Source organism: Passer domesticus, chromosome 6 (genome assembly GCF_036417665.1).
Source record: "Passer domesticus isolate bPasDom1 chromosome 6, bPasDom1.hap1, whole genome shotgun sequence".
Classification (NCBI taxonomy): Eukaryota; Metazoa; Chordata; class Aves; order Passeriformes; family Passeridae; genus Passer; species Passer domesticus.
The window spans coordinates 56024112-56094717 of NC_087479.1; the positions used below are offsets into that span (position 1 = coordinate 56024112).

The 70606-nt window shown below is 46.2% G+C and overlaps 1 protein-coding gene and 2 long non-coding RNA genes across 8 annotated transcripts in view; 2 read left to right on the forward strand and 1 right to left on the reverse strand.

The window, feature by feature from the left end:
- Window positions 1-16178: 16178 nt before the first annotated feature.
- Window positions 16179-26775, forward strand: LOC135303810 (uncharacterized). The gene is made up of 3 exons (XR_010365186.1): window positions 16179-16378; window positions 20527-20694; window positions 20833-26775. It is a non-coding gene; the product is annotated as an uncharacterized LOC135303810 (long non-coding RNA).
- A 10514-nt stretch (window positions 26776-37289) lies between these two features.
- WT1 (WT1 transcription factor) overlaps window positions 37290-70606 on the forward strand; it is a 34252-nt gene continuing 935 nt past the window's right edge. Inside the window, exons 1-9 of one of the 5 annotated variants that reach the window (XM_064425979.1) lie at window positions 37290-38045; window positions 41911-42033; window positions 42226-42328; window positions 48011-48088; window positions 57496-57598; window positions 58994-59144; window positions 66104-66193; window positions 67023-67115; window positions 70181-70606. The exon at window positions 70181-70606 is cut by the window's right edge and continues 935 nt beyond it. In XM_064425979.1, the coding sequence (XP_064282049.1) occupies window positions 37655-38045; window positions 41911-42033; window positions 42226-42328; window positions 48011-48088; window positions 57496-57598; window positions 58994-59144; window positions 66104-66193; window positions 67023-67115; window positions 70181-70302 (1254 nt within the window). In that variant the 5' untranslated portion in view covers window positions 37290-37654 and the 3' untranslated portion in view covers window positions 70303-70606. Of the gene's footprint in view, window positions 38046-41910; window positions 42034-42225; window positions 42329-48010; window positions 48089-57495; window positions 57599-58993; window positions 59145-66103; window positions 66194-67022; window positions 67116-70180 lie in introns of those variants that run through there. The other 4 variants (XM_064425980.1, XM_064425981.1, XM_064425982.1 and 1 more) reach the window with 4 other exon arrangements.
- Window positions 50435-59004, reverse strand: LOC135303814 (uncharacterized). Of its 2 annotated transcripts, none has more exons than XR_010365192.1 (4): window positions 57179-59004; window positions 55265-55539; window positions 55049-55119; window positions 50435-50691 (listed from the first exon to the last, which is right to left on the reverse strand). It is a non-coding gene; the product is annotated as an uncharacterized LOC135303814 (long non-coding RNA). The 2 variants fall into 2 exon arrangements; XR_010365191.1 differs by having other exon boundaries at window positions 55049-55175.

Here is a 70606-nt window from a genome sequence, read left to right on the forward strand (position 1 = left end):
CCTAGGAGAGCTGTAAAGCCAAATGAAGCTGAACTGCCTAAATCCCAGGTTTAATTCTGAGACAACTTGCTCCACTCCAGCATATGGAGCACTGTGAATAAAAATTATGGATTGTTTAGCACCTTTCCTACGTAGGCACAAAGAATTAAGGACAAATTGTGGCTGTAGCCAGTTCCCTGGATTTTGTCAGATTCAGACAGATCCCGAATGTTATTTTAATGTAACCTTAAAAGAACCCCATGCTATTAATTTTGTATTTATTGCAGTTACACTGACCCTAATGAATTTTTAAAAATTGATTTGACAGATGTCACAAATATTTTCAATGCAGTGTAACATCATTAAATACAACTTTTCCTAGAAAAAAGGTTCTATGAAGTGAACTGGTGAGTGCCAGTGCTGGATTGTGGAAAGCAATGGGTGTCACAAAGGACTTAGAACACAAAATATTTGAGAGTAATTTTTATGGGGCAATTTTACAAGGTTCTCCCTCCCATGTCTCATCATCTCAGCTAGAAAGACAAGCTCCTCTAAAAGGGAATCTATACATTAGTTTCGCTTTTAGGTGTTGTGTATAGGTGATAATGCCTTCAGAACCTAATTCAGATACTTTAGGAACTTTTTTTCAAATTTTATTTCTTTATTTCTGTTACTTTGTTCACAAGTAAAAGCTAGCAGGACTAAACAGAGCCTCTGAAAATGAAGGGTTATTCCACTTCCTTGGAGGCATGATCTTGTTTTATGTGAAGCCTGCACAGTTTTCTTGCACCTGGTGGACCTAATTCTGCTTGGTAGAATGACAAAGTATAAATCATAGTTCCGTACCTTGAATGTGAACTTGTGGAGCAGGGTAAATACACAGTTATAATCCAGGCCATCAGAAATACAAAATGAATGATTTGAGGAATGGATGCTATTGGATTCCAATACTTTAGAGCATTGGTAGTGTCCCCAACTGGAATATAAATAAAGCAAACCCTTCCAAAGGTTTATAGGATTGTACTTGGTGCTCTCTTACTGCCCTAATTTATGATTGTTGGAAATTCACAAGCTGTGAAATGTGTTGGTCACAGAGCTGATGGCAATAACTTCAGAATATGAATGAGAGCGTCTGGGTTGCTATTTACCTTTCTTTCACAAAGACAGCTTTTTATCTTTGCATCATTTAACCCCAGAAATATGGCTGGGTTAGACAGGCATGGGGAGCCTTCTATGGAACAGAAGATTTGCTTTCTCTGATTTGCTTTTTTTTCAGTAGTTTCTTCTGTGCAAAAATTTACTTTTAGCTTTACCCTCTTTGGCTGTTCCTCTACAGGAATACAAAGCAAAAAAGGTAAATAAAAACAAGCAGTAGCTTTCCTCTGTAAAAGCAAAAAGGTGATAAGACTCAGAAATTCTTTATTTTACATACACTTTATAGTGGCTTGGGTAAGGTGAAGGCCCAGGCAGCAAGCCTGCATGGCACTCAAATCTCATTTAAACCCCTTTGCAGACTTTCATTAGTGCATCTAAATTTTCCTTGGCTTTAGTTACAGGTTCATTTCCCTGTGCCTAACTTTCATGCCTTGGAGTTTCAGTTTCCATATTTGTCAAATAGTGGAGAGATGGTTTAGCTTTCTCAAATATTTGTCAATTGCCATGTGGTTTTCTTGGGCAGAAAATTATAATATTGAGTCTTGCTGTTGTTCACCAAAAATAGGAATCTGCTGGAGATGGTTACTGTGTGCTAAAACTTCTTTTGTGTTTGACATCCAGAATTTTGAAACTAAATCAGGGATACCTTGGTGTAATTTAATGGTCTGTGCTATGTGGGAGTTCAAACCAGGTAATGACTCTGGCTGCTTCAAGTCTATGCCCCACTAAGTGGATTTTTTACCAGAAAAAAAGAGGAAACCTTAACTTCTATGGCAATTGGTGAATCTGAGTCAAGGCACCAGTATTTTGTGATAGCCAAACCAGGATCATTCTTTTATTGTGTTGTGACTGGATATGACATCCCAGGCTGCATTTGTTTGCAAAACTTCTTGATACTTTCCTGAATTGATGGGTTGGTACAAACAAAACTTAGAGGCTGTCACCATATCTTATATTCTGGCCTTACCTGACTTGTGTCAGCTCTGCTGAGATATTAGAAGATGTTATTTGTGATGACAGCCCTTGCTTGACTTCACATGTATTTATGGATACAATTTTGACTGCTTTTGTACTTTTTTTGTACTACTTTTACTGCCTCCAGGCCCCTTGGTACAACACACACATATAAAGCACCATGTTAAGGACTGGCCAGCTCTAAAGAAATGGGCTGAGGACAAAAAAAGATAGAAATAGGGTTTTCTTGAAATTTTGAAGAGTTTTGCATCCAGTGAGGCATGAAACTCTTTCCTTTCACTTCCAGATGAGTTCTGTCTCATGGCCAGCAGAGAAATCATCTTCCTCCTTCCTTTCTGAGCAGCAGGAGTCCTACAGCCAGGAAACAGTAGTGAGGCAGGGCCTGAAAGCCTTAGATCAAAGGAGATATCTGCCCACAGCTCCCCTCACAGAGAGCACAGGCACAAGTTCCCAAGGATTTCTCCTAGGGAAAGGCAGTGAGAAGCTCAGAGAAGAAGAGAAAACAATTCTTATCTCTATTCACTGCTCCTGTTGTTTGGCACATGTGGAATGTGTTATGGAGATTGTTTACCCAAAGTGATTTGTTAATTGGACACTGGTGATGGGTGTTTTGATTCCTTGGCCAGTTGGGTCAAAGCTGTGTCCTGGCTGTCTGGAGACAGTCACAGGTTTTTCAGTATTATCTTTTTAGTGTTCTTTAGTACAGTATCTCTTTAGTATGTAATTTAGTATAGTATTAGTGTAATATAGTATAGCTTAATAAAAGCAATTGTTCAGCCTTCTGAGGAGTCATGAGCATGTTATTCCCTACACTGGGGTCACCCTGCATCAATAGAGATGTGTTCACCTCTGGTGCCTAACCTAGGCTTGAGTTCAGGTCAAGCTGGAGAGAGGTCTTGGACAAGATCATACCCAAGCACTCGGTGAGTGCAGATGGTGTCAGCAAACTGGGGCTCCTGGTGGGGTAATCAAGGGAGAGGACATCACAATTTGTGTTAGTGTTCGAGAGGTTAAAGATAAGGCTAAGCATTGTCTAGTGCCTTGAAGAACTGCCCCTGAGCATGAATGCAGAGGTGACCCATCAGCTGTGTTGTGCTGCAAGCTGCCCTTCTTCTGGGGCTATCCAGCTCTGGCCATGGGGGTGGCTTTTCCCAGGTGATCACTACAGATGTCTGCTTTGGGGACAAAATTTTGAAATGAAGAGGAAGGAGGGAGCTGGTGAAGGAGCCTGGAGATCTTCATTCTTTCACTTCAAGCATGCAAGTTAGTTGTTCTGTGTTGACTTCAGACTGAACAAAAAGAGTTCCAAAAAGGGAGCCCATCACTTGTTTATGTGTCTCTAATGCATTTTGAAGAGCTTATTTACAGAGGTGTCAATTTGACATTGATAATTTATCATACTGAAATGGCAATGAGTTCCTTTGGAAAACTAGCCTTCCTCTCATGCATACCTTCTCTGTCCTCGAGGTTTGTTTATTTTACACTCCTCTCTTGAGGTTTTGGGTCAAGCCACATGCTGGAGCTTCCTTTCTGCAGTTTAGATGTTGAAAAGCTCTGAGATAAATAATGTGAAAGGAACCATACAAATATTTCCAAGCATCCTGAATGGTGAAGGATTCGAAGAAGGTATAACATTAAAGATCATAGGTAGGGCTGTGTCCAGCATTTGTTCTCTCCAAGCAGAGTGCAGATATGTGATAAGTCATTGTTTTATCAAGCTTGATTTGATGGGAAGGTAGTTGAACTACCTCTGCAATGTGCTGCTGATAAGGATGTGTGTAGTATATATACACACACATATAGATATATATATATATTTATGTCTTAAACTTTTTGAAAAGATCAATTGACTGTGTTCTGTAGCTTTTTTCCCCAGACCGTTCTACCTTCTTTTCTTGGCTGAGAAATTTTTTGTCTGTCACATGCTCTTATTTTATATATATGTATATATATATATAGATACATATATAGATATATATAAAAATTTTATAGACATATATGTATAATTGTAATATAAATTTTTTTTCATATATATCTTTATATGGGTATTTCATTAAAATTGCTGAATTCCTTTTCTTTTACATGTTGAGACTTTAATTCTAGATAGGCTTCAGAGCTTATGTTCATGATCAAACATACCCTTTCCAACCAGTGTACACTTCTTTTTCAGGGTTTCTGTTTTCAAGAATTTTAAAAATTAGTATTTTACTCAGCTGGTGGTTGGGTGATTCTAACTTAGTGTTTCATTACTGCATTGTGGTTTTATTTCCTCTGCTGAATGCTAGAACTGGAGTTGCAGAGAAATTCATCCAAGATTCTCTGTCGTTTACTGTAGGATTAATCTTCTAATAAACTTAGGTAATGTATTTCTAATTTGGATCCCTGTTCACTTGTTTTATCACTGAAAGGAAGAATCCACAAGAGAGGCTCAGGTTCATGTCAGTGTTTTCTTCTTCTAAGGTTTCCACATCCCACTTGGTGGTCCCTGACCATCACTTATGGTTCAAGAGTCTTTCCAAACCCAGTGACCTTGGGTAGTTCCAAAAAAATCCATTCTAGGGCCTGGAGTCCCACTGGGCCTCTGCTGGTGGAGGAGTGGAGGATACCACGCTGAGTCCCAGCCCTTTTCCTTGGGGCAATATCTGTAACAACAAATGCAATCTAAGCAAAGATTAGATTAATTTTGATCCCATTGTCAACTTCATTTTGCCTGCTTTGGCTGAGTCTGCTTGCAACAGTGGAGAAGCTTGGCTAATAGTCTTGCAAATGCTGTATCCTGGAAACTTTTTCTTTCTGGAAACTTTTTCTGGTTATATGATACCAAATGGGCAAGCAAAAGTGATTAATTGTACATAACTACAATGCCAGCTTTCCCCCCAAGCCTATTAAAAAAAAATCCCAAAGTTGCCAGTCATGAAGTCAGTTTCAATTCCAAGATACAATTTTTATTCATTAAATTCATGGTGACATTTACTTGGCAATGGGAAATTTGTGATCAAGTTTGAAATTCTTTCCCAGTCAGATGCAAAATGCAGCTGTGGCTTTCTCACAGTGAGGACTGAGCAAACAGTGAGTCCCAGTGAAAACAATAAGCACAGTGTAATGCAGTATATCTTGATATTTTGCATAGTAACTTTTGTAAATATCGAAGGATTTTGTCTGCAGTTTAGAGATAACTTTTGTTCAACAACAGCTGCAGCAGAGCAGCCCAGATTATGCAGCTGCCTTAGAAGAGCCTGGACTAAACTCACCCAGTTGTAATCAGGTTGCAAATTTGTTACCTGGGAGTTGAGAAATGATCCTGAAAGAGGCAGGAAATTGCTTCAGAGGGGTAACTGAGGTGCAGATGGTCGGGCAGAGAGTTAGCTGAGCCTGGGAGAGAGCTGGGTGTTGAACACTGCATTGGCAGGGATGGGAGCCCAGGGCCTGCAGTTCCTCAGGATTATCAGTCACAGCAGGCAGGGGTGATTTGTCAGGGTGCAGGCTGGGAGACAGGCAAACCCAAGTCCAACTGCACTTTTTTTACATTTCAAAGCTGTAAATCTGCGAGCACGTTCAGAAAAAAAGGTGTCTCTACTTATAATTAGATTTCTCCAAATAAGAAAATTGTCATGTCTTATCACCAGCCTTGGGCTTTTGGAGACATTTGTGTTTAGTTTACTGCACATTTAAAAAAAAAAAAAAAAGCAGCAAAGAAGTAAAATTTTCAATTCCTCCCTGTGAATTTGTTTAGATTAAAAATGAGCAGGCTTTGTGTGTAAAAGAAAGGTACAATCTACCTAAGTTAGAGAAGTGATGAATTATTATCAGAAAGGTTATTTTTATCTTTAGTGGTTGATTTACAAACGGCAAATCCTGTCTTGGAGAAAGTAGTTTATCATGGGCCATCAAGCTGGAATAGCAGTGCTACATTCAGAGTCATGGTTTTACCTTAAAGGGACTTCTTCTTATGATTTGGCTTTATACAGAAGCCAAGAGGAATACTCCCAGGTGTAAGAATATCTCACAGAAATTAGAACACCAAGTGTAAGCCATATTTTCATATGTGGTGCCAGTGACAATGACATAAAATAACATTTAAAGATAAGTATTTGTGGCTTCAGGTTGCAGAGTTGTACATTACACAAACTGGTTTTTTGGATGCTCTACTTTTTTATCTTGTCACAGCTCCTGAGGTCACACTGGGGTGGACTGAATGTGTTCCTGAATTTGCCCCAGTAGCATTTATTAGATTATGTGTGAGGATTTGGTCCATTCTTTTAGAAAGTTCCTCAAATACCTTGAGAAATTGTATTTTACTTAAAAACCAGGAAGGGACTCTCACATATGACTTCAGCATCTTTTAAAATTCAAGCTGTTTGTAGATAGATGATCTTTATCCATACAGGACCTACCTGGCTTGGTTTAAAAGGATCTGCTTCTATCTGTGTTATTCAAAGGACTGTGTGACCAAGGTTTAAATCTGATATTTGGGAGTGCAGTGTGTTGTGCACAGCCCCAACCCATTCCCAGTATATTTGGGCTAAGGATAAAGAGCATAGATTCTCTTAAAACACAAATTTTGGAGTGTTTTCCTCAACACTTGCACAGCTCCAGACTGTAAACTGTTTAGACAGCCTATCAGAGTATATTTGCAAACCATAGAGAGTACAGCAGAAGCAGCCATCCATGATCCCTGAGTTATTCATCTTCTTATTTACTAAACAATACTACCTAAAGCAGACAGATTAGAAGCTTAATTTGGAAAGTTGTTTGTCCTGCAGCACACTCTGTGCAGTACCCCCAGCAGAGGAACAGAAACAGGGCATGGCAGATAACAGCTGCCTTTGGTGGCCCCAGAAAACACAGGGACTACAAAAGAAGTTGGTGCTATTTCTGTGGAAACAAAAAGATGTACCCTAGAAGAAAATGCCTGTGAAATAACAATAACAAAAATAGCTTAAAATCTTCTTAGGAAATGCTGGACCAGTTCCACAAAGACATAAGTAAACAGAGCTTTGAAAACAAGCAGAGCTGTTTGTCAGTGCGGAGATTTTCAAAATGGAACAACTTGCTGGGATGGCAAAAATCCTTTCTCTTGCAATGCCATACTCTTCCAGTGAGTTTGGAACATGGTCAAACTGATTTGAAAATATATCTTAAATACCTGCTACAATATGTTACAATGGCCACGTCACCTGGTTGCTTTCAGTCTATTAATTGCAAACTTGCCCTCAAAACAACTTTTATTTTAATTTTATTTTAGAGGAAACTGACGGAGGGAGAAGCCATATGTTACCACAGGAGGTGTAGCTGTCATTCTCTCTGAGTCCCAGGAGACCAGAGTATTCCTCCTACCAAAGTGAAGGTCCTGTACACAGTGTGAAAAGGAAAAACAGGTCACTGATACTGTTAACCACAGAGTGAATTTTTGAACTGCTCTGTTTTCTTCAGAGCAGGAGGCACTAAAGCAGTTTTGCTAAAATGTTGCATGTGAACAGTTCTGCTGAGCTTGAAGGGTGAAACCATTTAACACGCAAAATAAACAGGCTGGTCTAGAACAAATAAAACAGTGAACAATTTTAAGACCAGGAGAGCATCCATATAAAAGAATTATACACATATACAAAGGATTTATCACTTACAGCTTATTTTGACTTGGATCCAAATGAGTATACCATTCCCATCTGAATCTTTCTGTTTAGTTTTGTTTCAAATTCCCTTTTCCAAACCTTGAACAGTGTATTTGATATGGCTAGTTTGCTAACATTTTGTCATGGAAGATAAAATAAATTCTGATCCCTTCCTCTGATGAGAAAATTGTACAGATTTTTAAAATTCAACTTTTTATGTATTTTCTATTCAATGGACAGTGTGATTAGATGTTAACAAAAATACCTTTTCTGAACTAACACTTTGGTTTGGACTGGAAATCCTTAATGTGGTGTTTACTTAGTCATCTTTATCTCTGTGTTGATCAATAGTCCATCTCTTAAAACTGAAATACTGGGCTGATAACTGTAATCCTGCTTTTTAGTTTCGATAACTCTTTTAAACTCCAGAGCTGAAGATGCTGGAGACTCTCTTGCACACTGCAAAGATTATTTGCAAGATTAGTTGACCCAGTACACCTTGGCCTAGAAAGTTTTATATTCTCTTGTAGAAATACTGAGGAGGTAGTAAAGGAGTTGTTCTAATGTATGTTTGTGGAATAATTGTTGTTAGGAGACAAAATTACAGTCAATGAGGAACATATTGCTCTTTAATTATTTTTTTTAATTTAAGCCATTAACCAGTGAGGATGCATGCTCTGAATTTCAAAGGTTTTTAAAGTAACAGGTTATTAAAATATACAACTTTGAAAACACAATCAAGTTCAAAATCTCTTCAGCTCTGTCTACACCCATTTTTTTTTTTTCACTTCTCTTTCTGTGCTACCAATATGAAAGAGTATTTGGTGGCAAACAAGGAATTAAAATTCTGAAATAATCCTGAAGGGAATTCCAGCAGACATCACTGACAGAAATTAAAGCTCGGATGAAATGGCTGCCTGCTCAGTTCTTCCAAAGAGCTGTGCAAAGCAGATACAAAGAAATCACTACAAAGAGCATCTTTCTATCATTCCCACATTTCTAAGAGCAATGAGATTAAAAATAAAATAAATAAATTTAAAAAAAAAAACAAACAAACAACAAAAACCTACCAAATAGTAAGAAATCCCACAAACAATCCTTGTTGTTTCTTTCTGAATTTAGGAAAATGGTCAGCCCCAGCTAACCAGGTCTAGATGAACCTGCTTGAGCAGGAGGCTGGACCAGAGAACCTCCAGAGCCCCTTCCAACCTCAACCATGCTGTGATTCTGTGTAGAGCAGAACATTACTGGGATGTGAGTTGAAATGTTCTGTATACAAAAACAATCACTCAGTAAAATTTGTTCATTTTTTACAATTGTTGTAATTCACTTGCCCAATAAACCTGTACTATCATTTTATGTTTGAACACGTAGTGGAAACTTACCCAAAACAAGGCTCTTAGTTCAGCCTTCCAAAATAAAGAGGTGGGTTTGTTTGTTTTTAAAAATCCATTTATAATTGGCTGTAAAGCATAAAAATGTCATTGGCCCAGAGTGTTCTGATGCTGTGTCTGTGCCTCTCCAGTGCTGAGCTGTAGACCAAACACTCGAGTCCTGAGCATGTTGAGATTTTAGTAAATACTGATCAAAAAACAATGGGGGATAACAGCAGAAAAAGATGAATACATTTATTTTCAGGAAATTGTCTGACCTTGCTTTTGCTAACTGCTAGTTCCAGAAGAAAAACAGTTTATTCTTTGATTCTAGTCCTTCACTTTGAAGATTATTGTTAGTTGCACATATCAGTCTTTGTTCACTTGTTGATACACACATAAGGTAAAGTTCTTGTTCCTTTAGTATTTCTAAATCCAAATTGTCTAACCTTCCATATTCTCATTAAAAGGCTTTGCATGATTTTTTTTTCCCATGGAAATTCCAACTTCAGCTGGATGGCTCTTCTAAGGCAGGGCTTTATTTTGATTTGGCATGCAAAATTTAACAAACACATCATAATTTAGTGAAGTGTTTTTAAAGAGATTCAAGATTTTGAATGGATGTGCTTAAATTCCTGAGCTGCTGATATCACTGCTGATACCAGGTGGAACTACTTGAGCTCTGGGAAAGGCCTTTGAATTCAGAGACTCAGTAAGAGACCAGAATTTAAGTTTTTGTCAGGGGAAAGGAGCATTTTAAGCATGCCTACACTGGGATGGCAGCACGAGCAGGATCATAAGCACAGCTCCTTACAGGAGCATGTGCAGGAGCTGTAAGTCTGCTGCAAGGGCTGGGAATTCCAGCACTTCTCTGAATTAACTGGAGCAGGGGAGGGATCCAGGCAGTCATGAACCTGCCTCTGTTTCTCCTTGCTGCCTCAGAGTCTCCCAGAGCACTCTGGGACAAGCTCTGCCTTTGTCTCTGTTTTCATTTGTTGGGGGAATAAAGGGAAAACTCTATTTAACTCTCAGTCTCAGGTAGGTAATATGTTCCTTTCCTTTTCCTTGTTTGAGAAGGATTTAGTTTTTTTGAATTTAAGGAGAGCATTTGTCCCTGTCCTAAATTTCCAAATGGCTTTCAGGGATGAAGGTGGGGAAAAAAAAAAAAAAAAGATGTCCCTACTGCACTGAAGGGTTTTCTACCTTGAGCATCCCAAAGGCAGGAGACAAAATACAGCAATTCCTTCTGCAAAAAATAAATGCTGACTCTCAGCAGAGCACAGTCTTGGCTTCATCAGTCAGGAGACGACGAGGAACACCATGAGGCTTACACAACCACACACTTCCACAGGCTCTGTGCTTACCTCCTCACTCCTAAAATCTGCTGCAAAACTTTCTGTTCAGTTCCCTGCTTGTTTTTTGTTTGATTTTTTTAACATTTCTGAGAGCATAACTGTTCAGCTTGTAGGATTTATGTAAAGGTGTTTCAGTTTTATGAACAGCAAGTGCTTAAATTAATGTGAAATTAAATGAAAAAAGGGTATTTTACAGTGAGGTATTCTCCCTCTGCTATTGCTCAACAAAGTGAAATGAGGACTCAGCCTCTGTAGTGATATATAGTGTTTACTTAGTGTCAGATGTAGGTGTGGCTATCAGGGAAAATTGTTGCAACATATTTTTTTCTTTCACAGAGTGTAATTAAGAGTGATATTATTTGTAATTAATTGAGACTGAGATTTCTTCAAAGCTGCTCATCATTAGCTTCTATTTACCCTGCAGTGGCTTTTTGTCCCCTTGAGAAGTACAGCTGAGTCTCAGTGCATCCCTGTGGCAGTATCAAGGGGTTGGAAAATCCCTGCAGCTGGTAGAGAGAAGCAGACACTCCCTAAAATCTCCCTTCTGAGGTTTTATTACTGGTCATGCTCAATAAATGACCTCATCACATAGTGCATGTTGTGAGAGGGTTTACTAGGAAGAAGAGATGCTCTTGGTGGCCTGTAGCTGATTTTGTGGGGATAGAAGTGAGTGAAGCCTTTAGGGTTCCTAAAACTGTGTCGTGCACCAGTCCGTGAGAAAAAAAGACCAAAATCTTGGAGTGAAAAAGTAGATTAAATCTGTTACTTGTGAGGGCAAGGGAGTGCTGTGTTTCCAAGACATATTGCAGTGGCAGAATTAGAGCAGTACTAAATCCTGAATGTTCTTGCTCTGCGGTAGGAGTCAGGGCTGGCTCCTCCCAGAGCAGCTCGTGGTGTCTGGGATACCAAATGTGAGCTGCAGGGTGAGATGCAGTGGGAGATAAAACAATATTATTATTATTGGTGTTGTTAATGAGCTGCCTGGTGGTGTCTCATGGTAAATATGATTAGGAAACCACGACATAAGAGTGGCTGTAGCCTGTTCCCTGTTGTTGTGGGTTTCAAAACACTTGTTTTGTGTCTTTGGCAAAAGAAATGGGGGAGTGGTTGTGGCATTGAATGAGAGGGCAAACTTAGGCTGAAGTATAGTTTCCTTTTGCCAAGAGCAAAGAAATTATAAAAACAAATTCTTGGCTGAAAACTTAAAAGGATAGGTTTGGAATGTTATCTTAAAGGATGTTGCAGTCCTGGAGCTTCCAGTCATACCCCAGATAAAGCACTTTGTTTATACACTACCCCATTTCACATATAATGCTTCTCTGGGAGATGGGCTGTAGGGGTTCATCCTGGCTTTGGAGGACAAAGAGTTTAATTAGAGGGTTTTTTCTTTCTGTAATCTGCTGGTTTTATACATCACACATAAAATCTGCATTTTTGCAGCAAGTACTGGTTAAACTGTTCAAACAGATTTCATACTGTTGTTCTGGGATTTACTCCCTTTCAGGAAGCCAAGAGAAACTTTAGAAATACACAGAATTTACATCAGTGTGACCTGGAAAAGAATCCAGGGCAGAGTTTTTAATAATACCTTTACCATCCACTTTAGACTTTAATTTGAGCTTTTATCTTTGTGTTTTGTTTTAAAGCAAATTAGACTTTTGGAGCTGTGAGAATTAAACGGGTGTTGCCATTTCTATACTGATAAATTACCTGAAATTGGACATTTCCAGCAGTATGGGTACCTTCATGACTGAGAGAGAGATCACAGTTGGAATAATGTTTAGCATAACCAGAAAACCTCACTGCCTCACCCCTCTTTGTTGTAGAAAACAAACCACAAAGGGCTGAATTTTGGGTTTGTGGGCTTTGGTAACAAAAGAGGGCACAGCTCTGGCTTCCCCTGAAGCTGACAGCAGCACTGCTGTCCACAGCAGCAGCAGGAGTTCTCTGTGCAGCAAAGCATGGGAGAGCTGCAGAAGATCTGTAAACGTTTTTGAAATTCAGCACTAACTTTGGTTCTCCTAAGCGCTCAGGAAAAATTTGCTTTTTGCCTTGAATGCTTGGCATTTTCACCTCTTTTAATTCTGCCTGGTAATTTGCTCCTGCTTGTGGCTGACTTAAGGGCCTACAGAAGAGAAGGTGTGGTCTTCTAAAGTAAACTTGTGTTGTTTTTGTAGGACCCACTTGATGCTTTGCACTTCTGCTTTAGCAGTAAAAGTGACTTCTGCTGACAGCTGGAGTAATTGCTGTGCACGGAATAAAACTGCCTTGGTTTTCTTACCCTGCTTCTAAAATTTAAGTGTATTCTTGCAGATCTAAGCTGAAATACAGAGATAAATTTTTGCTCTATGCCATAAAAATGGTTTATATGTTTTTCTGTTGCTTGAATGTGCAGAAGACACATGTAATCATTATTGAAAGGTAAAAAAGAGAATGGAGCAGATTTGGAGGCAATGAATTTTATTTATATATCCCATTCTTTTTCATTGTTCATTATTTATATAAGCTCTTCTAGTCCTTTTTCCAACTCCCCTTAGAATTAATGAGAGCCAGAACAAGTATAAAGAGACTTTTGTAGATGTTTAAAAGGTGAAACACTCTTTTCAGAGGTGACAAAGCTTTAACTTTGAAACGAGTCCTGCTAAGAGGCCATCTACTGGTGCAGCAGGTAGGCACTTTCTCTGAGGGGAGGTAGAGCTTTAAGCAAATATCAATAGGTAGGTCGTGGTATTCATTACAATTGTTGCCTGTTTTCACGTTAGAACATTGTTAGAAAATATGGAGAATTAAATCAAATGCCATTGAAGATTGGGTGTTTTCACAGTGATGAGCTCACTTTTGAATTTGACAAACCAAACTCTTTGAAGATCTCATTGGCCTGTGACTCTTCACCCCTCACTGGTCATTTTTGCCACGTCATTACAAGCTGGGTACTCCAAAAGTTCTATTTTTGGTTTTTGGCTTCTTTTTCTACACTGCTGTGTCAGAAGGTGAGGGGAGGATGTGTTTTGAATGCACTTGAGGCAGATAGTGATGCTCTTTAAGCTTTGTGCTGTTTGGCAGAAGGAAAGAGTTCCAAGGATCTTTTGCAGTGGGTCAGGCATTAGCTGTAGCATTGGTGGTGTCTCTAACAAGCACCACTGGTAGCAGCTCAGGGGGAGTCTTCCTCAGAAGTTCCTTTGTTGTTGACATCCCTTTGTTCACAACACAGGAAGGTTTCAGCCAAAATTGGGGGGCACAAGAAAAGTCAATGCTTTGTGTCTCTTTGGAGAGACAGAAAGATACCCAGCAACACGGGAACCTGAGGAGTTTTGGCTGATCATTACTGATCATAGTAAATTGGTATAAAGAACGACATGTAATAAATTTGGCAAAACTTCTGGATTCTGTATCACTTGGCTGTGGGAGTAGAAAGCCTGAGACAACCTCAAGCTACATGTCAGATATGCCCAGAATATTCAGGCTTGCACAGCCAGAAAAAGAAACGTGTGCCCTTAACAGTGACTTAATTTTTCTGCCCTATGATGCTGGCTGACTTTAGAAGCCTTTCAAAGAATCTTTGTTTAATTTCCTTTCTTTCATGTAGAGCAGTGTTATTCTGTGAAGCTATCTAGCTGAACCACATACATGGGGGATGAATTCTTTTTTCCTAGAATGTAGCAAAGCTTGTGATCAGCAGAAGTGGAAAAACCCACATTCTTGCTGCCTGCTGGAATGCACAGCTGCATTCCCGGAAGAACCAGCCAGCCCAAAAACCTTCTCCTGTCTTTTCTTCTTTTCTTTGGCCTTGAGTTGGGTGACTGCTTTTTGTTTGTGGATTTCATTTTCATTTCAGTGGCATCTCTCTTGTCACACATGTAGGTGCTGGGGTTTGGTTCCTTGCTGGCACTCACTGAGGAACAAGAGAACAGCATTTCCCCTGCGTGTCAGATCCCTGACAGGAACAGGTAAAAGCAGCACATGTTCAGTGTCCCCCCTCTGCACAGGACATGCAAGTTGTGTTCTGCAGTCTGAGATAAACATCTTTTCCCTGGATCAACCCAAGAGCTTGGTCTGGAGATAAAATCCTGGGGCTGTTTGTCAAGTTCACAGCTACCAGCAGGATCTGGCTCTGGAAGGAGCGAGGAGCTGCTGGGAGCAGCTGCTGCTCCCTGTGGATTTTAGTGTGGAGGCTTGCCTGCAGCAGGGGCAGGGGGACAGCAGCACAGAGGAGACAAAAAGGACAAAGAAAATATTTGTAAAAGAGGATTTCGAGCACCTGGGCAGTTGCTGCTGTTTGCACAAGTCAGTGCTGTCAGTGGAGCTGTAGAATTTTGCTCTGTATCCCCTATTAGTAATTTTTTTCAGGAACTATTCACAAAACTTGACTTAGGGTATACATGAAAAGTAATTCACTGTACAGTCATATTTTCCCCTTTAAGCAGATAAAGTTGTCATTCTTTTCAAATTAAAAGAAGAACTGCAAAAATAAAAAAGGAATCTCTTTCCTACTGCACTGTGCTGTCACCCACAGAGCTGTAGTTTTCAGTTCCATTGTTTGAATTGCAGAGAAACACTTATTTGTCTAAACTGAGGTAATTTTATAGATCTCTAAAATCTGCATTTTCTCTCACGTCCCTCTCCCCCCAATTTCAGGCATCCAGAGAAAACCTAAAACTATAAAATAAATCATCGAATGCTGCAGAAAGCTGAGCATAGCTTTTACTACATACCTCTGCAATTAGAACTAATTTACTGCCCTGTGAGACAGGGGAAATGTGCAAGGTACTCCTTGGGTAAGCAGGCCACAGTAAGAGAAGCAGAGCTGCTTTGTAAAAGTTATCTGCTCTTATTCAACAATTATCAGGGTCATTCTTACAGCTACATACCGCAGAGCATTAATTAATGGGGCTGCAGCTGGTGGTACCACTTTGGCTCCTTCAGCCCAGCTCTTATTCCATATTTCTCAGGTTTGTATGACCAGTCTTGGACCACATCCCATCACCTTCCCCCCACCCCCCAAAGTACAAAAAGTACTTAAGTCTCCACTGGAAAACTGCCAGGCTTTCATAAAAAGAACAGAGCTGTCGTTTCTTTGCTATTTTTATCTCCTCTGCCAAAAAAGACACCATGTTGCATTGGCAGTTGTGTGTTTTAAATTGCTTTCTGTGTTGAACAGGTCAGAGCCCAGGTTTTCTGCAGCCACTGGAGCTCCAGCATCTTGCTGACTGCAAGCTCCACTGTGCAGCTTGGGGCACTGGATTTTAGGCAACGATTCCCACACACAGCAGGACTGCACTTCTCGATTTCCTAAATGTCAGGAGGCACACAAGTTTGAAAAAGAGCTGGTGGGGCAGGTGTTTGGAGAGAAGCCTGTGATAAAAAGCTGTTTCCAGTCGCAGTGCCTTTTGCAACAGGAGGGTGCAGTTGTGACTAGGCTTGGCAGAGTGGCAAGGTTCCCCTGGAATTCCCTTTCCTGGAGCTAGGATCTCATGGTCTGAACGACTAGAGTGGCTCTGTCCTCCTGTAGTTTGTGTAATCCTGCCGTGAAAACCAAATCACTTCATCCCCTCTGTGCCAGGTTTTATTCCTCTGGAGTCCTTGAAATGGAAACTGTGGGCACACAGTTGGTGGTGACTGGGGCTGATCCCTAATTGGTCTCTAATTGGTCCCTAATGGGCTGCAGCCGTGCAGCACAGGTGAATGCTATTGAAGGTGAGGAGCCATGGAGTGCCCAGGGGTGCTGCCCAACCCCACAGGGAGCAGAGGGCACACAGGGGCACTGCACCAACAGTAGGGCACTGAAGGGGGCTGAGGGACAAGAAGGGCACAGCTTGCAGCCTCTTGAAGGGCCCTGGTGTTGCTCTGCATGGGCTGAAGCCTTCTGGAATTGTGTGGGGACACTCTGGGGGTTGTGGCTGGCTCAACTGCAACAGGAAGCAGCAAGAAGGTAAATCCATTCTCATTGCTTTATGTCCTTTCAGCATAGAAGGCAATTCCGTAGAATTTTAATGGAATTTGAAAGTTGGAGTTAGCTGCCAAAAACACTTAAAAATAAAAGTGTATGCAAGCTCAAAACACTTCCCTTGTCAATGCTTTTAATTCTGATGAATTGTCATTTAAGGTTCTGCTTTGGACTGTGAGAGGTAAGATTTTGTTGCCAAAATACAATCTGGTCCTGCAAAGACTGACTCTTATGTTTAAATTTGAATGAATAATATGAGTGGACTTTGCTGTAATTGCCACAGCCTAATTTGGGATGTGTAGAAAGTTTGTGAGATTAAAAGATTTTGGAGGGTATTATTAATGCAGACACAGTCTTCAGCTCCAAACTGCCTTGGAAATATTTACATTTAGTGGTACGACACTTCAATGTGTATTTTTATTGTAACATATGTTGCTTATTGTCTCTTAAATAAATATATATGCCATAGATATAGGTATGGAAACACAAACAGATAAATATCTAAAAAAAGACTGAAAATCACTGGAATAGAGAGAGAGGGGAAAGGCTTCATGAAAGCTGTCCTACCACAGGAAACACAGTTTGCCATGAAGTGCTCAGTGGGGAAAAATATAACTACACTTATTCTCTACTGTTTGAAATATTCCTTTCTCCCTCCTCTGCCTACATTCTCTTGGATCCTCAAAATCCTTGTAACAACAGGTTTTGTTAAGGTCACTTTGATCATACAGTTCCTACTGTGGAAAGGTGTAATTGAGTATCTGCTTTATAGAAGTAAAGATGAACTAAATTTCACACTTAAAAAAAGGCTTCATCATTTGTGGTGTTGATGCCAAACAGAGCACAGCTAGAGATTCCTCTTCTTTAGAATGGAGTGAACTTCCTGAGAATTTAAATTTGTTTTGGTGAACGTCACATCTTTGGCACTCTTTGCAAAGTGTAGTAACTGCAGGGTAGCTGGTGATGCCCTGAAGAGGATTAACAATTAGAAAATTAGAGGGACAGGAGATAGAAAATCCGATACAACTTCTTACATGTGCTTTAAGTCTTTTACTGGGACCACGCTGTGAGGAAGCAGAACTTTCAACTCTTAACCCACCTGCAAAGCAAACACTCTGCTTTTTATTGCCTTTTTTTATTCAATCTGCTCCATGCTAGCTTCTGTAAATGCAGAATTTGGTACTTGGAGTTGAGAGCTCTTTAGTCTTCCTGCCTGTAAATCAGCTAATCCCAAGCCCTGGGCAGCCTGCCTGCCCCAGGCACAAGTGCAGAGAGGAGTGACACTGGAGGGAGCTTGCAGGTTTGGTTCTTGAACTGAGCAGTGATTTATGGCTTCTGACTGAGGTCATTGCTTGGCACATAGTGATGGCCAATTTGATGGATTAGGAACTCGAGCAGCTCAAGGGCCCTTAACATTTGTAACCAATCATAATCTGGCTGGCAGTGACCACAACAAAAAAAAACCACATATTCTTCTTTGGATCTATTTTAAACTAGTTTAGCTTTGTTTTCTTCTTGGAGACCTAGTGCTGCCATTAGATACTCTTTGATTTGGTTCCAAGGATGGGTCAGAGTCACATTTTTCTTTGATAAACCTATTTTTGTCCCCTCATTGGTGTATGCTGCTGAGAGCTGCACGTTTCCTTTTGGTCTGCTGTTGCATTACCACATCAAGGAGAGCTGCAGAAGTGGCAGGAGGGTTTTGCACAGCATCAGAGGGTGCACTTGTGCTACTTTTCTGTCATCTGAAGAAGCAGGTCGTGATTTACAGCACCTCAGGTATGACCAGTTCATCAGGGTCTGTGAGGTGTGTAAGGCAGAGTGATTCTGAAGCAGCGTTACAAAGGCTTTACTGCACCAAAGGGATGGGGAAGCAGCTCTGAATGAGGCAAAATCTGTGAATATTCATTGTTCACATGTTTAAAATTAAGCCTAGTTCAGGGATAAAATTCTGAGATCAACTGCAATTCTCAGCCAGGCTGATACTAATGTCAGTGAAGGTGTAATACTCTGTGACTTTGGTATTGAATCCCTTTAAAGTTAGGCTTTGAAAGCTGTCTTTGCTGTGTTAAAATGTTTTGCTGTACTGCATAGCTGGTAAGGAGATATTTCTGCCATATTTACTGTAGGCACTCAAACAACAGCAGTAGAATCAATATTAATCAATATTTATATAGCACTTTTTACCCACTGAAATAGCATCTCTTGCATGGGAAAGTCCTGTTTTATTCAGGCAGACTTGTTCTGAAGGTGATGATTTATTTTTCCTCTATGGTATTTCACAATCCTAAGAGTTTATTAGAATCGTCGGGGTTTCGCTCTTCTCTGTTACATTCTGAGTTACTGAAATATAGGTTGAAAATAAGTTGTCTAAATTATTGTTATTCCTGTTAATTCCATGCCAATGCCTTAGAGCTGTGCTGCTGGCTCCCTCTCCATTGGTGAGGGCTGTATAAATGTAGGAGAAGGTGCTTCAGACAGAGTGAAAATACATTTCTGTGTCTCAGAGAAGGACAAATACCAGGAAGGCTGTTCTTTTGCTCAGTGCAGCTCTTTCACAGTGACTTGCATGGCTGGACATTTTTGCTGAGAAGATCCTCTAGCTCAGAATTGTGTGAGCAATGCTCCTAAACTCAAAATCCGTGCTGGAAACATCAACATGGGCGTGCAATGCTCCTGGGCTAAAAAATCCATGCTGGTAACACCATCCTGTACCTTAAGCACTTTTGGGCTCCAACTCATCTGTTTCTTAGAGCTAAGAATCCTCTTCCCAGAGCACCTCAGATGTGGATGTTCATGTTGGAAAGTGCACATCCTCCTTCCTGCAGATGAAGGAGGGAAGCAAGCACACTTTGCCTGTGGCCATACGAGCTGCTGCAGCAAGAGCTGGGACCAAGACCTGCTGCCTGGTAACCTACTCACCTCTGCCTTATTCACAGAAGGGTGGGGATGAAATGAGTTTTCTTCAGATCGCCAAAAATGTCATCAGACTCCAGAGATCTCCAAGCCTAAACTGTCTCCAACGCCTTCTCATGAGTCCAGGGCCTCACCTCTTCCCCTCTGTGCAGCTGCCAAAACCTCTTGCTTCCTTTCACTGACAGCTTCACCAGTGCAGCTGTGTATTTTCAATGAGTAGCACGAGGAAAATTTGGGGATGGAATATAATTAAATTTTTAAAGCCCACAGGAAAATTTCTGGTTTGAACATATTAGTCACTCAAGTTCAATTAAAGCTTTGTTTCTAAGGATGTTAGCTGGTGCTGCCACAGAAGATCCAGAGAGCTGCAGGATGATCTCTGCTTTGCTGAGATCACTGTCATTCACATCCTGATTTGAATCCATAGGAGAACCATGGTGCTGAAGGCCAGTGACAGATTCATGGAAGGATTTGTGTCAGAACAAACTTGGATCTTGGGAACTTTTGGTTACAGCTGCTGTGCAGAGAGCCATGGCTGCATTCCCTTCCTGAAGCACAGCAAAATTTCACCTTTCCTTATGATCTGATGAAGAGAAGTTAATTATTAAATGCATTTCAGTTGTGAGCTCTTCTGAGGTAGGATTCATGCAAGTCCTGTTCAGCAGAAAAAAAAGTAATGTTTCAAATGCCCTGTAATCCTCATTTTTCTTTCAGGCAGCCCTAGGTGCTGCTGCATAGAGGTAAGTCTGCTGCTGAAGCACATCCCTGGAGTGGAGTCCTGCTTGCTTCCTAAACGAGGGATTCTTTAGCTCACATGGGGCATTTTATAGCTGGTGTCTCCTACTGTGTCTGTTTTGAACAGATGGGGAGTCAGTGCTGCATTATATGGGACACTGATATACTCTGAATTTATTTGCTGGCTGTGGAGTTGTTCAGCCCTTCAGAGTCCTTGTCTGGACTAAAGGAAATCTAAGAACACAAGTGCCAGTTGAATGGAGAATGAGAGAATGATCTGGGCCTTCTTGGGCCTGCAGCTCTCACATGTTCATTGTAGCTCTGTGAAAGTGTCAGTTCAGCTGGAAGGCCAGCAATGGGGAAGAATTGCATCCAGCTTTGGCCACCAGCAAAGCAGATGTTGTTCTCTGGTGTGCAACATCATTCCTCCCCACCATGACCACCTTATGGTTTTATCTTTTTTTCCTTCCACCACTCATTAGGTGGCACCTAGAGAATAGAGAAAAGGCTGGCACACTCTGGGCAGGAGAGTGAGTACAGCCGTCTCCCACAGCTGTCTTTAACTTTGCTCCAGCGCTCTTTGCACCCCTCCACACTCCTGGAAGAATTCTGCTTCTCTTCAGCAAAGACTTTTGGCTTCACTGTTAGAGGTAGGTCCTGGCCAGCTCCATGAGAGTTTGCATGGTCCTTTCTGGCTCCTGCCCCTTAACTTTCCCTTAGCTCTGCAGAACACAGAGCCCAAGTGATAACACTGCTCATGAGCAAATTCTGCTGCTTTTTCTCTCTAGGAAGGTGCTGCATGTTACATCTGAACTCAATGATCAAGACTCTTTTTCTCTGCAATGCAATGTGCTTTGGCCACTTGTTCTGAGAATAAGTGGGAGAGAACTGGGCACATAGCAGTATTTTTCATTCTCTGCTATTCCCACATCTCAGCTGCAGTTCAGAAGGAACCCCCAGATGTCCTCTGGAAGTCACATGGTAACTCAGAGCCAGGTTTTCAGGACAAGCTGTAGGAGATACCTTCAGATGGTTTAGGCAGACACAGCACTGGGATGGGACAATTTATCAGGAGGATTGAGGCCCAGGTGTTTCTAGGACCACCCTGTAGCTGGCAAGGCATTGAAGAATGGTCCAAACTTCTCCCTCCCATGGGTATTGAACCAGTTCTTTGGGAACCTCAGCCACTGCTAGTATTGGGAGCAAACCATGGGGAAGTTAAATTTCTGCACTTAAAAAAAAAATAAATTGTCTGCAGAAAAGGCTTTCCATGAGTTTGTACCACTCCTTCAGGGATTCTTTGTCTAAAAGAAATAACAGCTGGACTTTTAAGTACCAGCTACTGATCTGATAGACACTAGAACTCATAATTTTGATAATTCTGTTTCTGTCCTTGTCAAGCACCCTGTTAATGGCTGGGTCTCTACCCTACCTGGAGCAGAACTGAAGCTGATTTTGGATATCACTCATGCTTAATGACATTCAGCAATGAAGGGTACCATAATAATGGAGCTGATGTCACAGGTCTTGTTACATGGGAAAAATTGGGAGATTGTCCTTGTAAGACTTTGTATTCTAGAGTGACCTGGCTACTTTTATGTTATCTAGTCACTTTTTGACAGAGCAGGAATTGATGTATAGCTCACAAATACCTCTGTCTGGGGTGCTTTCTGTCAACTGGGCTATTTCTTTTGTGGTGTCCTTTTGTGTATGTCACAGGACAACTTTTTATGGGGTCCTTTATAGAAAAAGGAGGAGAATCGGTTTACATCCCCCTCAGAAAAAATGGCATCAAACAACTTCTTCAAAGTCCAGCACCTTTCCCTAAGCACAAGTAAAAGCCTAAACAGTTAAATCAATCCCAACTAATTCAGCATTTAGTAAACTCTGTCCTTACTCACACATTCTACTATTCCCAAGCAGAGTAAAATGTAGGGTACAATGCTGCAGATGAAAAGAAACAGAAAATATCCCCCTTTGGAAGGAAACAAGTTCTCCTCTGGCATATTTAAAGCAACCTGATGTTTGCACCTCTAGATTGATGTTATTATGCATCTTTTCCTTCTCTTATCCATGCAAATGTTTGGTTCAGCTTGCTGAGGATTGATCAAATCTTCTCCCTGGAGAAGGAGAGAGGATCGTGGAGACAGGATCCAAAATGCCATCAAATAAAGATTTAGAAAATGCAGTATCAACAGAGCTGTGCAAATAACTCCTTTTAGTGGTTTCTTGGCTGAGCTGTAATGCTGAGAAGCAAGTTGTTCTGTGGCAGTGGGACTAATGAATCCTGGCTGCCTGGATTTGAATCCTTGCCTCCCATCTCTTTGCCCACCCCTCAACCCCTGCTCCCTCTGTGTCCCTTGTAGTTCCCTCCCCTCCAGCCACCTTTGCTTCCCTTCCTTCTCCCCAGCTGACAGCTGGGCAATGGCAGCAGGGACTGCAGTTGGCTCTGATGAGGAGCTGGCCAGGGGGAGCAAGGAGCTGCTGAGCTCACTGGGCAGAGCTGCTTTCGTGGGGGCACTGGTGGAGCTCCCTCTCTTTCTATTGAGCTGCCAGCTCCTTGAACTTTGTGCTCACTCAGCTTTGCTGGGAGTGTCATGTCTGTGCAGAATTTGGCTGAAACAGGCCCGAGGTTGAGAAGTTATTGGAGAGACAGATGGACTGGCAGTGCAATCACACAAACCTCATTTCCTAGGGGAACCTGCCTTCAAGTGCTTTGCTTGAACCAAGATAAAGTGGTTTTGCTTTGTTTTCCAAGACTTGTTAACCGCTTGGATTAAGCTAAATATATGTATTAAATTATATTATAAGCACGTGAGTGCTCTTCTGCTGGTTTATGCCTTTTTTAAATAGCAGTGGATTTATTTCCTTACCTATTTTACAAGCAAAGCATGGCACAGCTAGCCCTGCCTAGTTTATGTTGGCTTCACATAACTTTTGGAGTCATTGTGCTATTTATTTTATATATTCTATATAAAGTAAATAGCATGTTCTATATATTCTATAACATATATTTTATATATATTATATATATCATATATATTTTATATATATGATGCTATGTATTTTATATATAGAATATATATTCTTCTCTTCCTCTGCCCTTGATGCATCACCCAAACATTGCTGTCTTTACAGGAGAAATACACCAAGTCTTTGAGCACTTGCTGCCTTCTTGGAAGGTTATGCTATCCATCCAAAGTTATTTTTCTCCTCACCATAGCATGGTTTCAAGTGTTTCAGCTTTACCTAATACAGAAAATTATAAGGAAATGGCTAAGTACACCTTAAGTATGAATAAACTTTAGAAATGACAAGGCCTAGTTTGCCATTTCCTTGGACAGGCATTTTGCCCAGTTGCTCTGTTTGGACACACACAGATGAATGCTGGGATAAAGTCTGTTTTCCTCATATTACCATGTCGTATTTAATGAGAAAGGTATTTAGTTCTCTTCCTTATGAGCATAGCAGCCGTAAATATTAACATATGGCTCATCCTCATTAAAAAAAGGCTCTCAAATTCATATCTCATTCACAAGATCCATTCCATATCAAATGTTTATCTTCTTTTCCTTAACTCCTTCTACAGTCATGTTCAGCACTTTGTACTGCACTGCAGGGCATTAAGTACAGAGACACAACACAATTAGGGTTTCTTTTCTGCCCAAGGAACTCTGTACTGTAATATAGAAAGAACATAATAAAAATATAGTAAATAATAATTTTATAAAATAAAATACATAAAAATATAAATAATAAAATATCAATATTAATAAATAATTAATTAAAAATAACTTCAGAGGACCATCAGTGCTATCAGAATCCATCTAACTTCAGAGTGAAAAGAGTTGTACAAACTATAAAAAGGATGCAGCTGGCAAAATTGATCAGTAACTCAGAATTGTGTTGAAATCCAGGCCCTAATTTCATAGTACCAGAAGTTAAGCTAAGCTGTTAATATTTTCTAATAATCACTTTTCATCTGCTGCTGGTTTTTATTTGTACCACTGAAGCACCCTTGGAACCCTGGTGGCAGACCAGTGCCATACTGTTCTGAACACCACACAAACACAGAACAGAGTGAAGATTCTTCCATTTAAGGGTTGTGAATTCTCATTAAATAAGTCTGCTTTGAAAACCATCAGTCATGACACTATCAACTGTTAATCTATTCAGTAAACTGTATGTTGTCTTTTTTCATTTTTTCGTCTATTCATCTATTATTTCATTTTTTTATTCATCTCCAGATCTCATTCAGAAACATTTTTCTCCTGCATATATATATTATTTTTATTTTGTATTGAATTTAATGCATTGTGTAAATCTATTAAAAGAAGTTATACTTTGAGAGAATGATGTGATTGCTCCATTCAGTAGGTGATCTTTAGTGCATTAGCTTTGCCGTGCAAGAGCAAAGAGATGATTATTGGGGCAGTTAAAAAGGAAATACAAATGTAGATTAGTAGGTTACAGTGTCTTTCATTATTACTGTATTCAAATCCAGTCCTGACTGTATTAAATGCATCATTGTGACACTGCTGGCTGCTTGGTGCCGGGTAAATGAAGTTCATGGGGTAAATCCTGCTCAGGGGAATAGCCAAACTTGGTGCTAATTGCCAACTTTGTTGCCATGGTTTTGCGGAACAAACATGTCCCTAACCCCCTGGGCAGGCATCAGGCACAGCACAAAGGTAGCTAATTTAGTGCTGTCCATAGAAAAGGGCTGCACAGAAAGCTGTGGTCAGCAAGGGTTTCTAATCCAGTTCCAGTCATTAAGCATCCCTGTGCAGAGAAGTGATCTTAGGGCTTACAAGCTGTTAAAGCAGGCACGCAGTTTTGTCTGGATTTTCTCTGTTACAATTATCAAACCCATTTGCGTTTTCTGTTCTGAAATTTGACAAAGAGACAAAGTTTGGCCGTGGAATCCTTTCTACACATCCATCAGGTGCCCTTGTTAATGTATAGGGGGTGTTGGTTTAGGGAAAACATGTTGCATTTTTATCCACATGCTCAGCTCTGCAGTTTCTCCCAGTGGTGTTGAACTTCCAGATGAACTTCTGATGAAAACATCAGAGAGTTTTGGTATGTCCTGGTGTCCCCAGCTAACACTCGTGTCTGCTGGGTGGCCCTGTGTTGGTGATAGCAAATGGAACTCCCAATGACAGTGGGTGAGCCACAGAGATAGGAGAGAGCTTGGCTGCTGCTTCTAGAGGACAGAGTGAGAGCAGAATGAAGGTCTGCACTGACATGATAAAGACCAGGGCACATGTGGAAGGCCAGAGAGCTTGGTCAGGGGCTGGGAAGCTCCTGGTGGGCTGCACAGGGGGCAACTGTCCTTCAGGGAGATTGTCCCCTTCTCCCAGCTATAGCTGCAATCCCTACTTGTGCAGTTGTGCTGGCTGCAAGAGCAAGTTTGGTAGATGCAAAGGAGATGAAAATGAGGTGGTTTTGATATTTTGCCCCACTTGCTTTGACAGAATCCTTTTTGGCCTATGCTTGGAGGGAGTGCTGTGCACAGCCATTGGTGCTCACAGAATGAAGGGTGCATAAACCTTGTGCCTCCAGCTGATGGGGGAAAAACTGACCTATCAACTGGCAGCTGTGCATGTTCTGCCAGCAAACTACACAAAAATATATTTTTAATTAACTTCTTCAGTCATAAAGACCATTTAAATGACATATGACTTTCAAAATAAGATATTCTGTGGGGCCCGTATATCTCTCCCCACTCCTGTGTTTGCTTTTCCTGCTTTAGCATTTGACATTAATGTCTCTCATTGAACATCTCAACCCTTGTATCTTTCTCATGGGAGACACAGATCAGAGTGTTCAAGCTTTGTAATTTGGCACTGCTGGCATTTTTGTTCACCACAAATGTTTCTGATGATCCTAATGACATTTCAGCAAGTTTGGGAGGAAAAAAATCATTAAGAGTAGAACAAAAAAAAATCCCTTGTTGATCTGAAGTGCTCTCTGAATGAGTTCTGGGGAGTTTAAATTCAGGCATGGAATCCAACATTTCCATTTGCACTAGAGGTGAGACTATTTGTAGTTACTGTTTAAGAGAAACCCAGTGTTGAAATCTTTAAACAAAACGTTTCGGGTTTGTTCAGCGGAGGGATGACTATTGATCAAAAATACATTCTATGTGTTTCCAGTTTAGTGAGGCACACTCATTTCCAAGACCAAAACTGCTGTCTTTTTATTTTTACAGTCTTTGTTTGAACTGAGATCCACATTCATTGTTACTGAGCTTTAATAATCTAAGGGTCACTTGAAGGGCTTTTGTTTGAGAGACCTTTCAAGCCAAGCCAAGGCAGCAGTTTAGAGAACGTTTCTTGTTTGTAGACAAAAATATATTAAAACAACCAAGGGAGCTATTACTCTTCCACATAATTATTTTTAATGTCTCATTGGACGTGTATGAAATGCCTTTCAGTTCCTGTGGGAGAATTACTTTTTTGCCTTTTGCAGCGTAGCTTTTGTTAAATTTCTGCGCTGCTTTTCCATTGAGCAATGTTCACCCCAGAAGACTTTATAAACATGAACAGTATCTCCAGGAATATGCTTCCAACATAATCCACAGAAATACTTAGAGATTTGTCAGCAGTCATGGGCCTGATACCTTGCATACCTTGTGCCATCTATTTTTTTTCTGGCCATAGTTAGGAGAGAACGTGACCCCAGTTCACAGGGGGAGAAGTCAGAGAACAGCCGAGACTCCTGCAGGAGGTGAGGCAGATCCGTGTGCTGCAGCAGCCCATGGTGAGGGCAGGAGGGCTGAGACTCTCTTCACCCCCTTTTTTCCTGATAAATAGATGCCAGGGAATTGGACCACCTTGTGGCTTTGGAAGAAAAAGGATTGGTAAATGTTCTGTGCTGTTCCCTGGCAAAGACTGGAATGGTGTGCATCCTTCTGTTTATGACTGGAATGCATTTATGGGGAGGAGAACCAGCACAGAAGCTGAGGAAAGGGCAAGAGTAACTATGTGGAAAGAGAGAAACCATCCTGTAAAAATACAATTCCAGTAAAAATATTTAGGCTTGGCTTGGGAAGCGCACATTTTGTGCCATTTGTGCTCCACAGAGGTCCAGGCTTAGCAGGCAGATGCAGGTGCTTCACTGGGATGTCTCGTCCTGTTGGGTATTCATGATCCTTTAGATCTGCCAGTTGCCCTTTTCATTTTGAAAGATGCCCAGATATTGGGAACTCCCACAGATCACATAGTAGCTGTCTTATTTCTGCAGCCATTGCCCTTCTCCTGGGCTTGGTGAAACTTTCAGTAATCCCAAATGGGCCTTACACAAACACACCCCATTATCCATGTCTCATCATAAAGCTCATAAACGGGTATCTATCTAGGTAATCATACTTGCTAACTGGATGTAAACCCAATTCCAAATGTATAGTGCTCCCAGGTTTCAAAGAGATAAATTACTATATTCATCATCGTCAGATGACTAAACTTGAAATCTTTCAAACTAATAAAATTGTATGTTATATAGATGAAGTATGATATGCAAAATGCTTTGGTATGTGGAATGATCCTGCTTTGTTTATGGCTAAACCCCACATTCTAGCAGTTTCTAGCAGGGAAAGGCTGTGGAAGCTGCATCTTTGAGCAGGACATGATGATAGGAGCAAATTATTGTAACTCTGTAACGCAGTGATGTTCTTACATCTGAAGCACGAGTTGCTCAACAGTAAGTGATTTAATTGTGTAAAAAGTTGCCTTTATGTGAACTGCAGTATACATCTTGGAACAATAATTATGTTGTAGCTCAAGAATATATTGTAAGACTGTAAGGGCAGTATGCACTTCCCAGTATCTGCCTGATGTCACAGTGGTAGAACACTTCTAAAATATTTTGTACATAGAAGTCACTGCAGATATATACCTAACAACATATTCTTGAGACAAGGACTGTAAAGCAAACTTGGGGTTATTTTTTATATATCATTATTTGAGGGCTTCCTGTGAAGTTGATCTTTCAGTGTCATCCAAAGTTCCCTGTCCCGATTTGACAATTTTATGGCTTTGAACTCTCACTCAGTTGTTCAAGGTGATTTAATCATTGGGTTGCGTGTCTCTACATTTAGAGACTGCCAAATATAATTGTTTGTAGAATATCTGTTCAATTTGGAGTGCTTCTATTCAGCAGAGGTGCTGGAAAAATGGGAAGGACTAAATATGTGCAGCCTGAATAAAGGGTAGGAAAAGCTTGGGTGAAAGAATATAGTGGTCTACATGTAAATGAAACATGGAAGCATGAGAGAGAGACAGAAGAATTATGTGGAGTTTGGCAGGAGGATGTAATGAGTAATAGATGGAATGATGAAGGGGAAATAAAATCGGCTGGATGAAGAAAAGCTTCCTGACCACGAGATCTTGTTTGATTACTGAGGTTTCCCAGGGGACTTCTGTGATTTGGGAAAAGTTATACAAGGCTGTTCAGAGCCTCACAATGCACAGCTCTTCGTCACCCCATAACGTGGCATCTAGGAGTGGATAGTGCTCCCCTCTTAACTGTTTTTTGTGGTTCCTGGGATTTGCTGGGCAACCCCGAGCATCTCTTGAGTTTTGTCTGGCCTCTGGCTTCTCCTTTAGTTAGGCTTGATGAATAATATTACAGATCTTGAAGAAAATCTACCTCCTCTGAGGTTGCAGGCTTGATTCTGGTTCTTTGATACTAAGGGCAGGGTTGGATTGAGCTGTCCAAAGTGACAGGACCTCTGAAGATGCATTAGGTGACAATTGCAAATGCCTTTGTGTATGTCCTCAGAGCTCTGAGCCCAAGCCTTTACAATGTCTGCATTGACAGTACTGATACACAGTGTTGGAGTGGAGCACGTTGCAAGTGTTAAATACTCTGAAATCCGTATTTGGCCAGAGAACTTATCCAACTGATTCAAGAGCTTTCACTCCATGATAAAGCAGATGTAGCTATTATGGGGTGTTCGTGTTACCCAATCATAGAATTATTTCATTATAGATCTGGTGTCTGCCTAAAGCTGACTCCAGGAGTTCCTCAGAGAGAAGTTTATCAGATGAAAAATTAAGTGTGCTTTTAGCTGATATCCAACCAATTTGCTGAACTCATTTTGACTTCTGCCCAGAGGTTCTGAGAGTTGGTTTAAAGCTGAGAGTCCATTTGGGTTTGAGCATTTAGGGAAGAAGCATTCAAAAATCCAGAGGCAGTGAAGACCACATGGTTTCTAGAAACTGGGGAGCTCAGATCATGAAGTCACAGAAGTGGGTTTACAGGCTGCTTTCCTGGTGGGTCTCTTCTGCTTGGCCTTTCAGTACATTCCTTCTTTTCAGGCAGCTTCTCAGAGCAATAGGATCCATTTCCTCAAAAGCACATGGAAACTGCAAAGGCTGCTGCTGCTCAGGGTGAAACCGAGATAAACTGGGATCAGTGACATGGACAGTGGGATGGGGGGCACCCTCAGCAGGTTTGCCACCACCACGCTCTGTGTGCAGCCTCTGGAGGGCAGGGATGCCATCCAGAGGGACACTGCCAGCCTGGAGAGGCTCAGGAGAACCTCATGGAGCTCAGCAGGGCCAAGAGCAAGGCCCTGCACTGGGCTGGGGCAATCCCCAGCACAAACACGGGCTGGGCTGGGAATGGATGCAGGAGAGCCCTGAGGAGAAGGGATGGGGGTGCTGGAAGCTCAGCAGGGCCTGGCAGTGAGCAGTGCCAGCCCGGAGAGCCAAAGGTGCCTGGGCTGCAGGCAGAGCCCCGTGGGCAGCAGGGCAGGGAGGGGATCCTGCCCCTCTGCTCTGCCCGGGGATCCCAGCTGAGCTCTGCATCCAGCCCTGGGCTCCCAGCAGGGAAAGGGCTCCGAGCTGCTGGCCTGGGCCAGGGCAGGCCAGGAGGTGCTCGGGGGGCTGGAGCACTGGGAGCTGGGCTGGGAACTGGGGCTGTTCCGCCTGGAGAGGAGAAGGCTCTGGGGAACCTTCCAGCAGCTTTCCAGGGCCTAAAGGGGTTGGGAGGGAGCTGCAGAGGCACTTTTCGCAAGGACATGAAGGAGCAGGACACAGGGGAACAGCTTCACACTGACAGAGGGAGGGTTAGATTGGTTATTAGAAAGAAGTTCTTCTCTGTGAGGGTGGTGAAGCCCTGGCACACGTTGTCCAGAGAAGCTGTGGCTGCCCCATCCCAGGAAGAGTTCAAGGCCAGGGCCTTGGAGCAACCTAGTGGACTGGAAAGTGGCCCTGCCCATGCCAGAAGGTTTGGAATGAGTTGACCTTTGTGGCCAGTTCCAACCCAAAGCATTTTATGATTCTAAATATTGCTAAGAACTCAATTTTGAAACTGCACACAATCCAATGTCTACTTTGCTCCCAGGAACTTTCAGAGTTTTGAACTGTGGAAGCCCTGAATTTTGAAACAAATCACAGAGAAATGTTGAGATTTTTCATGCAAGTTCATCCACAAATAAATAAAAACAAATTTATTGCAAAGATAGTCCTTTGAAATATCTTCTTATTTGAATTTAATATTTGTTATCTCATGGGTGCATGATTAACTCCGTATCAGTAGGTACATAACTTGTACATTCTGAGATCTATCTAATGTCTACAAAAGGAACAAAAATAAATCATTTAGATCTGGAACAGTGATCACAATGGAAGTTTCATTTGCCAGGGATTTATGGGGACTTGAAGTGAGTATTATGTTTTGAATAAATGCACCATTGACCAGTATCAGATTTCCATAGGCTTTATCTTGTTTTTCCTAAGCAACTGCTCATAAACTTTTTAATATCTTGACTAACATGATGGTGCTACTTGCAAATCTGTTCATAGAGCTATTAATCTATGATACTGCAATCTAGAGAAAGGAATCACACTTACTTGCTCATTCCTTTCACTATTTCATTTAAAAAACATAAATAACAAGTTGACAGAGTTCCTTTGTGCTTCTTTCTTTCTGACTAATATGTGATAAATATATCAGGAAAGGTTTGTCAAGACATCACAAAGCAGGTCTTAGTTCCGATGTGAACTTTACTGAACTCTGCTTTCATGTAATAGGAAGAAAAACAAGAGGTAGATTTGATCAGTCTGCACCCCTGACTCAACAGCTACAGCAAACCCTCAGTGCTTTTCATTCCTGTGTCATAGCAGTACTCAGATGAATTTAGTGCACTCAAACAGACATAAAATCTGAAGGGAAAGGAATGTCCTTCTCGTGAAGAAGAAATTTGACTTCTAAGGCAAGTTCAACACGTGGGTTCCCTCCCTCCTCTCCTTTCTTCCCCCACCTCTCCCTGCAGCTTTGTCTGTAGCTGTCCCTGCACAGCCCATCTCAGCGTGGGCTTTGTGGGACAGTGCCGTGGGGGCAGCAGAGGCTGCAGCCGGACAGTGACAGGCACAAAGCTGCAAGCAGGGACACCTGCAGCCCGTCTGAATTGTGTCTGATACTGAGGCTTCTGTTGCTGCTTGCAGCAGATCTCTCTTGGGTGGGTGCCCTGAAGCCATGGACTTTTCACGCTCATGTCCAGACCAGATATCCCCCACCCACACAAGGGAGAGTTTGCCTGTAAACCTCCAGGTTTGACCAAAAGCCACACTGAGTGGGAAGCCTTGGAATTAAGAACTGGGGAAAAACTCTTGTTTCAGCTGGGGGTACATTTTTGCTGCCTGTTGCTTCCAGCCACCCAGATGAGTAAAATTAGCTTCTCTACCTCGTGTGTGTTGCTGCAATCCTCACGTATCAGTACGTGCAGTCCAGGGAGAGGAGACACACACACACACACCTTCGTGGAGCTGTGCTGACAAAGGACTGCGTTTGCTCTGTTTCTAAGGAAGCCAAAGGGCTGTGCTGGGAGGCTGGGGGCAGTGGAATGTCTGCCCAGGCTGCGAAGGAGCCGTGGGTGTTGGCTGTGCTGTGCTGTGCTGTGCTGCTGGGGCTGGGAGGAGGGACTCGCCGTGTTGCAACAGCTTTCGAGCCCTGCCACCCCCTCACAGGTCACATCACTGACACATCACACAGAGCTGTGCTGCAAAATGCAACCATCTGCCTTTCTCTGCTTACCCAAGGTCTCCAAGCACTCCGCAAATGCTGCTGGACTCCCCCACTGTTCTGGCAAAACTGCTGGCACCTCTTCAACTTCTCTGGGGTGTACAGAAGGTATTGGACAGAACCCAGGGGCTTTTGGTTCTCTTCTGCTTTAGGCACATGGTCCCCAGTGCTCGTCTTGCACACTCACCGAGCATCCTCAGGCAGGGGACGTGCTTGGCCTTCCCCACTGCGTGGCACAAGTCCTGCTGGGCTGAGCAGTGCCATCCTTGGCACTGGTTTCAGTGGGAACACTTGCCCTACAGCGCTTTCAGTCAGGGTGAATGCCTCTGAGGTGTGTACAGTGAACAAAACCCAGGGAAAAGGGGTTTAGACCCTCAGCTAAGACAGACCAGCTGCTGGAGCCCTCTTGTTTCCCACTGAGGACAACTGATGAAGGAGGGATCTTCTCACAGGGCTGCAAAGGGGCTTTGCCAGAACAAAGGGAGCTCTGGGCTTTGCTTTGTGTTGTTAAAGTGTGTTTGTTAAAGAATTGAGTTGATAGATAAAAGACATGGATGTTTAGCATTTAGGATAATGTGTTCGTGGCCAGTCTGTGCAGAAACTTGTGAAGGAAAATTCATCTTCTGTCCCTGTCCCATAATACCCTACAGTTAGTAAGACCTGAGGCTGAGGGTGCCTTTCGTTACCTATGAGGTACCGAGGACACTGCAGTGTTTGTCCACTGCACCAGGATCCTAATTCTTTTGAATGTATAAGTGTTTGGTTTGCATTTCCATGTCCGTATTCAAAGATGGTGTCCCAGGTGGCTCAAAGAATTCTTTGAATTGGTGTCCATGCCAGGTATTGTTACTGATGTGTTTATTTTCTATTACATTTTGAGTTCAGTGTGCCTTTACAGTGGGATCTGCATGCTACAACCTGGGAGTAATTAATTCCTTAACTCTCAGTTACTAGACGCTCATTTATAATACACTGCATTTTTAAATGTTTTAAAATAATAATTTTATTACTTTCAAAGCCATTAATCGTAATGCCAAGAACCTATTGAGGTTACAGCATATTACCTAAGAGTGTTTTCCCCCAAAATTTCTATTTTATCTAAGTACAAAATACCTATAAAAATCCTATGTAATAGTTTTAGCCGCTCCACAGCTATATCCCATTGTACATCTAAGACTTTAAAAACGCCGCATACTCCAGATCTGAGAGATATTACCGCTACCCAGCTTTCCATGAACTCCTATTCACCAGAACCCCGGCGAGGGCGGGACGCTCGGGGATGCTTTATGGCCCTGCACAGCTCGGTGATTTATACCGAGCCGCGGGCTAATAAATTTCCCGGATCCCGCGCGGTGCCTCGGCGCTGGCCGCGGGCTGGGCGCGGCCGCGGGCACCGCCCGGGCCCCGCAGGTGCGGGAGCGGCGGAGCGGGGCCCAGCGCGGGGTCAGGGCCGCCGTCCCGCCGGGGCCGGGCCGGGCCGGGCCCATCAATTTCCCGTGCTCGGTGCCCGCGTCCCGGCGCGGCGCTAATGCGGAACAAATTGAGACATATCCTCTCCGTAATTAGTTCCAGCGTTCCCGAGATTTACGGTGCAATAATGGGCCGAGCCCCGCCGCTGCTCGGCGCTGGGGAGGCTGCCCCGGCGGAGCGGGGGAACAGCCGGGGCTGCGGGAGATGCCCAGCACCCCGCCGGGGATGCTCGCCATGCCCGCACCCACCGGAGGGCTCCCCGCCTCGGGGGGACCGCAGCTTCGGGGAGAGGTCGCGCATCTTTGCTTCTCAAAAAAAAAAAACCAACCCCGAAAAAGCTCTTTTACCCTCAGGGGATAATCAAAATGTCCTCTGGGCAGCTGGAAAGCGTTCCAGTGCCCACGTCAGCCCGCACGGGGAAGGCTGGTCCCGCCTTGCCGGCTGCCGTGGTGCTCAGCTCTCGGCAGCGAGAAATGAGAGCTCGGGCCCGCCGTGCTGAGCTCCTGCCCTGTGCCCTCCGCGCTCCCGCAGCTTTGTTTCTGCTGCTCCTGGCGCTTAAATGATCGAACTCTGCTCAGCTCCCTGAGGGAAAGGGGACAGATCCCCCTGCGTGCTGTGAGCGGCGTGAGCAGGAGGGGAAGGGCTGGGATTGATCTCTGTTTCAGTCAGGCTCTCTCCGAGCCGCGGGGGCATGGTTTAGGGGTTCAGTAAGAATTACCAGTCCCTTAACTGGTTAGCATGGCAGAGGGAAGACGCCGGCTGGGGAGGTGCGGCAGCGGTGCTCGGGTTCAAGCAGGTTCCCGAGCCCGTTTTCCTCGGGATCGAGTGGGACTCACCAGAATAATCCTCCTCCAGCTATTGTTCAGCCTTGCAGAGTCTGCCTTCGAGCACAATCGAAGGCTGAGCGTTATCAGGAATTACCGTAGCTGTAGAACAGCGGGCATTGAAGCCTGTCAAGAGTTTTGGATCGGGCTGTGTTTGGAGGGGACAGGGCAAAATGTTCCGGACCGCCTGGCTCTGGAAGCGGACAGAGGAGATGCTGGCCCTGCGCTGCCATCTCCTCGGCCATCGCTTTCAACTGGGCACTCAAACCCGGACGCGGGCGCCCGCTGTGCGAGACCCGGAGTGATTTAAGCCGGAATTTTTCTGGAATCGGGGTGGGGATCTCTGGGGAAGAGGCGGGCAAATGCCTCCTGCAAAGAGGGAGCAGCTCCTCTCGGCGGCCCCGGGGGAGCGGCTGCCAGCGCTCCCGGCCCGTGCTGGAGGAGTGCAGCGAGCGGGAGATTTCTGTCTCTCCCTGGCTCTGGGCAGACGGGAACAGCTGAGGAAAGTGGCGCTGGCCGTTTCCCAAAAGTCCTCAGCCCATGCCGAGACAGAAGGGTCCGGGCTGTCCTGCCCGGGACGCCCCCGGACGCGCCCCGCGCCCCGCACGGCTCAGGCGGCCCGGGAGGGCGCAGGTGCCGGGCTCGGGCAGCACAGGGCTGGGCTGAGCTGGGCTGGGCTGAGCTGAGCTGGCAGCTCCGGAGCCCACCCAGCCTCGCCAGCAGCAGCGGGGAGGAAGGATGCGCTAATGGCCAAGGGGCCGTCTTGTTTCACTGCTGGAAAGCGCGAGGGGAGAAGGTTTGGAAGGACTTTGGCAGTTCTTCCTCCCAGGTGGTGTAATGCAGAGCTAAGCGATCAAGAAAACTTTTTTATTTTTCCTCCCTTTCAAGATGATTTATCAAGCTAGGTTATTTCAAGAAAAGAGAAAATTCCCGTGTTAGCTCTAAAAACAGCCCTCTAAGGGAAACACATTTTCTATTTGCTCCTAGAGAGCTCTAGTTTTCATGGGAAATTAAATACCCCGCTTAGGCTGGCCAAAGACTTCCACTCCTATATGTACGGTGTCCATCGCAGAGCCGGAAATCACAAAATCGATCATAAAATCGTTTCGGTTGTGAAAGACCTTTAAGGTACCGAGTTCAACCAAACCTCGTGTGTCTGTCCGTCACAGAAACGAGCAAAGGCAGCAGCAGCCCTGTCCCGGTCCCGCAGCTCCCCGCGGGTCCCGGGCAGGGGAGGCAGAGCGGGCAGCAAGGTCAGCGCGATTCCCCGCACGGGCTGCGTTCACAGGCGCCGTCCAGGATGCCTGTGTTTGCCGTGGGCTCTGAGCTGGCACGTCCTGTAAGCTTAGAGGATATTTAATGTCAGCAAAAATAACGAACAAATCTTTCGCACTTACGTTACACGTGGATTTTTGTAATGAATAGATGTGTGCGCCAAAAGAGAGATTTTTAAAGGGAATTATCTGAAATAGTTTGTGAAAAAAATAATTTCGCTAATAACAAAAACCGACCGTTGTGACTAAATTAGTTTTAAGAAAAAACCGAAATTATACTTGGCTGCTCCAATAACGACCTATTTTAATTTCTTTTGTTGTAGCGTTTACCCTTTGAATCTTAAAACATCTCTTCAACGCTGACGATGCTCGCGGTGACCTCTGATGCCGCGAGGGACAGGAAATCCCGAGGGGTGCGCTGTCCCCGGGAAGACAAGGGGCTCGGCGTGTCCTGCGGCAGGTGAGCCTCCAGGGCGCCTCTGTCGCTGCTGTCGCCGCTCAGGGGGTGACCCCAGGGGCGGGCTGGGTGCCGCGGGGGTGACCCCGGTTCGCGGTGCCGCGGCCGTGACAGCGGCCGGTGACAACGCGCAAGGGACAGGGCGGCGGGGACAGGGCGAGAACCCAGAGGCGGCAGCAGCCCGCGGCCCCGGGCGATTATTCGGCGGTGGTTCTGCAGGAGGGCGGCACGATTCCCCTCCTCGCCCTTGGGCAGAGCGCGTCCTGCCCGGGCATTGGGTCCAGGGGGGCTCCCGCACCACCAGAACCACGGCACCCCTCCCTGCCGGGGCCGACCGAACCCTGCCGTGTGTCCTGCCAGGAAGGACCGTCCGGGAATAACGTGTCCGGTGCTCCCGGGATGGACGCTGAGGAGCCGCTGTGCAGGAGGCTGGAGAGGAAGGAGAGGCTGCGGGCCCTCCCGGGAGCAGCGCCAGGTGAATCTCTCAAAAGCAGGTTGCTCACAGCGCTGCTGTCCTCCCCCGACCGCCCAGCCGCTTCCTCCCCCTCGCCCACGGGCAGGTCCGAGGGACAGGGCCACACGCCGGGCCCTTGCAAAGGGCACCCACCCTTTCCCTGGCCGCTGGAGCCCTCGGCACCCCGGCCCAGGGGTGCGGGGGCCCGGGCAGGCGGCTGGCACCCCGCAGGCTCCTCCCGTGCACCTGGAAAGACACTTTCCCCTCTGAGGAACGGGGTCCGCCCGGCCCGGCCCGGGTCACTTCCCCAGGTTCCTGCAAGGGCGGAGGCTTCCCCGCGCGGTCCCCGGGGCCTGCGACCTCGCCGGCCTCGGGAATCCCCAGGGACACGCAGGGAGCTGGCGGGGGAAGTCAGCCAGCACGTACTTACTGGCCACCTGGATGCCTCTGACAGCGCCGCGGGTCTCTCCTAAAGCGGAGCAGCGTTAGGGTGAGATTTAGTGGCGCTTGCACCAGGAGAAGGGTGGGAGTGATGTGTAGGGGAGATATATTCTCCCAGAGCCACCTCTCCCCCTCCATGCCCGGCTGTCCTGTGTCTCCCCTCCCCCCGCGCGTCTGGTCCGGCTGGGCTCAGCGGAGCGGGCTGTGGGTTGTGTGAATGGAGGATCGGCGTGCCTGACTCCTCCTCCCCTGCAAGCGCCTCTATTTGAGCTTTGCAAACTTGAGGGCGAGCAGGCATCCGAGGTGAGGCGTGCGCGGCGGCTGTGCCCCCCTAGCTCGGACAGGCGGACGTTCGTACAGACAGACAGACAGACAGACAGAAAGGCACACGCACCCCGCCCTGCGCTGCGAGCGGGTGCGAGCCCGGAGGCGATCCTGGAGAACAACCTTTCCCTGTCGCTGCTGCCGGCTCCCGCAGGGCTGGACCCGGGGAGCTGCGTCGCGGAGCAAACTTCCCCCAAAGGGCTGAGCTCGCCGGCCTGGTGCCTGCAGCCGGAGCCGGCCCCCGGCTTGGCGGGCAGGGGCCAGGTGCCTTGGAACAAGTGCGGCCCGGGGGGAGACTGGCTGCCCGGCGGCAGGCAGAAGGTCTGCGAGCAGATGGGCTCCGACGTCCGAGACCTGAACGCGCTGCTGCCCTCCGTGCCCTCCCTGCCGGGCAACAGCAACTGCACCATGCCGGTGAGCAGCGCGGCGCAGTGGGCGCCCGTCCTGGACTTTCCCCCGGGGGCCTCCTACGGCTCGCTGGGGCCGCACTCCTTCATCAAGCAGGAGCCGAGCTGGAACGGGTCGGACCCGCACGAGGAGCAGTACCTGAGCGCCTTCACCGTCCACTTCTCCGGCCAGTTCACGGGCACGGCCGGCGCTTGCCGCTACGGGCCCTTCGGCGCCCCGCCGCCCAGCCAGCCGCCCTCGGGCCAGGCTCGGATGTTCCCCAGCGGGCCCTACCTGCCCAACTGCTTGGAGAGCCAGCAAGCCATCCTCAACCAGGGTAAGGGCCGCGCTGCCGGGCGCCCCGGGCTCGGGGGGCGGCCCCCGGAGGCGCCCGCTCAGCCCCGCAGGGCCGCGCCTGATGTAAACACCAAGCCCGGTCTTTCTCCGCGGCAGCCGAGCCGGGGTAGGCGAGCCAGCCCTGCCGTGCCTCCCTCCCCTCCCTGTGCGGCAGCCACGTCGCCCCCGGGAGCTTTAGGAGCCGCGAGTTGCTCGGCCCCCACCCGTCCTGCGGGGCAGCGGATGCAGCGGGCGGCTCTGCCCGGCGGGCTGGAGCCCCCGGCCCCCTCCCCGGCTTGGAGCAGCCTCTCGCCTTCGCAAAGGTTTGTTCGGGCCGGAGACGGCGCAAGTCCTGGAATGGAGCTGGGGCCCGTGGCCCGAGACAATTCCCTCTGCATATCTCGGGGCTGATGGGGTGCTGGCGGGGGTAAACCTCCAAACTTCCTCCTGAGTCCGAAAAGCGTTGTCCGCACACTAGTGTTTTCGATCCCCTTGTCGAATTAGCCTCGGGAGGGCTGAGTATTCCCGGGCTGGAGTGCACAAGCGGGCGTGACTCGTCCTTTCTTGTCCGCGTCTCCGCGGCCGGGTCCGGCTGTGCCGTAGCTCCCCGCGGCGCCGGTGTCCGCGCCGCCCGGAGCGGCTGCCGAGGGCTGAGCGGCCGGGCAATGGGTCATCCGCCTGGGGCACCGGGGGCAGCGCTAATCCTTTTTCTTCCAGCGCCTGCAGTATGAACATCTGCGGGTGCGAGCGCGAGGAAGAAAGGAAAAGGGGCCAGCGTGCGAAGAGCTTCCATGAGACCTTTGGGGTCTCGTTCCCCCTCCTTCAGCTGGCCCCGGAGCGAGTGGCGGCGTGCCGGGGGAATGGGAGCGAGGGGAGTCGGGCAGCCGAGGCTCGGGGCACCGGGATCGTGCGCGGCCCTGCCGGAGCGGGATGGGTGCCGGCTCTCTGCTTTTAGGATGGGCTTCCCCGCACCCAGCCCGCAGCCCGGGATTGCTATGCCCCGCGGGGGCAATCGCGTCCCTGCAGAGCGGCTGGGACAGACCGTCCCGGGAGGCGATTCGGGCTGCAGGGCGAGGGGCAGAGCGGAGGCCGAGGCCGGCGCTCGGTGCTGGCCGCAGAGGTGCGGCCCGAGGCCCGGGCGATGTTCGCAGAGAGGGGTCGTTCAGCACGGACCTCCCCCGGGCAGCGCCGGGTCGCGGTCCCGGTGCCACCGCGCTGCCGCCTTCCACCCCCGGGCCCTGCCCCAGGGGTTCGCTCCGACGGAGGAAACTGCAGAGCGGGGCTCCTGGGCCGTGCTGCGGATCCCCGCTGGGAAAATGGGCAGCATCCCTGGAGCTGGGGAGAGGCTCGGCCCTGCCGAGGCCCCGCGGGGTCCCAGCTCCAGCTGCCCGGAGCCCGCCGGGACAGGGACTCTGTCGGGGACTTTAGAAAGATATCTGAAAAGATTTTAGACATCCGAAGGGATTCGTAATCGTTGGGCGGAAATAACGACGAGAAAGCGGAGAGAAGGGCGAGGGAGTTAGCGAGGGACAAAATAACTGCGAACCCGCTCCATCCTGGCGTCCGGGTTTACCCACGCGGGGAGGAACGGAGCTTTCAACGCCCCAAAACGGAGCCACGCTGGGCTCACTTCGTGCCCGGCGCCCCGCGGGCCGTGCTCCCGCACACACCCGCGCACACCCGCACCTGTGCGGGCCGAGAGCCCTCCGCACAGCCCCGAGCATCCCGGCCCGGCAGGGCCCGGGGACGGCGCCGTGGCGGGGAGCAGGGGCCGTGTCCGCCTCCCTCCCGTGCTCGGAGAAATTCGGCAAAGGGTGTTTGCGTCTTCTTTTTTTTTTTTTTTTTTTTTTTTTTCTTTTAATGGATAAAATGTTCTTGCTTTGGCTCTCCTCAAGGTTGAAGTCTTTTTTTTTTTTTTTTAGAGGTTCCTCCGACCGTGGGAAAGATGCTACCTTGGCTCTCTGATGACATTTCTGCCAAGTCTGGGATGGAATGGGGTGGGGGTTAGGAAGCTGGCTTTGAAACCTCTGGCTTTGAAACCTCTGCCCAAGTTCCCTCTTCTCGTTTGCCTGCCTCTTTCATCCAGCTGGGCTCCTCCAACAACTGGATGCCTCCAGCGGGCCCCGTTCTCCACCAGATGTACAACTTTCAATTATTTTCAGCACATTTTAATCAGGCCTAGTTCTGATAACGCCCTAATTAAAGAGACCTCACTATCGGCAGCTCGGTTCAGAACTCAACTTTCTTATCACATTCCTGAAGCTTTGGGTCAGGCAACACCGGAAAATGCGGCCAAAACCTCGTTCTGCTCCGAGCTGAGTTTTGAAGGTCACCGAAACTCTGTGGCGGGCCAAAAGTAACGTAGAAAGTGTCAGTGTTTTCTGAAAGCCAAAAAAGAGACAGAGGGAAACGGGGGAAAGGGAGTTGAAGGTTGAGCCTCTACCCTGAGGGCTGAGGGGGGAGATAAGGAGCGAGAAGCAGCTGTGGGATGGGAGCCCGTTAGGTACGGGCCTGTCACCGCTGCCCGCGCCCCGGCCAGAGGAGCTCTGCGCCTGGGGTCAGGGGGATGTGAGCGACGTTTGGCCAGTCCCACTCCCCTGCCAGCCCCGCAGTCTCAGGGCCGACTTAAAATCGCCGCCAAGATGATGGTTTTGAAGTCTTCTGGGATATTTTCATTCCTCCTGTGGCTCCCTGAGTTTCTCCCGCTCAGCCGCGCAGGTTAATAAAGTCCTGTGATGTTTCTGGACCCAGCCTGTCAGCAGAGGGAATAAAACAGAGAAGCAACATTCGAATCCCTTTGCTGCCTCTCCATTTTATTCTCTCTGAAACCCGCTGTGGTTACGTTGGTGAAGCAGAGACCTGCCCAGCATCCGGCACCGAAAGGGGGCTGAGAGGCCCCCGAAAACAGCCCCGAGTGCTCCTTCTCGACTGACAAAATCCCCCTCCAGCCACACGCCCCATCCAGACGGCTCCGTGAGGGATGCCCGTGCTGGAATAAGCGGGCTGAGGGAGAGGAGTGTGGGGGAGAAAGCGCTTTTAGGATGGTTTCTTTCCCCTGCCCGCGTTGGCCGTTTTGTTCTGTTTTGGTTGGGGTTTTTTGTTTTGCTTGGTTTTGTTGGTTTTTTTTTTCTTTTTTCTTTTTTTTTTCTTTAAGAGTGACTCTCGGAGGAGCTTGGTTCTCGGAGTAAATGCTGATGAGCCGAGAAGCCTCTGAGATAATATTACTTTGTAATTACTTTTTTAGCTGAAGTTGTTTAGCCAGCTCCAAGTCATTAATGAAAGTTGGTGTCCAAGCACCTGATTTACGATTCTGTGCCGGCCCGGGGTCAGCAGAGGTGGTCTCTTTCCATCTGAATCTGCTCGGTGTAGGAAACAAAATAGGCTGTTTATTATTTTGGAGAGCAGTTTTCGCTGAAAGGAGGAGTTTTATTTTTGCACGTAATATTCCGCCTCTTTATTGCAGACTCTTCAGAAAGCCGCTCTTAACAAAACAAAAAGAGCGCAAGATTAAAGGGTAACTTCTAAATTGGAAGCGCCAGATGTGTACACCGAGCAGATGGGAATCTTCCACTTTTAATATGAGCAACAATTAATGAAAACATCCTTTTTATTACCGAAGCCGATCTGTTCTCTTTAAACACGGACGAGACTTCCCACTTTCCGCGCCTGGGCGCGGGCTCGGCGCGGCTCTCCCCGCGGAGAGAGACGTGCGGGGGCAGAGGGCACGGAGGGGCTCAGGGAGCCTGGCCCTGTCCTTGTTCCCCGCGGGGGGATGGCGAGCTGCTCCGGGCGTTCGGAGCCCGCCGTGCGTCGCCGCGGCTCGCCGGCCGAGGCCGCCGCTGACCCCGCCGCGCTCTCTCCGCCAGGTTACAGCACCGTGGCCTTTGACGGGACCCCCAGCTACGGGCACACGCCGTCCCACCCCGCCGCTCAGTTCAGCAACCACTCCTTCAAACACGAGGACCCCAGCAGCCAGCAGCCCTCCCTAGGTAATTTCTGCCTGCGGGCGCGGGGGCCGCTCCGGAGGGCTCTGCCGGGCTCTGTCCCCGCAGGGACCGGCCGCAAGCCCTGGCACAGAGCCGGAGCTGCCTGCTGCTGGAGCACAGAGCCCTGGAGAGCCCCCGTTCAGCGGAGGGGTGGCCGCTCGCCCCAAGGTTAACTCTGTGCTGCTCTCTCCGCAGGGGACCAGCAGTACTCGGTGCCTCCCCCGGTGTACGGCTGTCACACGCCGACCGACAGCTGCACGGGCAGCCAGGCGCTGCTCCTCCGGACGCCCTACAACAGGTACCTCGGCAGCTTTGCCTGCCCTCCGTGTGCGCGGGTTGTGTCCGGGTTGCTCTCTCCCCCGCATGCCGTTCGAACAGCTTTTCCCTTATGCAAGGAAACACATGTATTCTTTCCCTTCTCAAAAAAAAAAACCCAAAGAAAATACCAACAAAAAACCCAAAACCAACCAACCAACCAAAAAAAACCCCAAAAAAACCACCAAAAACCAAACCCAAAAAATGAAGATTCACACGTAAAAACCAAACCACACCAAAGCAAAACAGCCCAAACCCTCAAACAAATGAACAAGCAAAAAGCCAACAAAAAAAGAGAAACCAAAAAAAAAAAAAAAAAAACCAAAAAAACCCAAACCAAACCAAAACCAAACAGAAGTACATCCCTAAACCCCCACAAAACGAAAAAAAGCTGCCGCGCCTTCCGTCGCGGGCCCCGCTGTGTCTCGCAGGTTTCCCGGGCTGCGCTCCGCTCCGCGGAGCATCCCGGCGGGGCCGCGCTCCCGCAGCAGGTGCCGGCCGCCTCCGGGAAACGGGAGCCGGGCTCCCGCACTCCCTGAGCCTGTCCCGTAGCCCGCCGGTGCAGTGAATTTGGGGTTTGCCCTTCTCCGCAGCGCGGGGAAGCGCTTGGGGCAGCCGGCTGAGCCCTGGCTCCAGGAGTCCCCGCAGCCCTGGAGCTCTCGCCCGGGGCCGGGAAGGTGTGGGAGTGCTGGCTGGTGAGCAGCAGCCACGGGCAGAGCGTGGTACAGGCAATTAAAACTCAGCTCCGTCCGAGGGCTTCGTCCTGCAGGCCCAGAGCCATTCCGATGGCTCCCAGGAGTGAGGGGAGCTGGTCTGCAGGGAGGTTATTTACTGAAATCGGGGCAGTAAACCTATCGGATTTCCTTGCTGCGAGAAAGGTGCGTCTGGAACTCTGCTGCGAGCAACGAGATCTCTCTGCCAGCAGACGGGCCCGTGGCAAGCGCGGCTTCCCGGTTGGTTTTTGTTTTTTCGGTCTGACATGGGGGCTGGGCGTTGGAGTTTTACAACGTGTTTAGCGAGTGAAAGAAGTTCCCCAAAATTTATTCCTCAACTTTTTGTGAACCTGGAGCCAGTCCCGTATCTTGGAGTTGCTAAGTTACTCTCGCACACAAAACAATGTTCCTCTGCGAAGGAAGCCGCGAGCGGCTCCTCTTGTAGGCCGGTTATATCATCTCAGATTAATCGACACTGGACGTGAGACAACAAAATTCTGTCACTTCCAGAAGTCACTTCGCTAATGAACGTGAGTTGACGTCAAGGGAAGGAGGGAATGAGGTAATGAAGGAAGGAAAGAAGCCTATCCAGAGAGATTAGCTTGCAGAATAATTGGCGGGGCGAACTCCTGCGCTGAAGTGACAGAGATTGCTCGCCGCGCAGGGAAATCTATAAATATGGTTTGGAGGAGGCTTGGGGAGGGCAGCTCCGAGCGGGCAGCCGCCTTCCCCAGTCCCCCCGGGCCCCGGGGCTCGCCCTCGCCCCGCTCCTGGAAGCGGCAGCGCCTGCAGGTGTGAATCCGATAGGAGAATGCTGATAGCGTCGAGAGCTCTCTGTTCCATGTGCCTGCCCTGCGGCAGGGCTGAGCACAGAGGTGCCTCCCTAAGGCGGCCACCACCCGGCCGGGCGGGCAGCGCTGCGCCACGGGAACCCTTTCCTCCCGACCTCAGCCTTGATCCTGCCCTGCTCGCTGGGAGGTTCACGGCTTTCTCCAGTAAGATAAGGCTGTAAGCCTTTAAACCTCTCAGGAGCCAATGCTGGTGTGCGGGGGTGTAAAGGAGGCAGCGCTTGCTGCACGTCGAGGGCAGCCCCAGCTGTGCAATCCTGCTCCCGCAGCGAGGCCCGCACAGGTGGCTGAGCTCGGCGTGGCCTCTCCCTTATTGAACGCGTTCAAAGCCGCCTGGAAAATGTGGCCGGGAAAGCGGACGAGCCGCTGCGATACAGAAACGGGCGGGACTCCTTTCCCACCTCGCCAACGCCCTGAAAACGACCGCACTGCCCTTAACCTTTTATCTTGATTTGGCAGAATCGTGATATTTTTAGGTTTTTTTTTTTCAAGACCGTATTTATCCCGCACCTCCTTCTTGAAGATTTCTTTTGCTTTTCGCAGTTCAGGTCAAGTTCGACAGCTCTGCTCTGTCAAGCGATTGCTCGGTCGCGGCATCCGAGCTCCGGGGCCGGCTCCCAGGGGATGGCGCTCAGCTCCGGAATGGGGGTTCGTCAGTCCCCGCACTGCCTGGGGACAACAGGCGCTGCCGTTCGCCTTCAGCAGTGGAGGGGGGGGATGTAGCGGAGAAGACGAGGTGGGGAACGGGAGGGGGTGTTGCCTCTGCCGGTGTTTCCCTGCGCCGCCTCCTCTCGGCGTCTCCCGGTACGCCCGAGCAGCGCTGGTTTGCGGTCCCTCGACCACTCACCCCAGCCAGGGCTGCGGGTCCGCTCCGCCTTGCAGCGCCTCGCACGGACGGCCATCCCAATTTTGGGTCCAGCAGTACCCGAGGGGTGATGCCTCGGCGGGCGGAGGTGGAGGGAGAGAGCAGAGGGAGAGGATGCAGAGGGAGTCACCTCCACCTGATGCTCTCGCTTCCCCCTCGTCGCCATGCCTCCAGCTGGGTGAGAGCGACCCTTGCGGCCCCCGCTCTCCTCGGAGCGCTGCCCCAGCCCGCTCCGGGCAGGGGCGCAGGAGGGCGTGGGCAGGAGGGTCCAGCCCGTCTGCGCTGCGGAGACGCTCGGGGCTCGAGCGCCTCGCCCTCTAACCCGTACCGCGGCAAAGTCGGGAGGAAAGAAATGGTTGAACGATCGTAATTCTTAGGCTGGAAGCAAAACTGTCTCTAGGATCTCTCGCCCCGGCCGCTACTTGCTCTCTGTTCACGGCCCGGCCCGCCAGGGGCTGTGGCTGGCAGGCGGGCGCGGGTGGCAAACCCGCGCAGATCGCAAGCACGGCTTTGTGGGTCCATGAAAACGGCCATGTGAACTTTTCTACCTCGCGCTGTTTAATGTAGTAAACATGCTCGATGTTGAAAATTTACTGTGAGTCACACTTGCAAAGACTTTAAAAGTGGAGGAGTCCGGGTTCAGATTATAGCTCTTTCTGTGCAGAGGTCAAGAACTCGGTAATACTGCAATGCAGGCCAAAACAAACTCTATATGATCTACTACTGGTTTCCTTTTAAGTTCCCTTTTTGCTCAGCGTTGACTTCCTTTTATTCCACTCCAACTTACATTAATCCCCGTTGTAGAAATGTTTCCCCCCCCTTCCTCTCGTTTCTCTTTAAAAGCATCTTTGTAATGAAAATAAGTTATTTTTAGTGTCTTCTTTGTGGCCGCTCGAAGGGCCAAGGATTCAGATTGGAATCAGCGCAGGCAAATCCCTGGAGACCTCGCTTTCCTCCTCCTCATTCAAACCCCATCCAAAGCTGAGATTTTGAGCGGAGCTCTCTTGGTTCCATGAGATCATCTCACGGTACCGTCAACAATAAACCACGGCGAGGCGTAAATGGCGATAGGACATCCCGTTCTCTGTCACATGTCAGACCTGAGATGTTCAATCCGAGCCACTGCCCGGTGGCCCCCGGGCATCTCCGGCCTTAGGGGCACGAAGCCCGGCGGTGCCCACCTGCATCCCGCCCAGGGCCCATTTAGCCAAAGCTGAATTCCGGCGTTTTGGGGATGAGAACCTCGCAGCTCCGTGGCTCAGCAGAGAAATATCTCCCCTGGGCCGCCGCCGGCGGCAGAGGTGGCTCAGACCCCCCCGCAGACCGTGGGTGCGGGTGCCGCTCCGTGGGCACCCCGGGGCCCGGGTGCGCCTCACCCGGGCCGAGCCGAGTCCGGAGCGCGGCCCGGCTCGGTTCCGGCGCCTCCCGGGCTGGCGTGGGGTCCGGGCCGAGCCGGGCACCTGCTCCCCCCGCACTCAGCGGGATGACAAGGAAGATGAGGGCTGAGGGTCTCTCCCAGCTCGGGAGGCACCGAACGGGGCGGACAGAGCGGGGTTCAGCGGGGTTCAAGCTCTGCTCCCGGCGCTTCCCACGACGCCCAGTCTGCCCGCAGCCGCTCCGGGCTCCCCTCGGAGGCTGGAGCCAGCCCGGGCTCCGCCGGGGAGCCGCGGGCGGCGGTGCAGAGCCGGGAGCGGGGTGCGGGGAGCGCGTTTGGCCGGGCGGGCACCGGGAGAGCGGCGGCGGCGGCGGCGGCGGGGCGCGGGCACCTTGCGGCTCCCGGGGCGCCTGTTCTCGGACACCGTCACCCAAGGGCGGCTCGGAATACAGTGGCTGCGAGTGTGACAAGATGAATAAGTGCGTTGCTTTATGAAAAAGCAAAGGAGGGGGGAAAAAAGTGGATATTGTGGGGGAGGCTCTTATAAATGAACTGTCAAGGGAAAGAAAGTTAAAGGGAACTCTCCTGCTGTAAATGCATCGGGCGGGCACTTCTAATAAAAATCAGAGTCCTGGAGGAATTAATTACAGCAGCATTACAGGAAGAATTCGTGGAATTGCAAAACGTAGTTGGCACAGACCAGCACGGACTGCTATTGCAAATGGGGAAACTGCAGGAGAGTTTAACAATTCCTGAGCTGATATGCAGGACATTGTAGTAGCATAATAGCACTTCAGACACACTAATGAATAATAGCGTCCAGTGATACTGACAAATGATATTACGCATACTTCGAGATTGAAGTCACTTAATATGTTTTTATATGCAAAAGCTTCCCACTGGATTCTGGCTTTTTTCGGTCGCTAAAAAAGTAAAGCGAAGTAAAAAAAAAAACCCACAAAAAATAATAAAAAACCAAAACAACGAAAAAATGCCGTCTCCTAATAACAAAATGATATAAATCCACCGCGTAAATTCAGCGAATTTAGGTGTAATTAATCAGCGGGGAGACTTGCGTTTATTGTGAGCGGCGGTGCCCGGCATCAATCACCCCGCCTGCCGGAGGGGCCGGGGGCTCGCCCCGCGCCCCCCGCCCGCCGGGAGCTGCGAGCCCGGCCCGGGGGAGCCTGCCCGGCCCGGGGCTCCTCCTCGGCCCCGCGGGAGCTGTCGTGCCGGGAGAGGGCTGCCGGGGCTCCGTGCCCGGCTGCCGGCGCCCCGAGCGGAGCGGGGCAAGCCGCGGCTGCCCGCGGTGTGTACCGGCGGGGAGAGCGCCTGCCGCAGCCGTGAGCTCCGCTTATCGCCCCGCCACTCCATTTTTCTCCTGCCTGTCAAGCCCCTCTGTGTAGCAGCATCCATCACGAGTCATGATAGCTGTTTCGCTCCGTTACCCACGTGGTCCCTCACACTCCTGGTTAAAACAGTTAACAGGTTTGACTTTTTAAAACAAATATTCCTTTGCGTCACCCCGCCGCGCTGCTTATATTCGTTTCGTTCATTTCAACGTATCAATATCGGATATTGTTTTTCGGGAAGGAAAAAGCTTTGTTTCTTTTTCCAGCTCTTTACAACTCGTCAGGCTTGCAGATTCAAAGTGTCTTTTCGACCCACAGGTTTCCTTTTATTTTATTTCCTTTTATTTTTTAAAATTCGTAATGCATCGAAAAAATGGATTATATAAAATAAATTCACTTTCTACTGTTATATATTTAAAACAAATAACAAAGAAATCGTTGACTTTCTGATATTTTTGGTTTTTATTTGATAGCTGCAATTTTAGTCCTAACCCTACATCTTTTCACAACAGTGACAATTTATATCAGATGACCTCACAGCTTGAATGCATGACATGGAACCAAATGAACTTGGGATCCACACTGAAAGGGTAAGGAGCTTTGTTCTCTTCTAACCTGCTGCCCTAGTGAGGCTGCATTACTGAGCTAACTTTATCTTGGATTTTTGAATCCGGTCACTTGCACGAAAAAAAAAATGCTGTCCGGTCCTGAGAGCGGCTCATCACCTGGCTGCAGCTCGCCGTGTTTCTGGCGATCCTTGCCGCAGCTGGGTGCCAGCGCTGGGTGTGTCGGCGCTCCGGTGGCACCGGGCGGGGCAGGGCAGGGCAGGGCTGTGCCCGCTCCCGGTGCCCGGGCCCCTCCCGCGGGGGCAGCCGCGGCCGCTTCGCCCCTTCCTACCATCCCTCTTCCCTTTCCCTGCCTTCGCCAGGCCCTGCGTCCTGTGTCCCGGCTCGGCCGCCTCCCGGCTTCCTTCCTCCCGGCCATTGTCGCCCTCCCACCTGCCGGGAAGAGGCTCCGGCCCGCCTCCCCCGCGGGCTTCCTGCGGCCGCCCGGGCAGGAAGGCTCCGAGGCGCCGCGGGGCCCCGCCGGGGTGGCGGCCGCTGCAGGGCGGGCAGCGCTCCGGGGCCGCCGCCGGCACCTCCGCACCCTCCGTGCCCGCTGCCTCCTCCGGGTCTGCAGGGCTGGGCATGCCCGCTGCACCCGGGCAGGAGCGGGGTATCCGGGGCTGGGGATGCCCGCTGCACCCGGGCAGGAGCGGGGTGTCCGGGGCTGGGCATGCCCGCTGCACCCGGGCAGGAGCGGGGTATCCGGGGCTGGGCATGCCCGCTGCACCCGGGCAGGAGCGGGGTATCCGGGGCTGGGGATGCCCGCTCTACCCGGGGCAGGAGCGGGGTGTCCAGGGCTGGGGATGCTCGCTGCACCCGGGGCAGGAGCGGGGTGTCTGGGGCTGGGGATGCTCGCTGCTCCCGGGGCAGGAGTGGGGTGTCCAGGGCTGGGGATGCCCGCTGCACCCGGGGCAGGAGCGGGGTGTCTGGGGCTGGGGATGCCCGCTGCTCCCGGGGCAGGAGTGGGGTGTCCAGGGCTGGGGATGCCCGCTGCACCCGGGGCAGGAGCGGGGTGTCTGGGGCTGGGGATGCTCGCTGCTCCCGGGGCAGGAGTGGGGTATCCAGGGCTGGGGATGCCCGCTGCACCCGGGGCAGGAGCGGGGTGTCTGGGGCTGGGGATGCTCGCTGCTCCCGGGGCAGGAGTGGGGTATCCAGGGCTGGGGATGCCCGCTGCACCCGGGGCAGGAGCGGGGTGTCTGGGGCTGGGGATGCTCGCTGCTCCCGGGGCAGGAGTGGGGTATCCAGGGCTGGGGATGCCCGCTGCACCCGGGGCAGGAGTGGGGCATCCAGGGCTGGAGCGCTGCCGCATCCTCGCCCCGGTGCATTCGCGGTGGCTGCCGTGAGTGGCAGAGCCACCTTTTGATCTTAGCCAAGGGAAAGCCACTCTGCTCAGAGCAGATAATTCACTGCTCTGGGGAGATAACTGGCTCTGAGAACTCTCCCACTGAAGGCAGGTATTGCCAGCCTTGGGATGTTGTCAGTGTCCAAGTGTGTGCAGTCTCGAGGGAACAGCTGATAAAAGCCTGCACAGATCTCTGCTTTCATGCAGTTGTCCATAGATGTGAAAATCTTGTTCAAGATGGACTTTGTGTACACTGCTGTACTGCGATAAAGGAAAAAAAAATATTATGGGTCTCCTTGTAGCTCATAAACCAATGGTGTTTGAAGGTTAGAGGGAGTAGTGTAGTAAACTATCTGTATTGAAATGAACAAGGGAGCTGAGCCTGAGGAAATCCATCAAGGAGGTTTTTTTTTGGTCAGAGAAGAGCCCAAAATCCTACAGTTGTGTACAGGTCACTGTCTTTGCTGCCTATCCCCTCTTTTTAAAGGCTATTTCCTACTTTTCTTTCATAAGTCTTTTTGATTTCCTCTTGAAACTGTACCCCTTAAAGATCAGTCATCGCAATATTAGACACTGTTTTGTCTCTTCTGAAGAAAATATCCTGCAAAATGGAGAAACACATCAACCTTGACTGAGGTCCAAGTTATTAAAGCAAGGAAGAGGTTATTCTTTGGGAACTCAGTGGAAAAAAAAAAAAAAGTCACAATAGAAATATTAAAGGAGTACTGAACAAAATAAATGGCTTCTTACTTGTCCAGGAGTCAGACTGTTAGCAGTGTAAAGTATGTGACCTAGGATGCATGAAAAGGGGGAAAGAATCAAGATGAATGATCTATGGTAAAACAAAGCTGAAAGTTTTGGTATAGGCCAAGATTGTAGAATCTGTGGAAAATCAGTGCTAGACATAGCCTCATCACTGGTAATATGAGCCAAAATAGTTATCTGTCTTTTCTGGCTGAGAGTTACAATACACAGTACCTCCAATCTCAGTTGCCATGAACATAAGGTATTCTTCCCAAGATTTACATCTTTAAAATATATGAACTGTTCATAAGTGATTCCCAGGCGTTTAGTGTTTCAGATGCTTTTCTCAATCTCGTAGTTGTAATTTAAGAATTTTGGAGTCAATCTTCCTGTTGAAATATGGAGCTTCTAGATTCTGTCCAACGATGACAGTCCTGTTTAGCTCCTTGCCTTCAGTTCTCCCCAGCACTTCTTTCTGGCTTCAGTCAGACTTTTGCACATTCTAAGAAGGAAGAAAATGTTGCCAGTAAGTTCTGCAAATAGTTAGAGAACTCTGCAGTTATATAAAGCTTATGGGTCACACACTTTATGCTTGACAGCAGACCAGGTCAGTAGCTTGCTTTTCTGGGTTCCTGTTCAGCATAAGTTTAACAGGCTGAAATGAAGCTTTTGCAGAGCAGTTCAGGCAGAGTTAGTTGGCAGTTTCTGTGCTGAAGTTGTCTAGCAGTTCCTCTGAGAGCATCCTGGTTCTAGCTCTCGTAAAGAGTCAATATTTGAGTGATCAGCTCCAGAATCCCCTCAACCCAGATTAAAAGTTTGAAATTGGGCAAAGAATACTGTCAGGTAGCCAAAGCTGTGTCCTTTTCAGCCACTGTGAAACTCATTCCCATTGGGTTGCAAGCTTATGAACTTGTGTGGCAGCAGCAGCAGCAGCAGGAGCCTGGCATCTGAACTCTTGAGTGATTTTATCTGCTCAGAGCCTGCTTCAGCCTGTGGCTTTAAGGCCATGGAAGACTATTTTTCCTGAATGCTTTTTCATTCATGGATATTTTAATATTGCATGTTGGAACTGAGAGCAAGAAGTTTCTAGGTATCAGTGGAGTTTGGCCTGGGTGCTTTCAGTAGGGGTAAGCATCAGGAGCTCATGGAAGGCACAGCCTGAGAGGAAGGCAGAGGTGGGCAGTAAGAGCTGTGGGACAGAGATCCTGGCCAGCATTGCTGGATGGTGGAGAGACACATCTGAAGTGAGCTGAGATGTTGTCTTCTGCCAGAGTACAGCACCGTGACAGACTGGCAGGGGAAGGGGACAGTGGTGCCAAAAGGGAAGCAGATAGAAAAGGCTGCAGCCATGAGTTCTGAGGTTTTCTACTAGAAAAGTAGATGTCTGACAGCCCAAGATGACCTTCCCTCTGCCTTGAGCTGCCCCTCGAGAAGAAGACAACCCACCACTGCTACCATACAGTGCAAGTGACTTGAATCTGCATTTTAGATTTTCACTTGGGTCCTGAATTCCAAATTGATTGTGCTCTGATTGAGCTCAAGTTCTTACAACTCACGTGAGGGAAGAGGAGTGCTTTGTGAGCTTGTGTGTGTTAATTGTGTTTCTTGTTTGTCCAGGCATCCCTCTGTCACCTTCTGAACTCTGGGTGGACCAGAGGGAGGGCTGGCTTGTCTGCAAGCTGTCTCACAAACTGGCAGCTTCTAGAATCTGAAAGGAAAGCTGCGTTGTTAAGGCAGTGAACCTCACTGTGGGACTGGATTTTATCTCCTCAGGCTGTTTGCTGATGATTTGTTCCTCGTTTGTGGTATTTTGTTTGGAGCTGCTGGGATCAGATTTATTCTACTGCAGGAAAGTCTGTGGGTCCCAGACATCTCAAAATTAATGTTCTGCATTAGTGGACACTTTTACCATTGGTTTCTCCTTCATATTTTTGTGTTGCTTTTTAATTTGTCCAATATGAAAAGCACTGCTTCCTTCCACAGCAGTTCTAGAGGAAGATCTCAGGGCCATAAACCCCTCCTTTATATTTTGATGAGTTAAGTGTAAAAGTGACATAGAAATAACTGATGCCAAGCAGGAAGTGATACAGCATGGAAGACAAGAATTGTAACTACATTCTCAACAGCAAGACTCAATGTAATTTTCTCTTCAGCTGCTTGAGTGAAAAGCTTAGATCCATATTTCTAACAATCATCTGAAATCAGGCATAGAACCAGACAACATTTTGGTTTTCCTCTTTTGGTTTTGCTTGGTTGTTAAGCACTCAGCATGTTCCATGGAAATTGGTATTTATTGCTGTTTTCTCAGGCTCACTGTAAGGAATATTAGGTATAATCTCTGTAGAACACTATTAAAACCACATCTTAAGCAAGGCAGGGAAAACCTTTCTTGTTTAGGAGTGGTTTGTAAAGGCTTTTCTGTTTAGCTTTGGTGGTATTAACTAGTAAAATTTGGAGGTGTGAGACTTGGGGTTCAGTTCTGCAATCAAGTTGAGCTGGAAATGGGCAATAACCTCCAGTCTCTAATATGGAATTTACCCTTTCCCACAGGTCTTGTTCTGAAGGGAAGGGTTTGGTGAAATCCTGATTCCACTCAGGTCTATGGTAAAAAATCCCAAACCAAAGAAAGACTAGTGAAGTCAGAAACATAAAGATCCCCTGAAAATTTAGAGCCTTTCATTAGGCAGCTGATTCTCCCATTGAGGATGGCAGAAGGTCTCAAATCTGTGAAATTGCATTTTTTAATATTCCTTGGCCTTGGAAAGGGCAGATAAAAATGCAGCATAGTATGAGACAAAAGCCAGGCAGAAACAGGATCTTCTATATAACTAATCAGGATCTTTTTCTGTCTCCATACATATTTTTCCCAGGGTGCTAGGATGGTAAATATTTTAGCAGAGGGAATTAACTCTACTTCTCTTCCTTTATGTTCTGTTATCAACGGGACTAGCCCACACCCTCACTTTGCCTCATTTTTGGCTCTGTTTCTAAACCCTAAAATTCCTGTTCCTGCAGTGAAACACAATTAAATTGAAGCTTAATGTGGTGCCTGTTTTATGTAATCTTGCTTTCTGGCTTTTTTTATTCTTCCAAGTTTGAATCTCATGAATCAATGTGTATTCAAGTTTCATCTGAAATTTTCTTGCTCTCCTCAGTGTGTCCTAAAGCTTCCCTTTTTTGGCTTATGAAATAATAATAAAAAGCTTAACTCTTCAGATTAAGTTGTAGCTGCTTTATACATTAGACAGGCAATTTTAGTTTTACAAAGTAAAAATGGTGTGAGAGAGAAATTGCAGCTTGATTATTTTTTTGAAATATTCAGATTAGAATGTCATCTTTTATGAGCTTTTTTTTATAACCACTTAGATTGATACAACTCTCTAAAGCTGCTCTGTTTTTCATCACACATTCTCATCTGTAAACCCTTCATTTTTATTAATCTCTGTACAATCTGTACAACTCCGAGATTAATCATTTTAAAAGAGCTACTCTGCAAGTGTTAAGGATTTGCTGTGCTAATGGTAAATGCAAGTGCTTCTAAATACTCCACAGCACAGAGCTCTTCCTTTGTAAGTATCAGCCTTTGTTTCCCAGTTATCTAGAATTACATTTTATGGCTGTGTTTCCAGCTCTGGCTGTCTAGATCCAAAGAACAAAATACACTGAGTCCTTTTTTCACCAACTAACCCAAACTCTAAATATTTACAGTCCATTTCTGGCTTTGAGCAGTTCTGATTGAAGTTAAAGGGAGTTGTGTATTCACAAATAATGGCAGAGCTGGACTGTGAGGCCAAATCTTTCAGTCCTTGCTCAAACAAAGATTTGTGTTGGATCCTGGCAGGGCAGTTTGGCTGCATCTGGTCCTGCTTAGTTTTGAGTCCTTTTAGGACCTGTGGAGGGATCAGTCCACTGTCTCTCCTTGATGTGACTCTGGGCCTTAGTGGGGATTTTTTTTTTTAATTTTTCTTTTTTTTTCCTTTGTTTAATTCATCTGAGCTTATAAGGCATTGTCTCTTTGCCCACTTTAACACAGAGTACCTGACTAGAAAAGATGGAAGTTAAGGACTGTGCTACCCTCTGGAGATTTCCATTTAGTTAATGTACTGCAGGTATAAATTCACCAGCCACTTGTATTCCTCGTGTATGTGGCATTGCATTATCTCTTGCATGCAATAAAGCAGGTGTTTGAGTTTAATAATGGATCTAGATTTGTATCTGTTCTTCTATCCCTGCCTTTATTGTAGTATATAAACTGCAGCCGTATGAAACAAGCCAACTGTGCCCAGTGTACACTTTGTGGCATAAATCATGGCTAAAGCATGGACTACAGAGGCTGGAAGGGAAAGAACTCTATTTCCCCATGAGGATGCAGAGTGAAGGCTGAGCTTCAAGAGAGCAGCAGTGCAGGGACAGTTTGGGAAAGCTCCTCCTTCAGTGCTCCAGTTTCCCACTGACTGGAAGGAATATCCACCTGTTAATTTCTACCTCCCCAAAGGTCAGATTATTCCACAGCACTCCATAATGAATCAACAGTGTTTTAACCAAGAAATCTCTCATGATCCATTTTGCTGTCAGCAGCTATATGGCCATGCTGAGTACCAGCCAATGCTGATGGAAATGTGCCCAATGTAAAATGGGAAATAGGGCTCCTGGTTATTAAAGCATCTCTCCTAGGGAGCTGGTTAAGGACTTAGTGTATTATGGGTCAAGGGGCTCAGAAAGCAGGTTTTAATCTTCATGGATTCTTGTATGTGCAGTTATTGTGAGGTATAACTAGAAATGAGGGGAGGAAATATGTAAAAGGCTGGTTGTTGAGGAGGGCTTCCCAACTGTGCAATAAAAACTGAGATGGAGATCACCTGGAGGATGCCTCTCATTCATGGAGCCATTCCTTAGGGCACAGACAGGGTCTTGGTTCTGCCTCTTATTCCTGGGAGGAATTATTTCAGAACAGTATTTCAGAACTCCTTACAAAAGAGGTTATCACTGAAAAATGAAAACCATGAGAATTTGAAGGGAAAGTGGGGCTGTGTTTTATGGTATAGATTTTATTACATATTCCTGCTTCTTCTTACCAAATTTCTGTCCTGGGAATTCTTATCAGCCTTTGTGTCTGTTGTTTATTTGGTGTTTAAGGTTGTTAGGACAGGCGTGAAGGGGAGGTTACACTCAGGGTGACCAGTGCTGAAGTTCACATTTACCCTTGATTTACTGCTGTGCTGCAGGTCAGCAACAGCTTCTGCTGCAGAACTTCCTCCTTATCAATGGTGGTTCCCGTTCCATTCCATTCCATTCCATTCCATTCCATTCCATTCCATTCCATTCCATTCCATTCCAGCTTCAAAATGCTCTGTGGAATTTGTGATGAACTTGGGTATCACCACCCAACAACCACCCAACACCCCTCTCCCCAGCCTTTTTATTTTTTAAATTTTTTCTAAAAATTAAAAAAAAAATTTTTTTGATGTGTACAGACTTGCTGCCTTTAAACAGAGAGGAAAATTTGATGTTGGTGGGGAATCTGTGCTGATCAAATGGTGATAGCAAATGGTAATTTGTTACTTGAATTAGGCTCCAAAAGGCCACTTGTGGGCTCTGGGCAGAGAGGAGACCCCATTTATTTGGACATGGTGCATATCTACAGCAAAGTTTAATCCATTTAAATCAGCTAATGGTATCTTTTTTATCTGTTATTACATGTACTACATGTAATAATACTGTATTACTACCATACTATTACTACTATACTATTTTACTACTACTATTACTGTATTACTGTAATAATACTGTATTACTACGGAATAGAGATCCTTTCTTGTCACCCCCCCATAACTTATTTCATTATGATTACCTTAAAACTGAATTAAAATTGCAACAAGCAGAGCACACCTTCCCAAAAGACATGGCCTTTGGTTTGAACGGGCAGGTGGAGCCAGGATTTGAAGTTAGCACAGCAGAGCAGCGGAAGAGCTGAGCCCAGAGAACAGCTCTGCCAGGGAGCAGCCTGCCAGTCGTGCCAGTGGTGGGGCGGGCAGCCCACCCTGGGCAGGCAGAGCTGCTCTCAGGCACTGCTCCCCTCCTCTGCAGCCAGGCTCACAAACCCCTTGGACACGTCCTGCATTCCAGCTCCGCTGCCTGCTCCGCAAATCACTTAAGAGGTTTAAAACTTCCTTGTAATTCTACTCTGCACGTGAACTTTGAGTGAAGCGAAAGGAAGGACCAGTGAAATGAGAGTCTGGACCTCAGGGACCCTTTCAAATTGCTATTGCAAGCATTTGGCCAAGGCTGGGATAACATCCTACATATCCATCTTTGTCCCGTGTGCCCTGGGGTTTTGCTCTGGGCTTTCTAATTTCTGGTGCTGTACAAAACATGTACACTTGCCATTGCCAATGTGTACTTCTACAAGTGATTATGGAACGTACTCGTTCAAAAATTAAACCTAAAATGTATTTATGTGGTTCTGACATTAGGAGGGCTGCAAACAGGAGACACAGCAGTGTTCCAACATTCAGGACAGTAGAACATAGGATTTTGAAGAACATAATTAGACAAAACATATGGCTGTGGCCACCCCAAAACACACCTAAATTTGCAAATTCTTAAAATTATTGTGAAGATTTATACCTAGTAGGGATAGGCTGGTTTTTTTAAAATTTATTTTTTCCAATCTTATTTTTATAAAGGGTTAATCTGTAGTGCATCCTGCAAGCTGATACATGGGATAAATAGTTTAGATACTGATTTGTAATCTCTGTTTATGAGTACATGACTGCTATTCTTATAAATGTCATCACTTGCTTGGTAGTATCGGGTAATATCTGAGTCATGAGGTGCTGACAAAAATCCACTGCACTTAATGTGAAACTTGAGGCATTTTGCTCATTCCAAAAGATATTAGCAATAGCCAGCCCCACGTTTGACTGATAAATAATGTGAACATGTGCACATGACACTGTTGTGCTGCTATGTGAATTTTTGCCTCTTACCTAAAATCTTTGTGGAAATACATCAGAGCTCAAATCATGATAATTTCTTTTTTTTTTTTTTTCTTTTTTTCCCTGGATGCCTTAATGGATGCTATTAGATGTTTGTATGGAGTCAGTGCACTGTGCCAGTGGGAGCAGATCCATGAGAATGAAGGCAGAGCAGGTTTCCTCTGGTGAATTTCACTTGAACTTGGATATCATGGCTGTAAAAGCAAACTCTGCATGTGTTACCACTGACTTAAGGAAAGAAGCTTCTCACATGGAGCTGAGTACTGAAAAATATGTAATTTTTTGGTTATTCCCCTCTTTACTTACAGGCACACAGCGGGATATGAAAATGAGAACCACAGCACTCCCATGTTGTACAGCTGTGGGGCCCAGTACAGAATACACACCCACGGGGTCTTCAGAGGCATACAAGTGAGTATGGTGAGGCATTCTTCACAGGGAACAAAACTGCTGCATGTTTATAGTGTCCACTCACTACTTCACCGGTGTTTGTAAGCCCATCCTTGATTTGTGGCTTGCCCACGTTGTCAGGAGATGCTTTATGTAGAGTGTCCTGACCTCACTGAAACCATTGCACTCTAACATAAGATTTCTTTCTGTCACAGTCATTTAAAATTGCTCATATCTCCTTCTGAAATATGTCTGCAAGGCAATACTCCATTCTGTGCTTACTTACCTTTCTCAGGATGGTCCAAAATGAGTGATCCAGCTTCCAGCTCCAGTCACTCTGGCCATGTGGAACCTCTGTGGTTATATCTCATATAACCACATATCTAATCTGTATCTATAGGACGATATCTAATAACTGCATATATGAAAGTGTCAGATTACATTTTGCTTTTACGTGTTTCTGAAACTTTACTAATTCAAATGTATTTCCTTAAAACTAAATATGTGATTGTTTCCTAATAACTAAGTAATTAGTGAATATTTGGGAGGAACTGACCATTCATGGGAGTGCATTTCCTCCCTTTCTGAGTCAGTCATATCATTATTAAATACCCCTGTAAAAGATATGCCTTGTTAAAACTGATGGCAAAGTCATTACAGAGTATCTGTCTCTTCTGTGTTGTTCTGCGTTGTCAAGCTACATCTGTGTCTTTAGATAGCATCTTTTCTCCTTTTCCTCTTCTGTGGAGTTTAGCAAGTCATTATTCAGTGGCAAGCTCTCAGAAACAGGCTCCTGAGCTAGCTTTTGTTGGGTGAATAAAAGCAAATGGTCGACATTGTTTAAGGAAGTTAATTATCCCAGAAGGAGGAGATCATCTTTGATGGAACATTGTGACAGAGGCCAAAATGCATTAAGGCTGAACTATTCACCAGCTCCACCTAGACAGTTGTTTTTGTTTTGTTGTTAATCAGTTTGTGTTAATCCAAGACATCCATTTCCTTGTCCTTTAGCTTTATGTGAGTATTTTAAATTAAAAGGACAATACTCCTCTGGCTCATGCTCTTTCCTCTCACCCTGGTATAAACTTAAAACTATTTTCTGTGGCAATAGAAGGTGTGCCAGGATCGTGTGGTTATACATGAGGTCAGAATGGGCCATTCAGTCTGTCATACCAACACTGGTGAGAGAATTCACCGGGCAGAGCTCACTGTGCTTCACCTTCGGATAATTTTAACACTCTGCAAAGAGCCAGTCAAGGCACACCAAGGTCTCTGACGTAGAATGGAGCAAAATTTCCTGTTTCCACCATGATCTATCCAAGCATCTCTTTGTCCTGGGGAGGTGCTGAGTGACCTGAGCGTGTGAAGTCAGAGCTGAGGACACCCAGGTGGCCTCAGCAGGTCTCTGTCCTGCAGGACGTGCGGCGCGTGCCCGGCGTGGCTCCCACCATCGTGCGCTCGGCGAGCGAGACGAACGAGAAGCGTCCCTTCATGTGCGCCTACCCTGGCTGCAACAAGAGATACTTCAAGCTGTCCCACTTGCAGATGCACAGCAGAAAGCACACTGGTGGGTATCAATCAGGGCACAGCAGAGCGGGCAGGGCGGGTTTGAGGTGGCACAAGGGGCAGGAAATGCCCTGCCAGGCCAGGGAGCGCGAGAATCCGTCAGATGAGTGAGCACGTGCTCTGTCAGCTGGGCAACCACTCTTGTCACCTGGCAATCCCTCTTTTTGTCAGCTGGGCAACTCCTTTTTGTCACCTGGGCAACTCCTCTTTTTGTCACCTGGGCAACCCTTCTTTGTCACCTGGACAACCCCTCTTTTTGTCACCTGGCAATCCCTCTTTTTGTCACCTGGGCAACCCCTCTTGTCACCTGGCAACCCCTCTTTTTGTCACCTGGCAACCCCTCTTTTTGTCACCTGTGCAACCCTTCTTTGTCACCTGGCAATCCCTCTTTTTGTCACCTGGGCAACCCCTGTTTGTCACCTGGCAACCCCTCTTTGTCACCTGGCAACCCCTCTTTTTATCACCTGTGCAACCCTTCTTTGTCACCTGGCAACCCCTCTTTTTCACCTGGCAACCCCTCTTTTTGTCACCTGGGCAACCCTTCTTTGTCACCTGGCAACCCCTCTTTCTGTCACCTGGGCAACCCCTCTTGTCACCTGGCAACCCCTCTTTTTGTCACCTGGCAATCCCTCTTTTTGTCACCTGGGCAACCCCTGTTTGTCACCTGGCAACCCTTCTTTGTCACCTGGGAAACCCCTTTGTCACCTAGGCAGTCCCTCTTTGTCACCTGGCAATCCCCTCTTGGAGCTGCAGGCTCTCTGGATCTGGCTAAGACACACAGCAATCACCTCCTCTGGATCAATCAATCCTCTCTGGATCAATCACCTCCCTCCCTCTCCTACTGTTACAGGGCTATGAGTTGTTTTCTCTATTTTTTTTTTATTTCTTCCCCCCCTCACTTGGGACCATTGAATCTCACTCCAAATCTCATCTAATGTGAATTATGAAGGAGTTTCCTCTGCAAGAGGAACCGAGACATTCAGCACCCTCTGGCTCTCCTGTGTAAACCTGTTCTGGTTGGGGGTGTAGGCAGGGGTTGGCAAATAGGTTCCCTGCCATGGGATCTTTCCATGAAGGATTGAGCCTGAAGCCAGTCATTTGTAGGATAATGTCTGGATTCTCTCTGAGTTCAGGAAACAAGACCTCAAAATGTGGAAATCAAGTACTCTGCTGCACCTTGCCAAGAGTAGACAGAGTTATTTCCCCTCCTGGGAGATTGATGGTGTTGGATGTGTAAAATTATGACATATTTTTAGATATGTTCCTTCCTTATGGGTTTTTAATTTTTTTTAATTGGCTGTCATATTTTTATTTAGAAAGTTCTTTCTGGGCTTACCTAGAAGTCTGTGCATGTAATCTGTAAATATGGATGTTCAGTCAACCACTGATGTGATGGAAGACCAAAGGGATGAAAGAGAGAAGGAAGGCAGCCCATGCTGGGTGACCTAGAAGATAATCTAACTTCTCATGAAAGATAGTTGCAATCTTCTCCTTTTGGAGACCATTCAGTCAGTTAATTGTGAAAACTGTGAGAAATGCACACAAAGCACTTTTAATTAATGAATGGGCAAGTCAGAAAATATTGAGACAGCTGTCTTCAGAGCTGCTGAAATTAAAAATGTAAGATACTTTAGACTGTAAGTGCAAGCTCATCTTTAGAAGGGAAGGTCTACAGAAATGCTATTCTATTTTCTGTAAATAAATTGGAACCAAGAACATTTGGAAATCTTTTGAAGGCCACTAAATTCAGTATTTTTCTCCATTAGGCCTAAACAGTTCTGCATTTTTTTTTCTCATAATCACTATTTCCTTCATTCCTAAATTGATTTACTCTGTGTTTTAGCAGTCATTATTTGTTTGCTCTGGACCTGTATTTTATTCCACTTAGTTGCCTGGCTTACCCAGTGTTATTTCTGGATCAATCACAAGGACTTCAGATTACATATGTATGTTTTTTCCTTAGCTGGAGAAGATTTTTAGTATTATATATAATTTAGGCTTGTAAAGTCAGAAGACCCCAAAACACATAGGTGATAAGCCTGTGTCTATCCCCCAGAGAGGGGTCCCATTGTCTTTGGGGCCTCTCCTCTGGTTCATGCTGCAGTGGGACTGGGTAGAGGAAAATCACCTTTTTCCCCTGCAACACCTTTTCTGTACAGGTGGGCACAGATCCTTCTGCACACACATTTTGACATGCTGACAGCAAAAATTATTTCTTTCTCAAACCTTTGCAAGTTCCTTCCATAAGAGGCCAGCTTGTTTCCCAAAGCTTGTGTTTGCTGCTGCCAGCATTGCTCTGTAAGGTTTCCAGGCTGGTTGCAGCTGAAGAGAGGAAGCAAGGGATGCTGCACTGCTGGAATGAAAATTGCTGGGGCTGAGGAGTTCACATTTAGGATCAGAAAGGAGTTCTGTCCTCAGCCTGTTGAATGGGTACTGGACATTTCCTATTATTATGCTCTGGGAATTCTACTTACCAAATTCCCAGCTGCTGTAGGGGCTTTGAGTATGATGCTCTTCATTTCCTGTCTCCTCCTGTGGTCTGCCAGTCCTGATTTTGGGAGGGTTTGGTGAGGTGTGGGAGCATCTGGAAGGGATAACTTCCCAGTTACCATAGTTTCCTGGCTGCTGGACGTGTGGATGGTCTGGACTTGGTGGCCATGAAGGTTTTGCACTGCCATGCTCTTCAGGAGTCCTGGGCAGCCAAACCCACTGTTGTGATGCAGATCCATGTCCTTTGCAACTTGTTGTGTTTGTCTAACCCTGACTTGTTTCTCCTGCATGTCAAAAGGAAAATTTGGAACCAGTTTTCTCGAAAAATAATGTGGTTGTGTTTGTCACACCTCTCCTAATCAATCAATCAAACATAAAATTATTAATCTTCTGGATTAATAATAAAATTATTAAGCTTCTGGACTCACTTATGTGTTCGGGGCTCTTCCACCTTATGCTGTATTAGTGGTAGGTCAAAGGTTTTGGTCATTTTTTAAATGATGAACACATGATTTGAAAACAAGCTGTTACATATATATGATATTAAACCAACAGATTGTATCTTTGCAGGATATTGTTGGCTCTAGATTATATTTTTTATTTCTGTAATAGATACATACAAAGGACTGGCTCATTGGATCTTCCATCCTTCCATCCTTCTTTCCCAGTTGCAAAACCAAGCAAGGCCCTGAAACACAAAGTTGGATGCTGTAATCAGTTTTTACCAATGTTTCAAACAGCCTCAACTGAAAATATGTTAACACTTTGTACCCTCCGAGGCTGCTTATCTGTTCTAACAATGCCTTCATTGAAACATGTACAACCAAAAAAGCTTTTTTCTTATCTTGGTGTATTTTGCTGCAGCAGATAGGCCTCTGAAAGGAAATGCAGAAATACATCTAACTTTTCAACTTTGCAGCAAATAATGTGAGTTGTCATTCCGTGGCAGGCTTCAGGCACTTCCTTGCAGAAACAAATTGATGTCTAGACCTCCATAAATTTCACTTCTGGTGGAAGCATCAGCATTCTTGCCAGAGACCCTTTGGGTTCAGTGCCACTCATTGGGAAAACTGGATTTATCCTTTATTTTTTTAGGATAGAATCCAGTTTTTGTCCTAAAACTGGATTTATCCTAACACAAAACTGAACAGGTCTGCAGAGAGGAAACCCTCTGCCTGTTTGCCAGGGATGTTCTTTAGCCCAAATAGGCTCAGCTGCAGGTACGGTCTGCAATGGACTGTGAGACTCTGTAGATCAGGAAGATTGTCCTTTATGGTAGGGTGTCAAGCTGTATCCTTTCAGGCTGATATTTCTACAGCATAAAATAAAAAATGCTTAGGGATCTAAAATACAAGATTAATTTCAGAATAGTAATGACATGCCACAGCTGAGCTATGGTGTGAAGATGACAGAAATTGTTAACTGTAAAGGTTCCCTAGTAAATAAATAAACTCGTATTTTGTGTGAATTTGCTAAAGAAATTATATTAAATAAAAATATAGGATTAGCAAGGCAAAGCTGTGATAATGGGACTTGTTTGATTAAATGGGTACACTTATTTAAGAAAAGGGGTTTAAATTCATGAAGGATGTAGAGACCAGCCTTCAGATTCTCATTCCCACTTGCAGGCTCTGGTTTCAGAATCTGTTCTTGCCAGCAGCAGGCTTGTACTCTTGCAGAACTCCTTAATTAAAGCAATTACTGTGAATATTTTGTGCAACTGCTTCAGCACTAGCATTTTCTGTTTTCCCATGCACTTGAGCAAATGAATTTGCTCCAGAGAAAACATGCACACTTCCCTTAGTTTAAGATAACTGCTTTTGACAAAAATCTCTTTTATTAGAAACATTTATTGCAATATGTGCAAAGGCAGATTCACGCTTGTTTTACAATTCTTGACCTTTTATTTTAAAAATAATTTTCCTAAATATTCAAGGCATGCCATTCCCTCTACCCTCTCTCATCTTCATTATTTCATTGCGCCCTTTCTTGTGCATGTCTCTTTCAGCAGTGTAAGTGATCATGTCTCAGGCAGGAGGGATGGTGAAGCTCCATCTGCATCTCCTGTTTTGTTTTGGCCCTGTGTGTGTTCACACAAGGAGGTGACAGCATTACTGGATGTTTTCATACACAAAGAGACTTCAGCCTTTTACTGGAGAGGCTTTGGTAGGGCTGGGGAAATGAGGCACTCTCACTGTGGGAATTTCATGGAACAGAGCTTTTCTCATCTGGGATGTTTCTGTTGTCCTGTTCTGAGGAAATTTATGTGACAGTCAGCTTTGGCAACTGACACAGAAGATGTAGACAGAAAGAGAAATTAGGATTTCTGTCTAATGTTGTGCCTCTTTTTGTTTATTTGCTTTTTGTTTTCTTCCCTGTGTCATTGTATCCCTATGTAAACATTTTAGATTGCTTCCTTTAATATCTGCATAGGTTAAATCTGACTTTAATTTAACCAAGATAATTTTCCAAAGTATTTAAAGAAATACTTTCACGTGCATACCATCAGACCCTCTATGCTGTTTTATTCCAATGCCTCCTTAGCCATCTTCTAAGTTTATATTGCAATTAGCAGACAATCATCCTGTCGCTGCATTCTGCTCTGCTGACATTCCCCCTCTTAAATCTGCCAAAAGGCTGAATTCCTTGGAAGTAAGTGGTTTCTGAAAAGCAGGCACCCCCCAGGGAGTCCTTGTGGTCAAAGTGTATGGAACTATTTCAAACACCTGTGGCAACTTTAATCTCCTATGCTAATAAATTAAGCCTAGCAGACATAGAAATTGTCCACACCTAGGTTTGAGACTCAGTCCTCGGGGTGACTGTCACAGGAAGTCAGCTTGTTCTTGCAGATTTAGTTGCTTTTGTAAATTTTTTATTTTAGCTGCACCAGCATGAATTTTGGAACTCTCTCCTTAATATGCTGCTTGTTCTCTGTCAGCTGGGTCAAAAGGCATCTGCTTTAAACTAAACTGGCTTGCTTTGGTGTCTCAGAATACCAATGCAAGCAGAATACATTTCCTCACCACAGAATCAGACATGCAGACACCTGCAAAGGAGGGGAAAATGAAACGGAGAGAAACCAACCCCTCTGCCCACTCCAGCTGGTGTTTTCCTGTAGGAAAAGGTCCCACAGGATCTTTGGTTTGCATCTCAGCTTCCCACAGCAGGCAGAGCTGCTGCCTCTTGTTTGAGAGCAGGGGTTTAAATTGGTGAAGGACGTACAGAGCAGCCTTCAGATTCTCATTCCCACTTGCAGGCTCTGCTTTCAGAATCAGCCTCCTTTTCTCATCTATTCTTGTCAGCTTGTACTCTTTTTTCACTCTTACTCTCCAGACAAAGCCCAGCATCCTCCCAGCTCTGTGGTTCCATTCCTGCTCCTGCTGAGGCTCTGTGCTGTGCCACTGGAACCAGACTGTCTGTGGGCATAAATGTCATTTAATGGAATTGAGATTTATTAAGACATTTATTAAATGTAATAAATGTCTGAGGCTTCAGCAGGATTCCAGGGTTGTGCAAAGGGACCTTAGGTTAGGAGTAAGTCAGATCTGGAAGATCATGGATCTCCTCCTGTAACAGCATAAGGATTGTTTTGGCTGAACTTGCCCAAATTTCACCACCCCTGTGCTCTGCTGGCAGTGTTTCCCTCTTTCCTCACATTCCTCAGTTGCTGCATTTCTTTTTGCATGTTTATGTGCAGTCATTTGCACTGAAATCCATGTTCATTTGAGACACTGGCTTGTGGGGATTTCTTTTTGTAAAAAACTCAGGATCTTACTTTTCATCTCCGAGAAATCCCAGCCTGACGATCTCTGCTGAACTGCATGGGAGGAGGGGAAGAGTTTATATTTACATGAGACTTTGCAATAATTCATTTCTTTGCCTGTGGGAGCTGTGCAACTACATGAGAAATTCTATTTAATGGCATTTTATGGAAGAAATCTAATTAATGTTTTGGGAAGAATATGTCTTTTTCTGAGGTTGAATTTTTTGCTCAGTTTTGTCCTAATTAATGTGGTTAGAACTGTCACCTGTGTAGATGGAACCTATTTGGTTTTTGCTTTAAACCCAATTTAGTTCAAACTGTGAGTTGTTCCCCTGTATGAATAATGTGCTACAGAAACAGGTGCTACTGAAAGGGTTTAATGGGGTTTTTAGAGAAATATAAACCAAGACATTCCTGCTCTTTTCCAGCAGAAAAAACCCAAAAATTCACTCAACCAGAAATATTTTGCTTCTTTAACCGCTAATTTTCTTAGAGTGAGCAGATTCAGTGTCAGTGTCAATGCAGCAGAGCTTTGCCAGCCTTTCCAACAGAGCTGTGTGGCTTTGTGACAAATCAGTCCTGGTGTGCCACTGGACTGCTTCAGACTGCAGGGAAATCTTTCAGAGCAGCACATTTCATCTTCTGGTTCAGCTTGAGGTGCTCCCTCATTTTGTTGCATTTTCTAACAAACTCTCTTTCCTCTCCAGGTGAGAAACCTTATCAGTGTGATTTTAAAGACTGTGAACGAAGATTTTCTCGTTCAGACCAACTCAAAAGGCACCAAAGACGACACACAGGTTTGTGGACAGGACCTGCCTGTAATTAGAGTTCATCTGTATGCAGGAATTGTGATTCTGAAGTTATGCTCCTCAAATTTATATTTTTCTGGGGTTGTCTGCTCATGACACCAAATTCTTGAAATTAATTTTAGGAGAAGGCCATGGCTAGGTTTTTAACTGGCCTTATAGCACTACTGTGGCTGTTTTGGTGGCTTTTATATCCTGACACCATCTTTCAAACAAATTTCATAATGAAACTGTTTGCTCTATACCTTATGTTTAATATTAAGAATATATTGTGCTTAAAACGTAACAGTTCTGCAAGAAAAATTTGCCAATATGTAAAATTTCCCCAAGACCTATGCATCATGTGTAGATTAGTAGTGTGAAGTAAATTAAACCTATTGGGAGCCCATGAAAATAGATTTCTGCACCTTGATTTTTCATATGTCCCATTTGCTCCTGCAGGATACCCTCAGGGCCAAACCTCAGGGTCAGGATTAACAATGCTAATGCTACATTTTTTATTTAATAATGTGCAATGTTTATGCTACATTTTAATTTAATATAATTTGCAGATGATTTAAGTGGGGGTTTGTTTATGGTGGAGCTGTTCAGATGCTTCAGACCCAGGCACTGGCAGAGGAGGTTACAAAGGGTGGTGGCCTCATTAATGACTAACTTTCTGTAATGTGTAGGCACAGGGCTGGGAGGAGCAGTTACTGTAACAAAAAACCAAAAAAACCCCAGGCTTTTGAAACTTCAGAAATATCTGATTTCATCCACCCTTCTAAAAATGCTGGGACATAAGAATAGATTTTTTTTTTGGGTTTTTTTTGTCTCCTAGGTGTGAAGCCATTTCAGTGTAAAACCTGTCAGAGAAAGTTCTCCAGATCTGATCATCTGAAGACTCATACCAGGACTCATACAGGTAAAACAAGTGCGTAAACTTTTCTTCACATTTATATTTATTTTTTTTAATTTTAAGTCAATGTTGTTGTGAATTACATGGATAGAAAGTGTCTCAACCAGGATTTAAATATTCAAAACAGCAGAAAGAATTTCAGTGTGCTGACTTCATTGTGGCTGCTTTCCCCAAGTGTGATAGTCACTTTTCACAAAGCAATTTAGGTGATTTTAGAAACCATGCTTTCTTCCTTCGTGTTTAAAAAAATTTCAGCTTGGCAAAATAAATTTTGTCAGCTATTATGAATTGAGCATCACGGTCTCAGCCCACAAATGTCAAGTTGATCTACTGCCTTTACTGAAAGAGCCCTACAAGATAGAAATTTTAATTCTAGCTTTAGCCAAAGGTCTGTAATCTAAAGTATTCGTGCCTACTCATGCTTCTCCCCAGTGTCAGCTGAGCCTAATGCAGGATAGCACAGCAAAGCTCTGCTGCTGCTGCCTGTGCTGTAATCTCTCCAGCAGATAAAAGCAGTGCCTTTTGCAAACTCACACTGACAGACACTAAAGTAAAAGCTTACTCAAATATTCAAGGACCTTTTATATATTATTTTGTAGAAACTGTAGGATTTAATCTAAATACAGGGGGGGAAAAAGGAGGCCATTTTAGCCTACTCTGCTCTCACATAAATGTAAACACCATTAAGGAGCAACTGCAGCAAGCTAAAATTTTAGTTTTAGGTTTTAGAATTAGTCCTGCGTACTGACATATGCTGTTCCTTCTGCTGTGTATGCAGTGTTTTTACCAAGTAATTGTTTACCAAGCACTTTGGCATGTTGTTGGATGTCACGGCGTTTTCCATACTGGTGTTAACCTTTTAAATTCAGTCTCTGTACAGATGGACAAGGAGCCTGAAAATCTTTTTCTCTCTGCTAAGAATTCTTTTTTCTCTTCTGGACCATAAAAACACACATTTCAGACTTCCAAAAATAAAAGAGAAATTTTAATAAAGGAAATGATTCACCTGAGAGCAGTGGCATTTTCTGTGGCTCTGGCCAAATAAATGCTTCACCCAATGGCCATATCTACACTTGCAATCTGCAAATGGCAAAGGCTGTGCTCCTGGGCTGTCCCCATGGTCCTGCTGAGCTGCAGGGCCTGGGTCTCTGTGCATTCCCATGAAGAAAGATGTTTTCTTAACCAGCAAGAGGTAATGTTCTGGGAGAGACAAAATGGCAAGTGGTGGTAACACGCTGTCAAGCTGGGATGAACTACATTCCCCATCACATTTCACTGCTAGCTGATCTGTAATTCAGGACTTGCATGACTCCAGTCATCTTTTATAGCCCAGATTAGCTTCAGTGAAGAACTTGCTCTCTCTTGTGCTAGTGAAGATCCTTTCCCTGTCGCAGTGGCTCCCTGGACCTGAGCCCCACAATCCTTGCCGTGGGTTTGCTGCCTGCCACTGGCACAGCAGCTGGGCTGTGTTATGGAGCCACTCCTGACAAGGATTTTGGATGTGTCAGCTCCTGAGGGGGATGAGCACGAGTGGTGGGTGGGGATTTTCCATCCCCACTTTGCCCTGCAGCTTCACTCCTCTTTCTTTTTTCATAGCCCTTGAATTATGGGACAAAGCACCTAGCTCAAGTTAACTTGCTCCACGTTAAATCTTGAGGAATCAATGCAAATCCATGCAATTCTTTCCTAATTTTAGTCAACTACCAAACTGTTAGGATTCAGGGATTTTTTTCTTCACAAGCAATTTCGCTGTGACAGCAATCTTTGCTGTTGAAAGCAAAAAAAGAAAAAAAATCAAAGGAAGTTTTATCCATACATAGACACAATTAGCAATGGAACTGTGATCTCTGATCTCAGCACCATTTCCCCCCACTGTTTTATGCGCTCGTGGGAGATAGTTGCTGCTTTTGCCAGCATCTATGCTAAGTAGATAAAGTAGTTTTTAGGAATTCCCTCTCAACTTAAATACCTGACATGGGAGTTTTCAAACAGAAATACACATTTATGCAAATCTCCTTTTGTCTGAATTTGGAATAGGTTTTTGAAATGCCCAGAGTATGAGGTAAAAAAGAAGAGAAGATGCCTGGGTGAGGTTGTACCACTCCAGCGTGTCTGGAGTGTGTTAGAGAGGATGAGGTGTGTAGACAGCACTGAAGAGCCCAGCCCCAGAGCTGAACATGCTTTAAAATATTGCATTTATTTTAAGAAAAAAAAAAAAAGAAAAAAAAAAGAAAAGAAGAAGCATGAGTCACCGGGCACTGCTCTGAGCTAATGAAAGCATTCCATCAGCATTCCTGTGGCATCACAAACACAGCCTGAAATTCCACTTACACACTGCAGGAAATCAAGAGAGCAGGTTCAAACAATTAAAAAGTGGTGGCATTTCTTGTTAAATTAGAATGTGCTTTGCTTGAAGTTATTTGTAGTGAATATTATGCTCATGAAAATGTTAGAAAAATGCTATTTTGAGCATTTGACATCTCCCATAGATGTGAATCCACTTTATTTAGATAGCAGTGGAAATCTTTGAGTGTGGCTCAGCAGACTTCACGCTGAACCCTCTTGATTCTACCATATTCACTTACACTCACCAGTTTCAAAGAACTTCAGCCAAAACTCGTTGAATTAGCTGGAAAAAACTCCCCTTGACTGGAGGTCAAGCTCTAGAAAGTCCCTGACAGTTTCCACGGTGACTAACAGAGTGTCTGCACCACCGTCCGAGGTGTGACTGAAGCTTGTGCGGATGCCAGGGTGACTTTGAAACTTGGTCATTTGAGAGCTAAGAGCAGCGTAATCATGGCAGCACGGTGCTCAGCAAGGGCCTGTCCTCAGGAATGAACCACTGCAAAGTGTTCTACATCACCTGGAAAGGCTGTTGGTAAACATCAGCTGAGGCAGAGGTAGGGAGGCACGGAGCGCTGATGGGAGCAGGAGCTGGGGGCACTCCCACGCCCTCTCAGGACAGCCCAGGGTGCCTTTCCTCCTGACAGGGGCTCCTCACAGCCCCCCAGAAAGAAAACAAATAGCAGTGTCTCAGATGAGCTGTGTGCTCAGCTAATAACAGGGTGTTTTGTTAACAGGTGAAAAGCCTTTCAGTTGCCGGTGGCCCAGCTGTCAAAAAAAATTTGCCAGGTCTGATGAATTAGTTCGTCATCACAACATGCACCAGAGGAACATGACTAAACTGCAGTTGGCCCTTTAGACAGTTCAAACAAGTGAAAAAACCAGATGGGACATTATAAGCTACTGCAAACTTTCTCAGCCATCCTCGATCACCTCTGTCAGAGAGCTGCAGCTGCCTTCGCATCCTATCTGACACAAGTTAACTCAAACGTAGGATTCTGCTCAGCCTGCCCTTCCTTTTGGAGCTGCACAAGTTCCCAGGCAATAAGTTCAAGAGATTTTTACTTGTGGTTTTGTACAAAAGTAGGCAAGACCACCACAGTTTCAAGATTACTATAAACTGTGCTCAGCTTTCATGTCTGTCTCCAGCTTTTTTTGTGTTA